The sequence below is a fragment of the Triticum urartu genome, chromosome 3A (assembly GCF_056163025.1).
Source record: "Triticum urartu cultivar PI428250 chromosome 3A, HENAU_Tu73, whole genome shotgun sequence".
Lineage (NCBI taxonomy): Eukaryota > Viridiplantae > Streptophyta > Magnoliopsida > Poales > Poaceae > Triticum > Triticum urartu.
This window is the reverse complement of record NC_141875.1, coordinates 701,184,241-701,256,329: the sequence shown is the minus strand read 5'-3', so window position 1 is coordinate 701,256,329 and position 72,089 is coordinate 701,184,241. Positions and strand designations below refer to the sequence as shown.

At 44.9% G+C, this 72,089-nt stretch overlaps 2 protein-coding genes, 1 long non-coding RNA gene and 1 pseudogene across 3 annotated transcripts; 2 read left to right on the top strand and 2 right to left on the bottom strand.

Moving 5' to 3' along the window:
* Window positions 1–25,201: 25,201 nt before the first annotated feature.
* LOC147981857 (uncharacterized) lies at window positions 25,202–25,753 on the bottom strand. The gene has a single exon (XM_087517228.1). It carries the CDS (start codon window positions 25,751–25,753, stop codon window positions 25,202–25,204), a length of 552 nt encoding a protein of 183 aa, XP_087373354.1.
* A 17,427-nt stretch (window positions 25,754–43,180) lies between these two features.
* On the top strand, window positions 43,181–44,036 carry LOC125548547 (uncharacterized). The gene is made up of 3 exons (XR_007301115.2): window positions 43,181–43,201; window positions 43,637–43,693; window positions 43,986–44,036. It is a non-coding gene; the product is annotated as an uncharacterized LOC125548547 (long non-coding RNA).
* Window positions 44,037–49,475: 5,439 nt separating this feature from the next.
* LOC125548546 (putative disease resistance RPP13-like protein 2) lies at window positions 49,476–59,312 on the bottom strand. Its single transcript, XM_048712122.2, has 3 exons — window positions 59,033–59,312; window positions 55,757–55,971; window positions 49,476–52,126 (listed from the first exon to the last, which is right to left on the bottom strand). The coding sequence occupies exons 1-3, from the start codon at window positions 59,282–59,284 to the stop codon at window positions 50,074–50,076; spliced, it is 2,520 nt and encodes an 839-aa protein (XP_048568079.2). The 5' UTR covers window positions 59,285–59,312; the 3' UTR covers window positions 49,476–50,073.
* A 2,491-nt stretch (window positions 59,313–61,803) lies between these two features.
* On the top strand, window positions 61,804–62,506 carry LOC147981856 (uncharacterized; annotated as a pseudogene).
* The last annotated feature ends 9,583 nt before the right edge of the window (window positions 62,507–72,089 follow it).

Sequence of the window (72,089 nt, the reverse complement as noted above, 5' to 3'; positions counted from 1 at the left end):
ATGAAATAGAAAAGTAAACAAAAGCAAGTAAATAACAGATGAAAATAGAAGCCAAAAAAATAATAGGAAAAGATATGAAAAAGAAACAAGCAAGACGGCATGGGTCGGGCCCGGAACGGAGTATGTAATAAGTGTATCACACAACCTCGATGAGCCACCCGAAACCTGACCCTTTTCCCACCGCACTGGCCCAGCACGGTAAGGCCTCGAAGAAAATGTGTAGGCACTAGAACCGAGGAAGCAAACACCAGATAGAGAAAACAAAAATAAAAACTTTGAATACTTGGGTTTAGTTGTCAGTATAAGTTATTTTGGTATCACTCTCAGTAAATAAAAAAACTGCTATTATTGAAAGGGAGATGGTGGTGATGGTAGGTCGCTGGCTCCTATCATACCAAACATGTGGGTCTTAACAGGCAATTTTGAAAGGTGTGGATTTCGAATACACGATTCAACATGTATGGTGGATACATGGCCACATATGAATACACATAAATTAGAATAGCAAGGTAATTCTTTTGAAGGGGTGGATTTTGAACGTATGATTAAAGAGTATTATGCACCATTTCTGGATAATTTGAAGATATATGACCATATATAAACATATAAACATTAGATAGGCAACAATTAGGAATGTGCTATTTAGAATATTTGATAATAATAGTGGAGTTAATTTCTACAATTGTCTCCAATTTAGCCATAAGATTCTATGTTACTATTCACGACTATAGCAACAACAATCAACCCTCGCGGCGAATATTCATTTTGAGCCAGGGGCTCATGTGCCCAAATCTCCCCTCATAGCTGCTTTTACTGCTCTCTTTCTCATAAGTGTTGATGCGGTCGTTGTGCAATAATCCTAAATGTGTCCTTTCTATTAACTAGCAGAGTGGCCCGCTCGATGCGCGGGCTAGAAATTTAGAAAGTTCATAATGAGAACATACTATTTGTTTTGTGTAGGGAATGAGACCAAATTTAGAAACTTGCGAGGGTGCTGTCTATAGTGTGTTGAAAGTAGTGTTCATATTATATGATTTTTAGTACTATAGCCATCGTGAATATCAATAAATATCATAGGCTATAATTTATGGAATAATGATTTTTAAGAACACCATACTAGTGAATAGTTGTATGTTTAATTCGTGCAGAATACTCAGTCAAATAGTTGTATGCATGATGGATCAAATGGTATTAATTTTTATTGTGGATACTGATATATCTTACTAAAAACTCAGTCAAACATGCACTTGTTTGACTTTTGAAAAAAAATACACCTACATAAAGGAACGGAGGGAGTATGTCGGAACGCACCTTACATCTATTTCCTTTCACTCTCTCATCGCTCCATCATTGTTCAACTCGCACATCCTATGTCCTTTGCCATATTGATTTGTTGTATGATATGACAGGATCACCGCGCTTGCTTGGCAAACATATTTTCAACATTTATTTTCAAAACTATCCCTTGATTTTAGTACGTCTCTTTGCCCTAGAAATCATTTCTATAGCTCCGAAGCAGAAAACACTTCCACATTTTGTCAATACTGCTCCTTAGTAGGGAACCTGCAGGTAGAACATTAGGGTGATGGATTGAATCTTGCATATCACCGCTGGTTTCCTCTCATTGCTAACCAACTATTACGATTTTATTTGGTAAGGGTGTAAAATGTATTGTTTTATAATTGGATTCATATTCCAGCTACTTTAGAAACAGAACACAAACACAGAGGCATATTCTAGGTCTTGACCAACCTTGAAAGTAGACGAAAGATTGGCTTAAGTCCATCATCAATTATCTACACATAGTACTCCCAGCCTCTTGCCATTGTTGTGGTACATCGACGTGTTGGTATCTTGCTAGTAATTAGCAGATGACAACGCAACTTTAGACCGTAGGCTTTGATGACCACACAGACATGGCCGGTGGTTCTCTCATTCCATGATATGCTTGATAGATCCCGTGTTGTGTACAACAGTACTCAGATCCGTTTTCTAATTAACACATTGTGTCAGATTAATTACGTTTTACAGTTTGTATGAAAGGTGGGAGTCCAAAATAAAAGCCAGATTCTTTTTGTAAAGTAATGTATATTTGCAATATTTTGGAGAAAACTATTCGCCATGCCACATTCTCCTAATGTCTGATTAGTCACAAACCATGAATCTTATCTCTTATACTTTGTTGCATTGCGTCTAGTGGATCCAGATGCTTAATGACATGAACGGCCACCTCACACGAACGACTACGTAGTATGTTTCTCAGCCACGCTCGATGGAAGTAGCTGACATGCCCACGTCAAATTTTTTCATGCCCAATGACTATTCTCGTGCAAAAAATAGTATTGTACGTATCCTATCCAATTTATGTTTGACCACTGAAGAATCTAGTTTTTTTCCAGGATTACGTACTATTTTCATTTGGAAGATGCTTTTTAAACAAATGTACGTGTATATTTGTCACGATAAATCGTCTCAGACCGACCATGTTATACATGCATGTTAAGAAGAAGGGACGTAGGGATATTATTTATAAGTATCGCGCTGTTTTTTCTTTCTTCTCCCAAAGATGCACGCTATTTATCTTCTCCCAGTAATCCGTTGTTGCTACCGCTCCTCATTATCTTTTTTCTGATCGTACCTACCGATGGCCCCTGATTAGATATCTCTTTTGATCTGCTGACTTTTTTTCCTTTTATTCTCCCCCCCCAAAAATGCATGCTATTTATCTTCTCCCCGGGATGCTACTACTCCTCCTTATTATCTTTTTCTGATCATACCTACCGATGGCCTTTTTTTTCTCCCAAAGATGCACACCATTTATCTTCTCATACCGCTGTTGCCACCGCTCCTCCTTATTACCTTTTTCAGTTTTGATCGTACCTACGGATGACCCTTTCTTTTACGTCATTAGAGATCTCTTTTGATCTGCTGATTTTTTTCCTTTTGATTTTTTTGCAGGGAGTTTTCCTTTTGAAGTTACCTGGCGCTGATCTTTGAGATCTTTTTTTGAACTGTTAAGATATCTCTTTTGTTATTAAGGTTTTTATATGGTGTGGGTCCATATTCATTTACTGTATGAAGATCTAAGGGCCATGTTTTATTGATTAATAGAGGGTCGACCAGATCAATGACCGGATACAAGAGATAATTTGTATATAGGAATAGATTATTTTTTATAGAAAGGAAGAGATCAATAGTGTGCACGTGTTGGATACATGGACATATATATATACGGAAGATCTCATTGTGTTGTAGACGTGTTGGACACCTAGTAGGCTTATTTTTTAAACGTGGATGCCTAGTAGTTTTATTTTTGACGGGGCGTCTAGTAGCTAAGTTGACGTATTTCATTAGGACTCTAGTTAGACGTTTTGGACCAACTCAAAAAAAAAAAAGTTAGACGGTTGGACCAACTCAAAAACAAAAGTTAGACGTGATGGACACATGATTTTATTTGGAGGTTTTAGCCTGGGTCCACCAAATTTATGTTGTTATGCAGAATGAATGGCTAAGAATATTTTATAATGAATATTTTTCAGATCAAGGGCCGGTATTTTCTAATTAATGTGGGATTTTCTTTTCTATTTCTCTTGCTCTTAATTCATCGTATATTACTTTTAATATATAATAGATTCTTTCGCCCCCGAGCCCCTCCTTCCCTCCTTATATCCATTCAAAACTTGCCAACTGTTGTAGCCTATATAAAACTTAGGTTATATATGAGCATGACTGTTGTGGGGTGGTAAAAAAATTAGGCTCATATATAGCCGAAACACGTACACGCTGCCGTCTCGAGAAAAGTATTCACTCATACAGTACTTACTTGGCTTGTTTTTGTTTGTTGAGCCTTTGATGAGCGCGCACGATAATCTCACATCCCAGCCCGAAGGAACCCAAGGCGGGGCTGGCAACGCAATGCCTGTGCTTCCCCAGCCGCGCCGCACGACGGTCCCAACCTGCTTGTGTACTTGGACTGCCAAAAGCTGGACGCCCCTGGCCTGGTCCTATCGAATCGAATCAAAAGAGACAAAGATATCTTTTCCCAAAAATAAAAGAGAAAAAGAAAGCTGCACGCAACAAAGGAGGAGTGGTGCCGTAGAACCAGTACTATTATTCATGGCATGGCAGCATGCAGAATCCGTAAATTTCAATTTATTTACCCACACTGCATATACTCACGGCATGGCAACAAAGGAGGAGTAGGTAAGATAAGATGTGGGTAAACTTTTGTTGGTCGCGGATTAGGGCACCGCATCGTCTATGTCTCAACGGCACGCAGAGCCTGGGAACGCCACTGACTCCGCCGGCGCCCCACCAAACGCCGTACGCGCGGCCAACCTCACGGACGACGTTGCCACTTAACTTGGCCGGCCCGACGAGGTCGCTGCCTCCCACTCTAGCTTGTGCTGCCGAGAGAGAGACTCATTCGATGAACATCATATCATTTGTCGCTGGATCCAGAGTTTGTGAGCAAATTAAGTGCAAACAACGTGGGCTCTTAGTCTAAGCAGATTCAGTTCAGTCCATCTCACGCGATGTTGTTCCGATAGACTAGACGTCATGCTTCTGCTTCACCAGCACGCCGGCCGGCCCATACTGCTCGGCAACTGCCAGCAGCCTGCTTCTGCTTGCACCACAGCCTGGCACCTCCACCACATGCATGTACCTGTACCGTACGTGAAGCCCTGCCCTCGGGACCCCTTGATTCCTCTCTGTCCAACACCGCACAGGAGGATACAAGGCGAAGATGGAACAAGCTTGCTTTGATCTCTCGTCACCCACGGAAGGCAGGCTCTTTTTTGTTTTTGTTTTTTTGCCGGGACAGCGGTTCAAGTTGAACGGACGCCTCGCTGCAAAGCAATCACTACTGATGCGCGCACCGTCAACACAAGAAGAAGCACAAAACGACGCTAGGTTCAAGACCGACAGAACCACACAAAAACCTCATGCAGTAACGACATTTTCCATTTGTTATCATAGTTTTAAATAGCCGGCTATTGCCTCGTGCCACTAAATGGTACGCATGTACAATAGTCCACTAATAGCCGGCTATAGCGCCGATATAACTTATCTGGTGGACCATCACTATTTGACATAGGCCGTTATTTAAAACACTGTTTATTATACGTAGAGATACTGATACTGGTTGGGTGGTATGTTCCTTCCTTGGGCAGCTTCTACGCAGCAGCTTACACGATCTCCACAGGCATATGTTCCTTCGGTGGTCCGCCTACCCAAAAGAATAGATAGCAGCAGACACAAGATCATATATGTACTCTTGCCAACCAAAGCATCGGAGAGAGACAAACCAAAAAGCAACTAGTAATTAAAGACAAACAAATTAAACTGGTTGTTGATCTATGATCGGGCTAGTCGATGGGGCGCGGCTCGTTATGCTCGATAAGCTTAGCAAGCAAAAAATCATGTTTGATTGTGCTCGTTTAAATACTGTTAAGCTCCTGAACGCTGGTTAAAAGTTATTACTCCTCTTTGCCTGAGCTACCAGGTGTTGTATCATATGTGATGGGTGCGTGATTATGATTTTACAAAAGAATACAGTCACCACATGAGGAGGTGTGCTAGTTGTTGCTTCCTCTAGGTTGGGTTGGGTCCATTAGATTGAATAGAAGAGTTGATGTGCCATGAAAATTGTATGTTAGGATAAGGATACGTATTGTGTTGTACTAACTACTTTAACGAGCAGCTCGTAAAACTCATTAGCTTATTTGTTGAGCTTGCTAAGTTTAAGGAGCTAAAACCAGTGACTGCCTCTATTCATTAAGAAGTGAGCTACGAGTTTTTGGTCCATCATTATGGGAGCTGGACATAATAATCACACTCTTCGTCATCTTTTTTTTTCATTTTTAATTACCAACCCCCGACACCCCCCCCCCCCAATGACCAACCCCCTACCCCACCTCCAACAGTGGCGGGAATAACAACCAGTTTTCCACCCGTGTCGACCATGTCCGCTCCTTTGTGCCACCGCCGGAAAGGCATGGTGGATGGCTACACACCCCCCTAATCCATGTGTCCCTCCATGCATGTGGCTGCACTGAACTTCCCTAACGCACACACAACCTCACTAGCCTCAACTATGCTTCCGCTCCTCCTTACAAAAGATAACGCATGTGAAACCAAGTCTACACCGTGTGCATCACCACGCCGACCTACAGTTATTTGACATATATGTTAATAGTCAAATAAAGAGATATTTCTACTAATAATCTATTAACGAAATTTGTTTCTCGATGAGAGGAGTCTCAAACCCGCCACCACAACCCTTCCCCCATCCTTTTTATGTTGGTAGCCACTAGGTAAAGCCCCAGGTAGTAGACGACAGCGGCTGACTCATTCTCCCCCCCCCCCCCCCCGTGCCCCCCTCCTCCAGGCACCTGCAGGAGTAGTCTGCCTCGTCAACCATCCGCTTGCACCGCTGCCAGTGGGAGCCAATACATCCTCCGCCGCTTGAGGTGCTCCTCCCTAGGGCTTGATGTTGTTGCCAAGAGGGACACGGCCTCCTATCCAAGGTCGTGGCCAATCTGCTACCTCATGTTGCCTTTCCTTGGCCAGATCCGGTCGACAAAGAGGCCTTGCGTAGTCGATCTTGTCTAGTTTTCTCGGGAGAGCCCGGGAGTTTTTCGGGTGGCTCCTCCACATCTCGGTCATGGCAGTGCAATCGGAGCTCATGTGGATGAGGAAAGAAGGTGCCTTATCATCCACTATTCACAGACGTGGGTTATGGCCACCGCAGATGCTTGTCCACGCCCAGTTCGAGTGAGTCAAGGCTAGGGGTCGCTGACATGCATGGTTTGTTTCCTTCTTGATCCCGCAATCACATTGAGGGTGTGGTTCTCGAGGATGTGTGTTAGGTGTCTTCCCATTCCCTCCCATGGTGGTTGGTGGTCTTGGTGTTGGGCAACAGGTGGAGAGGGGATCATGGATGTCAGGGAGGCGGCCCTGAGACGTGGTCCACCGGGCGGCTCTCTAGCGATTTTCATAGTTCGAGGGCCTATACAACACCCTTGAAATTGTTAAGGGACCTACAGTGCACTTCACTCTGAAGTAAACCCCATAACACCTTTGACTGTTCTCTCTACTTCCCCCCACATCTCCTAAATGAACTGAAGAAAACACATAACATACAAGGTCCCCTAACATCACACACTTTCCACACGAGGAAAAATACGCACACACATGTAGATCAACAACAACGATGACCAAGACCACTTTGCGGCTGCCACATGTGTTACTATTAAAAATGGCCTCCAGGCAAGAAATTGGGATTCTCCTTGGATCGAGGTCATTTGATAAAGACACAATGCGCCAATCTTTTTATTTCCCAGAAAAGAGATGCATGGTGCATCAAGCGGTTCAAGATAATTGCTAGATGAGCCACATTGTTACTCAGAGAATGGATCTTCTTGAGCACATTCTATAATTTGCCGCTCTTTAGTGAAAGCTCTCCAGTGTCAACCTTATAGGTCGAAGGCATGGCACTATTGTGTGGCAATTTACGAGTGAACAAATAAAATCTCTACATTTGGGGATAGCTTTCAAAAAGCAATCACATTTTCACTTTGTTCTGAAAACCACGAGTATGTTGCCTAACTTTTTTCAAAAATACTGGTCACACACTGTTGTGTGTTTATGATTGGTTGGCCCTACATGCAAGTGTTGATGTGGCACCAAATGTAAACCCAATAATTTGATGGTTAAGTTGCACATGGGGCCCACCAATTAGAGTCAACACTCCTCTCTCACAAATAATCTCACTTTGCTTCATTCATCAAACACCTTGCGTGCATGGGAAGCACACCGGTGGGAGGAGCCGACGGCATCACCGATGATGGTGGCCGCGTTGCCATATGAATTTGTTGATGGATACGGTTTAGGATAGTTATTCCCATAATTATGCCTAAAAGGATTGTTGTTGAAATTACTTGTAGAGATGAAATTAACATCATCATTATCTTTATTTTCTCTACCATATCACCAATAGGGTTTTTGATGAAATTATTTATGCTAATATTTGTAGAATGCAGAATTGGTTGCATATAACATCATGTTGACTCTGCTCGGGTAGTTGGTTTGGAAAAAGAACAAGCTCAATCATACTACAACATTCAGAAAGTTTCGATACATATATGGAAAACTTTGGAAGGTTCTGGAATGGATCCCCAAAAATTTCATAAAATGTAGGATTTTATTTGTGGAATAAGTCCCTCTTGTGCCGACCCAAGAGGGCAGCCCCTAGTGGACTATTAGGGCCCAAAGTGGGGCACCACGGTTAGATGGCAAGGGGTGGCCGAATTGGACAAGGGGAGGAGTCCTTCCTCCCTTGTTCGGCCAAACTAGGAGGAGGAATCCTCCTCCTCCCCTCTTCCAACTATAAATATGTGAAGAGAGACCCCCTAGAAGGGCACCAGCCCTAAGGAGATTTATCCCATGTAACTCCATGCCCAACCCAGTCTAATTGGTCTAAAAGTTTAGAATCTTAATTATACGGGCTTAATTAGATTAGAATCCTAATTAGACGAGACGCCAGTAGGTTTTCTCTCTCTAGTTTAATTGGATCTCTTGTCACTGGACGTCGGAGTGTTGCCGGATTACTACTTCGGAACATGTGGATACTTCGGAGGGGTCGTCTACTTCGACTGTTGATTGGTGGATCATCTCGGTGAATTTCTAATGGACGAAAGGTGTAACCTAGCTGTTAGAATCGTCGTGCTTCACCGACAATTCCCCTCCCCTCTCTGCGTTAACCCCACCTTGGTTTCCCTGAAGCTCAATCACGCCACAACATGGCGTGCCTCCATGGATTGTGTACGGGCCCTATCGTTTTGATGTGTATGGGAAGGATAATGTGAGGAGGGAGGAGGTAGAGGTGGGAGGGTGGATCCACAGTTGTTGGGCAATGGGGATCACTTTGTGCATTTTAAAACTGAACCCAAAACCAAACCAATTTTATGGTTTTTATGGTTTCTAGTTTCTGATACGGTATGAAATTTCGTTACCGTTTTGAATTTTGGTTATTTTTCATATATACTGAAAAACCGAACGATTAACCAAATTTAAAAAGTACTCCTTCCGTCCCACAATGTAAGACGCTTTTTAACACTAGTGTAGTGTTGAAAAACATCTTACATTATGGGACGGAGGTTGTATATTTCTATTTCTTGAGCGAACAATCATACAAGCAGTGGACCATGTGAGAAAGCGAGGTGGTATTAAATTTGTCACGATCGTTTGTATACACAGATTGGTCGGCGACCGCACTGCATAAAAGAATGAAAAGAGCCGTGATCTCCTTACTTAGGCCCATGGGAAAGTTAATGGGTAGACCAAAGGCCCAAAAGAAATTGTACATAGTAATTTTTATTGTACAATTCCATGCTAAGCACGTCCAGTTTTCCCATAACATAGTCATTTTTCTCTCAAATAAAATGTAAGCACGTCCACTAATTCTCTCTCTCTATTTTTCTCTCTCATCTCTATTTATGAATTAGATGTGGCATGAGACTCAAAGCGGAGTATATATGATCCAAAACTGGCCCACCAATCATAGCTAGGCTCCTTCCCCACAACCCACGAGCATGAGGAATCTGCCTTGGGATCCCGGACTGGGTGTGTCGCCATCTGCCTCAAACCGCATGCGCCAAGGACGAAGGGGTGGTCTCACCAGAACAGATCCCAAAGAGGATGCACTGCTAGCAGCAGCATGCGATGAGGACCAAGCATGACCGGAAGCAGCTGCTGGACCAGATGAGCCCAACGGGCAGCCATGCAATCGGGATACGCCATTGCCAGCCACCAAGGGATATGCCATGCGCGTGGGAGACAAGGGACTGATCCCACCAACGTACCGAGCACCAATCCTCTCCTCACAGTTTCCACTTTCCACCCAACAGGAATCAGCCTTGCCCCAAAGGAGCCGAATCTTGTTTTTTTTTTTTGAGGGTAAAGGAGCCGAATCTTGTTGGGGCCCAACGACCGGGCCGGGCTTCAATCCTTTTCCAGACCCGAGTGACGCGAGGGCTGACGAGTGCGGCGCGGTCCAAGGCCTCCACGGCCATCACTGGAGCTCATGCACCGTAATATACTTGAGACACCTGACCTTAACCCACAGACACCACCATTGAGCTGGTTTGACACCACGCAAGTGCACCGCCTCATGTACTGATACTTGAGACAGATTTATAGTAGGGCGTCCAACTGGCAGCCGCGGTCCTGATCATACCATAAACATTCAATTTGTTATTTCGCAAATTAAAATAAATTCAACTAGTTGCGTCAAATAAGGGGACGATGAGCACCAAGCGCGACCATATCTCTCGTTTGCTGTGAGTAAAAATGTACTTCACCAAATGAACTATTTTAGCTCACTTGTTTGAATAAGTCTGTGAAGAAACACATTCTTCCGTATCATCCATCATGGGTGACCAGCCTGTCCGACCCGCCATGCTCTACTCCAACGGGCCGTTCTTCACCAAATACTAAACATCGCCTACTGCCAGCGCCATCCCGCGTTCGCCTTCAATGCCCTGCACTTGTGCAGGCCCAGCGGGATGGTTCGTAACGATTTTTATCCTTTCAAAATATATTTTTTGGGAAGAAACTTCTAATCTATTCATAATCAATCATTGGCAGTAGAAAAAACATTAGAGGTAATGAAAACTACAAACAGGTCCGTGGACCACCTTGCGACAACTAACAACAGTGGAGCGAGCCGAAGGCGCGCTGCCGTCATCGCTCCTCACTCACCGGAGCTGGGCAAATCTTCTTGTACAAACAATTTCATCTTTCCATTTTTTGCTGAAGGGCTTTCTCTTATATTTTCATTTGATTTTCTGTGAATGTTTTTTTCGGTTTCCCTTGGTTTTTCTTTTGTTTCCTAATTTCCTTTTTCTTTTTCGCCATTTCATTTAAATCGTTTCATTTTTTTTCCTTTTTCTGAATTACGTGGCAATTATCTATTTTTCCTATTTCTTATTTGGGTTTCTATTTTTGTTGTGGTTTGCTCTCTTTTTCTCATCTTTTTCAATACCTTTTTTATATTTATTCTATTTTCGTTATATTAACTATTTGAAAAGGACAAGAACATTTTTGAAATGCGCAAACACTTTTCAAAATACAGAAACATTTCACTAAAAATGTGTGCACACATTTTCAAAAGCTACATACACATTTACATATTTTTTAAATACTTCTTTAATTACATCAATATTATTATATTAATGGTCCACAATTTTAACATAAATGGTATTCTAAAAATAAATAATGGACTTTCTTACATAGACGATGAATATTTTTTAATATACACTGAACATTTTCAGAGACATAGTTAAAACTTTAACACAGAATGAAAAAATAAATATCGAATGAACATTTTGTTTTCTGTTTCATTTCTCTCCATTTTCAATTTCATGGTTTGGAATTTTTCTGTTTCATTTTAAAACTTAAAATACATTAACATTGACAAAAAAATTGTGTGGACTCATTTAAAAAAATCTCATGAACAATGGTCAAATAAATTATGAAAATTTCTTTAATACACGATGAACACTTCTTAATAACGATGAAATTGTTAACATAAGATGAATAGTTTTTATTACACAACAAAAGTTTCTTTCTTGTGGTTATATTTCTGTTTTTAGTGGATTGCAATAACATTTATAGTGTACTTTAATAAGGTTCTTCGAGTAACTTCAAGACAATTCTGCCTATTTTGAAAAAACAATGTTCGCCATACATTTGAAAAGCTTGTTGCATACTTAAAAAAGTGTCATCATGTTGTTAACAAAATTAATTTGTCCATATTTAAAAAAAGTTAAACGGGTATAAAATATTGTTTGCAGTGTATCTATAATTCTTTTTCATTGTGTATGAATGATTTTTCATTGTTTTCATGTTTTTTTTACTTCTACATCAATTAACTTGGCTATTTTAGCGCTTTTTGTTTTTTCATTTTATTTGTGTTTTCCATTACTTTTCATGGTTTTCTTATTAAAAGAAAAATGAAACATGTTTTATAATGCCCCACAAGTTTTAATTGCATAAACTTTTTTCGAATATGTGAAAAAAATTAATGGATATTTTTCAGAATGTCTTAAAACTTTTTTATTGTATTAACACATATTATAATGTGTGCACACTTGTTTTAACAATATGAACATTTTCAAATTCACGTTTAATATTTTCTACATGACAAGCATTTTCTAAGGTTGCAGGAACATTTTTCCCTAAAACACATGAATTTTTAATAATCATAAAAATTAAATACAGAATGAGCATTTTTAAGACACACTTTTTCTTATGCGTGAAAAACTATTTTCACATGCATGATACTTTTCCTCGCAACATTTTTATGATCTAGGGAACATTTTTATTGTATAGTCTAAATTTTTTTATGCTTACCTTTTGTACTAAAAAATATGTGTTGTTAGAATAATTTTCACAAGATATATGAACATTTATTTGTATATAGTTTAAGATTTTCATATGATTTTGGTTCAAGTAAAAAAAATAGTCTATGCTAGTCTTTGGACTCTAGGTGTGGAAATTATAATTTTATCTAATTCTATTCTAACAGAAGGCCACATACACATAATTGGTTTTTCATAGTCACCTACAGGAGATCGCTACTTAAGTATTCTACTAGTAAGCAAGTTCGTGCGTTGCAACGGGAGAGGGAAAAAATCACATGCGTCTAGTCTGGTTAGCATGGCTTAAGACCCACCTCTGTGCACGTCAGTGTCCCACCAGTTTTCCTTTATCCTCTTTCCCGCAGTCGCTGGTGTTGTTTGCTTATCCTCCTTCCCGCACTCGCCGACAATGGCCGTGGTGTCCACCTAATCACAACGCGTCCAGACATGCTCAATCCCATGGTGATGAGCTCGATCACCTCCCGACATACTTGTCATTGTACCGCGCTACCAAGTAAATACTGGAGTCTGAGATATTTTCCCTGTGTTATTTTGTCAAAAAGTTATTTCCATGGTTTTCTCGATTCTTTTATAAAAATATAGATCTAGGGGTCCTATTCTTGTTTCTTCTAGGGAAATTGTGAAACTTGAGTCCTCCTTTTCAGTTGCACCATAAAACAATAACCAGTAAAGCTGATAATGTCTCTTCGATCTCCATGGCCACAGTGTAAAGACCCTCACATCTGCTAGCCAAATGATATGTCAGACTTCAATACGAACGTATTACAAAGAAACACCATATCATTTACTGGTACACTACTGGGTTTGAGAAGTTAATAATGGCCAAATCTCTCTCATCCTCCCATGTAATCGCACCAGCCTTCATTCTTAGTGTACAATGGCTTAGGCACATTAATTCACGTCCTCGAAAAGCTCCAGTCTTGGTAGGGTGGTGACTTTGGCAAACACAACCAGCAGGCACAATATTGTGATCGAATGCAATACCTCGCACCAGACCAGGGTAAGTTCATTCAGATTCTGGTCTGGCATCTTCAGAGCGGTTCGATGTTTACAGAAAGTAATCGGGATGCTTGCTTGCTTAGGAGGCAATTGTTGACTCATCGGATACTAGTTGTAACATCAACAAATGGCCAAAGAGAGATCTCGGTCGATATGTACTGCTGGTACAAAGTATCCAACAAACAATTAGCAATGTAGACTACACATGAAGAATGCAATACACCTTTTTAGTGACAAGAAATACAACACGTCGTACTCGACCCCATCCTCTACTCGCTGCGGTAGCACGGTTCAGGCCCAGCCAACACCCGACCTTGACGGACAGGCCCTACCGTCGCCTGTCAGTCGTGCATTGCCTCTGCAACAACATCGTCATCGCCATGGTCGACTTCTTCCCTCCCTCCCCCCTGCTTCGCCACTACTCGGTCTCCCAGAGCCATAGCTATCACCCCGTGATTTGATCCGGCGTCGAGGTCTAAGATTCTTTCGCTGTTGGATAGCACTGCCAAGGGACAGAGGCGGACGGTATTGGGAAACGACAACGATGGCGTATATATACATATTGATACCTTCCTTCCTTTATTAGTAGGTATAAATGTATATACCAGTAGACTTTTCTTCTTGGACATTCCCCCTCCCAATCTATACTACCTTCGCTCTGGTTTACTAGTCCCCCTCGTAGTTTGACCACATATTTGACTAGCAAAATGTTTTTTTTAAAGGAAAGCGGTAGGGGAAGCCCCCCACAACGAGTTTTTTTTTAATAATAAGATCCCAAATTCGCGCCCGTGAGGACTTGAACCTGGGTGGCTGGGTTGTACATCCACTCCACTAGCCAAGTGAGCTAGGCTCACTTCCTTTGACTAGCAGAATGTTAATGCATGTCATCAAAAATTATATTTTTTGATTCGTATTTGAATGTAGTTTCCAATGATATTATTTTTACTTTATATAACCTATATTTTATTAGTTAAAATCATGGTCAAAATATATGACCTAACATACGAGGGGGCTAGTAAATCAGGGCGGAGGTAGTACCTACTAATAAAGCATGGTGTGTGTTTTTATATATATTTTGTCTGTTCACCCGATTTATATAAGGATTGAAATTTTTAAGCGCAGGCTGTTTTTATTGGGCCTTAGGTCGCTGCCACATGGATGTTATTGGGCCTCAGAGAAAAAGTTAATCCATCTTATTAAATAGTCTGACATTGCTCCCTTACATCTAATTATGCCAGTTTATATACATACTTGAGTTTCTTAGGTACAAGGAGCCGTCTCAGGATTAATAAGCAAACGCTAAACTAGAAGAGAGACCCCCGATTAAATAAGTGATGCATAACTGGATTTCAAAAGAATTGCAGCGTGACAGAGAACCAAAAAAAGGAAGAGAACCGAGATGCATAATTAAAGAAGGTGCGCCAATTAAACGGATGTGAGATGGAACAGTATAAGGTGGGGCTAATTAAATCATGATTCCTGAACTCGGTTGAACGAGTTGCACTAATTAAACGGATGGACAGGCAACGAATTGGTGAATTTGACCAAATTGGAATTATTTTATTTAGGGGGTTATAAATATGACTTTTTTGTTGTTCACCTGTTGCAATAAACGGGCATTCCCTAAACGGCGCCCGTTGCGCCAGGCATGGGCGCAAACGGGCGCACACCCCCCGGTGCACTGGGCCGGCCCATTACGTGTTTTAATTTTGTGTCTTAATCCGCAAAAAAGGGCGCTACAAGGATTCGAACAACCTACATCCTGCGTCAAGGATGGCTAGTTCAACCAAGCGACCACAGGGCAGGATACGGTTACGCTTTAGTTTTTTCGTCTAGTATTCGTTCTTCTTCCTTTTTAAATTTCTCGTTTTCTTTTTTCTATTCGTCTTGGCACGATGAATTGGTTTGCAAACACATGAACATTTTGTTCAAATCGATCAATTTTTTTCAAAATCTATGAACGTTTTTTAAAATTTTGATGAACTTTTATTCAAATTCGATGAACAATTTTTGCAATTTGATGAACTTTTTCTGAATTTCAATGAATTGTTTTCAATGTCGATGAACTATTTCAGATTTGATGACTTTTTTTCAATTTTAATGAATTTATTTTCAAATTTGATGAACTTTTTTCACCTTTTTGTAAACTTTTTTCCAAAACCGATGACTTTTTCCAAAATCGTGACCTATTTTTCAAAATTGATGAAGTTTTTCAAAAATGGTCAACCTTTTTTGAATTTTGATGAACTGTTTTTAAAAATCAGTGAACTTTTTTCAAAATCGATGAACCTTTTTTTAATTTGGATGAACTTTTTCCAAAAACGAGGAACCTTTTTTGAATTTTGATGAACTTTTTTTAAAATCGGTGAACTTTTTTCAAAATCGATGAACCTTTTTTTAACTTTGATGAACTTTTTCCAAAATCGATGAACCTTTTTGAGTTCTGATGAAATTGTTTTCAAAATCGATGAACCTTTTTTTAACTTTGATGAACTTTTATCAAAATCGGTGAACTTTTTTCAAAATCGATGAACCTTTTTTGAATTTTGATGAACTTTTTTCAAATTAGTGAACTTTTTTCTCATGATTTGTGAACTATTTTTAAAAATTGATAGACATTTATCTCCAAATCGTGAACTCTTTTTCAAAATCATTTTTTCAAATCAAATGAACTTTTCTGTAATTCATGGACTTTTCCAAAATGTTTTCAAAAAATATAAAGATCAAAGCGGTACAGTAAATATTCACGTGTGCAATAAATTACGCGACTACAAATGTACTTATACACGTTCGCCATGGATTTGGTCAGTAGCGGAAAGTAGGCATTTTGCATAGTACAGCGGTTCAGAGCTTAGCTATCAGGAGCTATTTTTGTGGGCTGGCCCAATACACACTTAGTAGTACCACTACCACCCCATGTTGTAAATGCGGACAGCAGGCTGGGAGCCCCTGTTTGGCGCAAATCCTAAACGGCGCTCATAACGCCGGTTATAGTGTTAATGGTACACGGCGCACACCCCCCCTTCCCCGATGGGCCAGCCCATGATCATTTTTTTCCTTCGTAAACTGCTGCAAAAATAAGAGCTGATAAGGATTCGATCCCGGGCGGCGAGGTTACAGCGCAACACTCGCTAACCACCCGAGCCTTTTTTTTACATGGTAATACATATCTCATTTATATAGAATAAAGATCAAGTTATAAGGCACGTAAGCACCGATCATACATGACTGAAAAGATAGAAAAATCCTATGCAAAATACCAGCGCCTGTCCCTTTCCTTCGACACCACCGAAGCGGCCATCAAAGGGTAAAAAGACAAATCACCTCTTTGCCCAAGCTCAACGCGGCTCCATCGCTGATCAGCAGCTTTACGGACCTCCAAAGTAGTTTGCCAAAAGCAAAACCATAGCCATTGAAAGAATCAGACCGGGGCAACATGTCCCCAGACACGCCATCGAACTTCAGAACTGACATCCCTCGCATGACGACGACGCCGGAGAAGGAAACCAGAACTGCCTGCCTTCGACCACAGACCCAACACAAGATACTCCATCTTCCAGCTGTCACTTGCGTAGACAACCGCCTGCGCGTACTCCTGAACGACAAAACCTCCCTGCTCCACCATGACGTCGGAGACAACGCCACAGCAACGGGGACGGAGTAGAAGGAGAGACACACCTGATGGAGTTGCCGCCACCGCCTCGTCAACACCATCCATGAACCCTAACACTGTCGATCTGAGGGATCGACAGAGACCCGATGCCATCAACTCCGAGACGCCGCCATGAAGGACACCGCCGGTGTGGGAGTGGGGCTGAGGCAGATTTATTCGTCCGGGCGCCGCTCCCACCACCCCAACGACGCACCACGACCTACAGAGCGGAGGAACGGGGTCCCCCTGCCTCCTGCCGCCGGAGCAGCAGCCGAAGGGAGAGGGGGCCAGCGCACCGGCCGGTGAAGATCGGAGGAAAAGAGTGCCTCGCCCTAGTCGCCTGGTGGCGGCATCGGCTAGGGTAGGAAACGGGGGTAATGCATACTTTGTCTTTACCTTGTGCGCCGTGGAGTCGTGTCTTACTAACCACCCGAGCCTGGTCAGCCATGTGATCATGTGCAGCTTCTTCACTCTTGTATTCTTTTGTTTTCCTTTTTCTTTTTTTCTTCTTATTTCTTCTTTCTTTTATTTATTCTTTTCCTTTTTCCGTTTTCTTTCTTCCTTTTTTTCTAATTCGATATAAAAAGTTCACCGGATTATATGAACGTTTTTTCAAATTCGATGAACTTTTTTCAAAATTCATGATTTTTTTCAAATTTGACAAACTTTTTTCAAATTTAATGAATTTTTTTCATATATGTGAACTATTTTTCAAATTTGATGAGCTTTTTCCAAATTAGATGATCTTTTTTTAATTCGATGAACTTTTTCTCAAGTTCAATAAACTTTTTTTTGAATTTTCTGAACCTTTTTCAAAATAGATGAACTTTTTTGAAAGTCGGTGAACCTTTTTTCGAAATTCAATGAACTTATTTTTCAAAATCGATGAACTTTTTCCCAAAATCAACGAACTTTTTGAAATTTTGTGAACTTTTTCTAAAAATAGATGAACTTTTTCCTAATTCATAAATTTGTTCTGAATACATGAACTCTTTTCTAAGTCGTGATTGTTTTTAATATTTTGTTCTTATTTTTTCCCAAAAAAATCACTTTTTTCTTGAAATGTATGTGGAAGAAATAGTGCAGCAATGTTTTAACTTTTTGTAACAAAAACATTCACAAGCTTGTAGTATCTCTAGTGGTTAGGCAATGTGCGCATGACCTAAACGGTGGTAGCTCGAATCCTCACGGGAGCACATTTTTTGTCGAACAAAACTGGGGTTTTTTTGTGAACAAAACTAACTCGTGCTAGCACGGCAGCGTTGATGGGCCGGCCCACCCAAGAGAGCGCGTGAGCGCCGGGTTCGTCTGGCGGCGCTAAAAGCGCCAGTTAGGATCTCCCCGCCCTCAGCGCCGCTTAAACTAGTTGGCGTTGGCAGGAAACTGTAGCGGGCCGGCCAAGTAACTTTCTCTGAAACACAGCAAACGCAACAGAAAAGAAAAAACGAGAAAGCTAAAATCCATACGGCAGGAATTCCCTAACAGATCCGCACGACTCCAACACCATCAGATTTAGATCGTGCGACCATCGCTTACCAAAACGATAAGTTCACTGATATTACAAGCCCATGCCAGCGCCTAGTGGAGAAAAACGCTTCGTCACCTCGCATGTCGCCTCTCAATCCTTCTTCCCGCGAGGACATAGGAGAAGAGCGCTTGATCCCTTGCGGTTGCTGCTCCGCGTCCCGCGCGTCCAAGCCATGGCACAGGTCGCTGCTCCGGCCTTTTTTTCCTGAATACGCAAGTTGCGTATCATTCCATTGATAGGTTGGAGGAGGGTACAAGGGTGAGCGTCTTAGGCCTCGTACACATGAGATGGCGGGCCTAGGCGCTAGATGAGCAGCGAGGGAGGGAGGATGCTCAGCCTCATAGATTACAACTTTATGTTACAGAAACCATCCTATCGAGCCCTTTGGCGCCGGCTCTTGCTCAGAGTGTCGCCTCCTGCTTTATGTCCTCGACAAGTTTGTTTAAGCAGGGTGTAGCATTGTCGAAGAGAGCTGCGTTGCGATGCTTTCAAAGTGCCCAAGAGGTGAGGATGATGATGGAGTTCATCCCTTTGTGGAGGCAGGCTGGCGTACTGGCCGTCGTTGCCATCCACCAGTCGAAGAAGCCGGAAGCGCCATCAGGGGGAAGGGCGGGAATGCGGCACCATGCCGTGATGTCGTGCCAAACGATGCGCGAGAAGACGCAGCCGACGAGAAGGTGGTGCAGTGTCTCGTTTTCTTGGCTGCACAACTTGCAAATGGGGTCATGGGGAAGGTTGTGGCGCGCTCTCCGGTCGGCGGTCCAGCATCTGTTGAGAGAGGCGGGCCATAGGAAGATCTTCGCGTTGGAAGGAGCCCAAGTCTTCCAGATGGGGCGCCAACATGGTGCGGTGGTGGCGCCCATGAACAACGCGTGGTAGGCCGAACATGCGGAGTAGCTCCCATCGGCCGTCCATTTCCAGGAGAGCTTGTCGGGCTCACTGGAGAGTTCGATAGTTTGGAGCAGCCTCCATAGCTCGACATATTCGATGACCGCGCGGGGGTGTAAGGTGCCGTGGATGTCGGCGATCCAGCCTCTGTTGTTGAGAGCATCGCTGACAAGGCGTTGGCTTCGGCGGCGCCTCGGGATGAGGGCAGAAAGGGTGGGAGCAATCTCGGGGATGGAGCGCCCATTGAGCCAGTGATCCTGCCAGAACTTGCAGGTGTTGCCATTGCCGATGATCCAGGTCGTGGAAGCACGGAAGAGCACAGAGGCCTCGTGATCGGTCAGGAGCTGGAGATGCTTCCAGGAGCGGTCGGGGTCGGTTCGCTGCAGCCAAAGCCACCTGGTGCGGAGGGCGACGCCGGTACGGTGTAGATCGCGAATCCCCAGTCCACCAAGCGCGAGGGGACGACACACCTTCTGCCAAGAGACGATGCAGCAGCCAGCATGGGCATCCTTGTTGCCATGCCAAAGAAAATCGTGAATGAGCCTGTTGACCTTCCCGAGGATCGTTGGGTGGAGCGCTAGCGCTAACAGGATATGCACAGGCATGGCGGTGAGGACATGTCTAACAAGAGCAAGCCGCTGGCCTCGGGACAGCAGAGAGGCTTTCCAGGTGGCGAGCTTCATGGTAAGCTTGTCGACAAGTGGAAGGAGGGCAGAGGCCGGCACTTTGCGATTTGAGAGCGGTAGCCCTAGGTATTTGATGGGAAATTCCGCCAGCGGGCAGGAGAGGGAGGCGCCAATGGTGGCGCCGTGGTTGTCGCCGCATCTGATGGGTGAAGCGGAACACTTGAGGAAGTTGGTTCGAAGACCCGAGGCGTTGCCAAAAGTATCGAGAAACATTCTAATGGCGGAGAGCTCCTGGGCGTCGGGGTGGCAGAAGATGACCACGTCGTCGGCGAACATGGATATGCTGGACGCGGCGTGGCGCGTGGTTAGCTGCTGGAGGATTCCCTGGTTGGTGGCATGCTCAAGGAGCGCATTAGGCTCGTCAATCACCAAGGTGAACAACATGGGGGACACCGGGTCACCCTAGCGCAGCCCTTGGGCATGAGCGATCGGCGGCCCGGGGGTGCCGTTGAGGAGAACACGAGTCGAAGCAGTGGAGAGGAGGATCGAAATCCACTCACACCAACGCATGCCAAACCCCAAGTGTCGAAGCGTCTTGAGGAGGAATGGCCACGCCACCGTGTCGAATGCCTTGGCGATGTCTAATTTAAGAAGAACACGCGGCACCTTGAGGTTGTGGAGGAGCCGGGCCGTTTGTTGGACGAGAAGAAAGTTATCAACGCGCGCGGCCTCGCCTTGGCGTCCTCCTCAGCGTTGTGTGCCATTCCACCCGAGGTTGGCCGATCTTCTTTCTCCGCTCGCTGACTGCTTCTTCTACAACCCGTCTCCTCCCAGCCGCGCCTTTGCCACCCTATTCCCCGAGCGCCCTGGTCGGGCCATGGTGCTCGCTCACCCCCTACTCCACCACTGGACAGCTTGCTAGTGCAAGCGCGAGCCCAACAGCGAGCGCTGCACGCCGCCGATGCAAAGGAGGAGCTAATCGCGGCGGTCCCATTTAGCAGGCCAGTGAAAAATGGAACCTGGGTCGCCGCCACTGTCTGGTGATGAAGCAATCGATGAGATGGACGTGGGTTGCCGTCCCGTATCTCTACTTCTCTAGGCTCATGGAGCCGGGCGTTACTTGCATGACCATTCCCATGGTTCCTTGCATTGACCAATGGTCTAAACGAAGCAACAACAAAAATGGGGTTAAGGTGATTCAGGGCATCTCCAGCCGCGCCCCCCCAGGCCACTTTTTCGGCGCCGACGCCGAAAAAACGGCCCAGTCGCGCCCCCAGGACGCCGAAAATCGCCGGTTCGGATCCTTTTTCCGCCCGGCGGTCACAGGCCAAACCCGTCGCGCTGGGGAGCCGTTGGGGGCTCCGGCGCTTGGGAAAAGCACGCCTGGCCCACACCGACAGGGGAAAAGTCAAGGTTTTCTTCCCCGACTCGCCTCGCACCCCCCGCGCCCTCGGCCACCACTAGCTATATCCCGGCGACGGCCGCCGCCCTACTCCGCTAGATAGCCATTCCCCGCCGGAAAATAGCAGCACTTCGCCGCGGCAGCCCCTCCCGCAGCAGCTGGGCGTTTCCGGCCGCCGTTTCCGGCCGCGGAGGCGCGGTTTAACGGCGGGTACACGCCCACCGAGCGCAAGGTGTTCGGCGTTTTGCCTGCCTCGGCAATGGACTCGGACGAGGAGGAAGAGCTCGCCGCGCTGCTGGAGGAGGAAGCCGCGGCCGACGTCCAGGAAGAAGAGCATCTCTTGGTGCTCGCCGCCCTCGCCCAGCTGTTGGCGAGCAGTGAAAAGCCGCGGCGAGGTGGCTCGGCGTCGGGGCGGGTGAAAGCAAAGAACCGGCATCGTCTGCAAGGCTACTGCATGCTCTACTCTGACTACTTCGCCGATGCTCCACTTCATGGCGAGAGAACATTTCGGCGCCGTTATCGGATGAGCCGAAAGCTCTTCCTCAGGATTGTGAATTCCATCCGGGAGTTCGACAACTACTTCAAGTGCAAGATGGATTGCACTAGCGCTCTTGGATTCACCTCCATCCAGAAGTGCATGACAGCGATGAGGATGCTTGCATATGGAGCTCCAAGTGATTCACTCGACGACTATGGGCGCATGGCCGAGTCCACCATCATAGAGTGTTTCTACAAGTTCTGTCGGGCAGTGGTGGCAGTGTTTGTGCCACAATACTTGAGAACACCCAATGCGGAAGACACTGCTCGGATCCTAGCCCAGAATGCAGCAAGAGGATTTCCTGGGATGCTTGGAAGCATCGACTGCACGCATTGGAAATGGAAGAACTGCCCATTTGGTTGGCAGGGGATGTACAAAGGCGCCAAAGGCGGTTGCAGTGTGGTGCTTGAGGCGGTAGCCACACAGGACCTCTGGATTTGGCACTCCTTCTTTGGTATGCCAGGAACTCACAATGACATCAACATGCTGCAGGGCTCTCCTGTTTTTGCCAAGCTCGTTGAGGGCCATTCTCCTCCGGTGAACTTCGAGATCAATGGGCACCAATACAACAAGGGGTACTATCTAGCTGACGGCATCTATCCGAGATGGTCGACATTTGTGAAGACGATCTCAAACCCTGTGCCAGGAGGCAAGAACGCCTGGTTTGCGAAAGTTCAGGAGGCTTGCCGGAAGGATGTCGAGCGGGCATTTGGTGTGCTCCAATCTCGATTCGCTGTTGTTCGGTACCCCGCTCAGACCTGGTCGAAAGATCAAATGTGGGAGATCATGACTTGCTGTGTCATCTTGCACAACATGATCATCGAGAGCGAGCAAGAAGACCCAGTGATTGACACTGAACCATACTACAGGCAGGGTCCTCTAGCCGAAGTTGATCACCAGCTACCGGCAACTTGGACTGCCTATCTCAGTATGCGTCAGGAGATCCGAGACCCACAGGTGCATAATCAACTGCAGAAAGATCTGATTGAGCACCTATGGAGGCTCAAGGGGGACGCCTCGTGATCAAATACGAGTTTTTATTTGTTGAACAATATAATTTGTATTGAATTATTTGTTGTTGTAGTATTTTGTTGAAGTATTTGATTTTTCTGTGATGAAATATGTGATAAGAAATAATGTGTTGATAATTGAACGCCTAGACACGGCGAAACCACGCCGAATATGGGCCTATTCTCGCCCATATGGGCCGTTTATTCGTCAAAATTGGGCTGCAAAGTGGGCCAATTTCGGCGCCAGGGGGCGAGCTGGGGGCGACGACTGGGCGCAAACCCGCCCCCAACGCCGAGTGCATCGCCGGCTCGCCCCCAGGGGGCGATTTTTATGTGTCCTGGGGGGGGCCAACGGCTGGAGATGCCCTCATTAGCATGTGTATTTTGGTCAGAGTAAACGCTTAATTTTTGGAAGACCATATGCTGAAGAGGAACACTTTTCGTTGTTAAATAATATCTTCTTTGTCGGCATCTAATTTTGGAACTGGTGATTTTCACTTCACTTTTATGTGTTTTTTCGGTTTCTATATCTACTAATCGTGTTGAAAAACATATCCCGGTAATTTTCATGTAAATGCTGTGATATTATATATACTGCACACACAATAATACATGTACAAACAACGCCGATTTTTTGACCTCGAGGGAATAAAGTTGTTAAAAACAAACATCGGTAACTTATGTGCATAGCATGGTAATAATATACGCACGAAGACCTGATAACTTATGTATAAATGTGTTTTCCTAACATGTTTTTTCCTACATCCGTCAAATCACCCCAATCGTTTCCCTGGCGTTGTATGACTAACTTAAGGAATCATGCTATGTTTTTTGTCTTTTTACAAGTTTTGCAATTCCGTGAAAAAATGTCGATGACTGCCCGAACACATTGCAACATGCTTGGTGTCCACATTGGCCTTAGTTTCTTGTTTTTTTTCTCTAAAAACCGAGACCTCTCCTTAATTAATGAGACGAGGAATATGTTTGCGAACCAATCTGTGGTTGGATGGTTAGAGGGACTGTGGTATCCCCATCCCTGGTATTCAAGATGATATGCCGGCTCAGCTGTCTTTCAGAGGTACTCATAGGGGTAGGGTGTGCGTGTGTGTTCATATGGATGAGTGTATGCGCGTGTATATGAACGCTTGCATATGTCGATGACTAGCCGAACACATCGCAACGTGCTTGGTGCCCACATTGGCCTTAGTTTCTTGTTTTTTTCTAAAAACTAAGACCTCTCCTTAATTAATGAGACGAGGAATATGTTTGCGAACCAACCTGTGGTTGGATGGTTAGAGGGACTGTGGTATCCCCATCCCTGATATTCAAAATGATATGCCGGCTCAGTCTTTCAGAGGTACTCATAGGGGCAGGGTGTGCGTGTGTGTTCATATGGATGAGTGTATGCGCGTGTATATGAACGCTTGCATTTGTACTGTGTTCAAAAAATTAATAAAACAAGGCAAATATTTTGATCCCATTTAAAAAAAAACCATCTAGGTCTTTTGTGGGTTCGAGTGCACGACAGTTAACAAATAAAAATAGAACAAACAAACAATGACGGTCCTGGGGTTGTATCTACACAACTGATTCTGAAGATTCTTCGATGATTCTCGAGGAAGAAACGAGTTCTTTTAAATTTCTAGGACCGTGATTCTGTAGAACGGACCGAGTGAGGCGTCGCAGAGACCGGGCTCCAGGGAGCCCGTTTTACCAAATAAGAATGAAAATATATTTAAAAGTTTCAAAAAATGCCAATTTGTTTTGTACAAATACATATGCATATTCTTTAAGTATGTATAAATTTTCAGTAACTAATTTGATCATTTGCATGCTACACAAAAAAGACAAAAATCTGACACAAATACAACAAAGAAAAAGCCTATTTCAATCTGTGTATTTGTCTTTTTTTGTATACATCACATATGAATACATATGTTTATGAAAATTTGTACACGTATATTTTAAGTATATGTCTACATGAAAACATTATTTTAGATCTTTTTGAGTTATGGAAAAGGTATTTTGGCTGAGGAATGTATATAGAGCTCAGTGAAGCTCGGCCTCTGCAGCCACTTTTCGCCGAAAAGAGGCCCTAATTAAGTCGCTATGCTAGGAGGGCAGGGCGTGGCGGCAGAGGGGGCAGGCGTTGCTGCGTCCGAGCCACTCGGCGATGCAACCCCGGTGAAAGCCGTGCTTGTGCGAGCACGGCATCACCCCGATCTCGTCACCTGCCACGAAGTCCTCCAAGCAGATCACGCAGCCCGTGTCCGTCGTGCTAGGACCGCCCTGGCCTCCCACACGATGATAAACACGCTTCTCCAGGCCGGCCACCTCCGCCGCTGTCGCAGGGACTCCTCCGAAACCGCAGTCGCGGTAGGCGTCACCGGGATTGGGCATGGCCGACAGGAGCCGCAGGAGATCGCCGTCGCCGAGGACGCCGTGCAGGAAGAGGGCCTCCGCGACGAGCAGGACCGATCGGCCGAGCTCCTCTGCCGCGTCAACGACGTCGTATCCGACGGATCCAAGCTGCTGCTGCTGCTGCAATGCTGCCGCGCCTTGGTGCTGGGACGGAAGCGGGACGAGCCAGTGCTGGGCCGTCGTGCTGCTTTCGATGGCGAAGGTCAGGGCGTGCTCCATGCACTCGTCGGCCATTGTTGCCATTGGCTCCGCTTCCGCAAGCAGCAAAATCTAATCTCCAAAGGAAACACGCCGCAGATCTATCAACGAAGCGAGGACAGTTAATTAGTGTAGAAATAGAATAGTAAGTGGGGACTCGACGGACCTGTACACTAATTGGCCTGCAAGCAGAAGCCAAACCAAATTCTATTTCGGAACATGAGTCCGACTTCGCGGGTGACACGGACTTGCTTTCCTCTCACTGCGCGCGTTAGTTAGTACAAGTACTCAAGCGCAAAAAAACAAAGTTGGTACGAGTAGGCTACTATGGTGAGCTCTCCAAGCGCAAAAATAAAACTATAAAGGAAGTCAAATAAATTTGGAGAATGACCTCTCGCTTGACAACCTCCAGGAATTCGTCAGTCCATGGACCATGCTTCAGGATGTTCAACTTACCGAAGGCACGAGGGGGGACGATATCACTTGTGTTAAATTGTGATCCAAATTCTAGTACCGGATTGGACTAGACGTAGTACAACCGGTGTGGGCTTTTGCGTTGGCGTCGACGCATACGAGTACAACTCGTTTACTTGTCCTACAAGGACTCCTATGTTTTGCCCCTCTTATATACCCCATGTAGTCGCACCTTAGACGCTCTGTCGTCTCGTACTTGTAATACTCCTCCTCATAGTGATTGCGCCTTCGTGCGTCCGTGGTTTTCTCCCGCAAGGATTTTCACGTAAAAATCTGTGTGTTCTCGTGTCTCTTTTATCTCGTTATTATCTAACAAGTGGTATCAGAGCTAAGGTTCAGATTCATACGAGACGAGAGTTTAGGGTTTGACGTTCTGTGCGCCACCGCTGCAGCGCTATCCGTCAAATTCGATTTCTGCTGCTGCTGCGAGACGACACCGAGTCGGACGGGAGTACCGTCCGTACGCGTCATATAATTCAAGACTAAGCCGTCCTTGTTTACTCCGCCGAGTTGCCGCAGGTGCTAATCAAAGCAATCGGCTTCAAGTCCCGAGGTGATTGGTGTCTGTCGCTGCAGCTGCTACGTCCGCAACATCGCCAAGTAGCTGCTGCTGCTTCGTCAAATCTTGAGGCTCCGAAAGCTTACACTGCTACGTCTCCACGTGAAGACATTAGTACTACTTCTAGTACGTGAGAAATTCCCACAAATCAGCTCGTTCTCCGAGATCCTATTGATTTCTCAAGTCCTCCGTGGTACTGGTGTTGCGAGGATACTACCAGGTGCTATTTACTCTGTTATATTTGCTTCGCATATTAAATTCTGTCAAGAATTTTTTTACCGGCTTGTACTACTTTGTGTACACAGATTTATCGACTCATGGCATCCATGAAGTACGATCTTCCGCTGCTGGACCGTGACACAAGGTTTACCCTATGGCAAGTCAAGATGCGGGCGTTGTTGGTACAGTCTGACTATGATGAAGCACTGGATAATTTTGGGAAACAAAGGATTCAGGATTGGACTGATGAGGAGAGAAGAATTGATTGTAAGGCTTTGTCACAAATTCAACTCCATTTGCATAATAATATTTTGCAGGAAGTTTTGAGCGCGAAAACTGCCACCGCTCTATGGTTAAAGCTGGAAGGGATTTGCATGACTAAAGATCTCACCAGCAAGATGCATCTGAAGCAAAAATTATTCCTGCACAGGTTACCCGAGGGAGGTAATGTTTTGAATCATATTTCAGAATTTAAAGAGATCATATCCGATCTAGCTGCAATGGAGGTTAAGTATGAAGAGGAAGATACTGCTTTAATGTTACTTTGTTCACTGCCAAGTTCTTATACCAATTTTAGAGACACCATATTATACAGTCGTGATACTCTCACGCTTAATGAAGTTTATGAAGCTTTGAACTCTAAGGAGAAGATGAAACTAATGGTGCCTCATGATGGTTCAAGTTCATCCCAAGCCGAGGGATTATCTGTTCGTGGCAGGACAAAGGAGAAGAACTCCAATAATGGAAACAGAGGCAAAAGTAAGAACGGCCACAGGGGCCGGTCGCAATCCAGAGACAAGAAATATTGCAGATATTGCAAGAGAGACGGGCATGACATCTCAGAGTGTTTCAGATTGCAGAATAAAGAAAAGAGGAAAGGTAACAAACAAGGTGAAAATTCTGCTAACGTTGCTCGTGATGATAGTTCCGATGATGCTCTTGTCGTTATTGCTGGATGTGCTGAGACCAATGATGAGTGGGTACTTGACACTGCATGCACTTTTCATATGTGTCCACATAGAGATTGGTTTAATACTTTTGATTCCACTACTTCTGCTGGTTCTGTTTTGGGTTTTGATAATTCACCATGCAAGATTGATGGCATAGGTTCTATTCGAATCAAGATGTTTGATGGCATAATCAGAACTTTGACAGATGTTCGGTATATTCCGAAGATGAAGAGAAATCTTATTTCTATGAGTGCCCTTGATGCAAAGGGGTACAAATATTCAGGTGGAGATAGTGTTTTGAAGGTCACCAAAGGCTCCCTTGTTGTGATGAAAGGTGACTTAAGTTCGACCAATGGTCTTTATTACCTTCGAGGTTCTACAGTTTCAGGTAACGCTACTCCAGTTGTTTCAAAGAATTCTGATTGTGATGCTGCTAACCTTTGGCATATGCGTCTTGGACATATGAGTGAACTTGGTTTAGCAGAGTTAAATAAGCGAGGTCTTCTTGATGGATATGAACCTGGTAAATTGAAATTTTGTGAGCATTGTATCTTCGGCAAACACAAGAGGGTGAAGTTCAACACTTCGACTCATACAACTGAAGGTACTCTTGATTATGTGCATTCTGATTTATGGGGACCATCTCACAAGAAGTCACTAGGTGGTGCTAGTTACATGCTGACTATTATTGATGATTATTCGAGAAAAATTTGGCCTTATTTCTTGAAGCATAAATATGAAGCATTCTCAGTATTTAAGGAGTGGAAGATTATGATTGAAAGACAAACTGAAAAGAAGGTAAAAATACTTCGCACTGATAATGGTATGGAATTCTGTTCTAAGCAATTTAAGAATTATTGCAAGTCTGAAGGCATTGTCAGACATTACACCGTTCCTTATACTCCTCAACAAAACGGTGTTGCTGAGCGTATGAACAGGACCATTATTTCCAGAGCCCGTTGCATGTTGTCCAATGCAGGTTTGCATAGGCGTTTTTGGGCTGAGGCCGCTTCCACTGCTTGTTATCTCATTAACCGTTCACCATCTATTGCTCTTAATAAGAAAACTCCAATTGAGGTATGGTCTGGTTCACCTGCTGATCATTCACAGTTGAGAGTTTTTGGTTGCACTGCTTATGCTCATGTTGATAATGGAAAGTTGGAGCCTAGGGCTGTTAGGTGCATCTTTCTTGGTTATAAGTCTGGTGTTAAAGGTTTTAAATTATGGAATCCTGAAACCCAGAAGGTTGTTATTAGCAGAAATGTTATCTTTAATGAATCTGCTATGTTACATGATGTTTCATCTACTAATGTTCCCGTTGAGAGTGAACATCAGCCTATTGTTCAGGAGTCTACTGTTCAGGTGGAGCATGTTATTGATTCAGGTGATACATCTCGTAATGAAATTGTTGATGCACATGATGAACCCGTCGTTAATGATGATCATGTCACTCCCACTCCAAATTAGCCTATTGTTCCACCCAGTTGGAATCTTGCACGTGACAGAGTTAGACGGGGTAGTAATAAACCTGACAGGTTAATTGAAGAGTGCAATATTGTTTCTTTTGCTTTATCTGTTGCAGAAGAAATTGAAGGTAATGCTGAGCCTTCTTCATATTCCGAGGCTATTATTTCTAGTGATAGTAATAAGTGGATGACCGCTATGCATGATGAGATGGAATCACTTGAAAAGAATGGCACTTGGGATTTAGTAAGATTACCTAGAGAGAAGAAACCTATTCGTTGCAAGTGGGTTTTCAAGAGGAAAGAAGGTGTTTCTCCTAATGATGAGACAAGATATAAAGCAAGGTTAGTTGCTAAAGGTTATAGTCAGATTCCAGGTATTGACTATAACGAAGTCTTTTCTCCTGTTGTGAACCATAGCTCTATTCGCACTTTACTCAGTATTGTTGCCATGCATGATCTTGAGCTTGAACAATTGGATGTTAAAACTGCATTCTTACATGGAGAATTAGAAGAGGATATTTATATGGAACAACCTGAAGGTTTTGTTATTCCTGGAAAAGAAAAGCTTGTCTGTAAGTTAAAGAAATCTCTTTATGGATGGAAGCAATCCCCGAGACAGTGGTACAAGAGATTTGACACCTTTATGCTCTCTCAAGGTTTCAAAAGGTCTAATTATGATAGTTTGTTGGAAATATGCCCTAGAGGCAATAATAAATTGATTATTATTTATTTCCTTGTTCATGATAATCGTTTATTATCCATGCTAGAATTGTATTGATAGGAAACTCAGATACATGTGTGGATACATAGACAACACCATGTCCCTAGTAAGCCTCTAGTTGACTAGCTCGTTGATCAATAGATGGTTACGGTTTCCTGACCATGGACATTGGATGTCGTTGATAACGGGATCACATCATTAGGAGAATGATGTGATGGACAAGACCCAATCCTAAGCCTAGCACAAAGATCGTGTAGTTCGTATGCTAAAGCTTTTCTAGTGTCAAGTATCATTTCCTTAGACCATGAGATTGTGCAACTCCCGGATACCGTAGGAATGCTTTGGGTGTATCAAACGTCACAACGTAACTGGGTGACTATAAAGGTGCACTACGGGTATCTCTGAAAGTGTCTGTTGGGTTGGCACGAATCGAGACTGGGATTTGTCACTCCGTGTGACGGAGAGGTATCTCTGGGCCCACTCGGTAGGACATCATCATAATGTGCACAATGTGATCAAGGAGTTGATCACGGGATGATGTGTTACGGAACGAGTAAAGAGACTTGCCGGTAACGAGATTGAACAAGGTATCGGGATACCGACGATCGAATCTCGGGCAAGTATCATACCGATAGACAAAGGGAATTGTATACGGGATTGATTAAGTCCTTGACATCGTGGTTCATCCGATGAGATCATCGTGGAACATGTGGGAGCCAACATGGGTATCCAGATCCCGCTGTTGGTTATTGACCGGAGAACGTCTCGGTCATGTCTGCATGTCTCCCGAACCCGTAGGGTCTACACACTTAAGGTTCGATGACGCTAGGGTTATAAAGGAAGTTCGAATGTTGTTCGGAGTCCCGGATGAGATCCCGGACGTCACGAGGAGTTCCGGAATGGTCCGGAGGTAAAGATTTATATATAGGAAATCCTGTTTCGGCCATCGGGACAAGTTTCGGGGTCATCGGTATTGTACCGGGACCACCGGAAGGGTCCCGGGGGTCCACCGGGTGGGGCCACCTGCCCCGGGGGGCCACATGGGCTGTGGGAGGTGCGCCTTGGCCTACATGGGCCAAGGGCACCATCCCCAAGAGGCCCATGCGCCTAGGGTTTTAAGGAGGGAAGAGTCCCACAAGGGGAAGGCACCTCCTAGGTGCCTTGGGGGGAGGGAAACCTCCTCTTGGCCGCCTCCCCTTTCCCATCTAGGGCTGCCGCCCCCCCTAGGGGTGGGAACCCTAGAGGGGGCGCACCCTCCTCCCTCTCCCCTATATATAGTGAGGCATAGGGGCTGCTCATAACGCGCGATTTGATCTCTCTCATTGGTGCAGCCCTCCCTCTCTATCTCCTCTCCCGTGGTGCTTGGCGAAGTCCTGCAGGATTGCCACGCTCCTCCATCACCACCACGCCATTGTGCTGCTGTTGGATGGAGTCTTCCTCAACCTCTCCCTCTCTGCTTGCTGGATCAAGGCGTGGGAGACGTCGTCGGGCTGTACGTGTGTTGAACGCGGAGGTGCCGTCCGTTCGGCACTAGGATCTCCGGTGATTTGGATCACGACGAGTACGACTCCATCAACCCCGTTCTCTTGAACGCTTCCGCTTAGCGATCTACAAGGGTATGTAGATGCACTCTCCTTCCCCTCGTTGCTAGTCTCTCCATAGATAGATCTTGGTGACACGTAGAAATTTTTTGAATTTCTGCTATGTTCCCCAACAGTGGCATCATGAGCTAGGTCTATTGCGTAGATTCTATGCACGAGTAGAACACAAAGTAGTTGTGGGCGTTGATTTTGTTCAATATGCTTGCCGTTACTAGTCTTATCTTGATTCGGCGGCATCGTGGGATGAAGCGGCCCGGACCGACCTTACACGTACTCTTACGTGGGACAGGTTCCACCGACTGACATGCACTATTTGCATGAGGTGGCTAGCGGGTGTCTGTCTCTCCCACTTTAGTCGGATCGGATTCGATGAAAAGGGTCCTTATGAAGGGTAAATAGAAATTGGCATATCACGTTGTGGTTTTGCGTAGGTAAGAAACGTTCTTGCTAGAAACCCATAGCAGCCACGTAAAACATGCAAACAACAATTAGAGGACGTCTAACTTGTGTTTGCAGGGTATGCTATGTGATGTGATATGGCCAAAAGGATGTGATGAATGATATATGTGATGTATGAGATTGATCATGTTCTTGTAATAGGAATCACGACTTGCATGTCGATGACGTGACAAGATGATCATGGAGCCCCAAGATGGAGATCAAAGGAGCTATATGATATTGGCCATATCATGTCACTATTATTTGATTGCATGTGATGTTTATCATGTTTTTGCATCTTATTTACTTAGAACGACGGTAGTAAATAAGATGATCCCTCTTTACAATTTCAAGAATGTGTTCTCCCCTAACTGTGCACCGTTGCTAAAGTTCGTCGTTTCGAAGCACCACGTGATGACCGGGTGTGATAGATCCTTACGTTCACATACAATGGGTGTAAGACAGTTTTACACATGCAAAACACTTAGGGTTAGCTTGACGAGCCTAGCATGTGCATAGACATGGCCTCGGAACACAGAAGACCGAAAGGTCGAGCATGAGTCGTATGGTAGATACGATCAACATGAAGATGTTCACCGACGTTGACTAGTCCGTCTCACGTGATGATCGGACACGGCCTAGTTGACTCGGATCATGTAATCACTTAGATGACTAGAGGGATGTCTGTCTGAGTGGGAGTTCATAAGATGAACTTAATTATCCTGAACATAGTCAAAAGGTATTCGCAAATTATGTCGTCGCTCACGCTATAGTTCTACTGTTTAGATATGTTCCTAGAGAAAAATTAGTTGAAAGTTGATAGTAGCTATTATGCGGACTAGGTCCGTAAACTAAGGATTGTCCTCATTGCTTCATAGAAGGCTTATGTTCTTAATGCACCGCTCAGTGTGCTGAACCTCGAACGTTGTCTGTGGATGTTGCGAACATCTGACATACACATTTTGATAACTACGTGATAGTTCAGTTAAACGGTTTAGAATTGAGGCACCGAAAACCTTTTTGAAACGTCGCGAAACATATGAGATGTTTTGAGGGATGAAATTGGGATTTCAGGCTCGTGCCCACGTCAAGAGGTATAAGACCTCCGATGATTTTCTTAGCCTACAAACTAAGGAGAAAAGCTCAATTGTTGTGCTTGTGCTCAGATTGTCTGAGTACAACAATCATTTGAATCAAGTGGGAGTTGATCTTCCAAATGAGATAGTGATGTTTCTCCGAAGTCATTACCACCAAGCTGCTAGAGCTTCGTGATGAACTATGATATATCAGGGACATATATGATGATCCTTGAGATATTCGCGATGTTTGACACCGCGAAAGTAGAAATCAAGAAGGAGCATCAATTGTTGATGGTTAGTGAAACCACTAGTTACAAGAAGGGCAAGGGCAAGAAGGGATACTTCATGAAACGGCAATTCAGCTGCTGCTCTAGTGAAGAAACCAAAGGTTGAACCCAAACCCGAGACTAAGTGCTTCTGTAATAAGGAGAACAGCCACTGGAGCAGAATTACCCTAGATACTTGGTAGATGAGAAGGCTGGCAAGGTCGATAGAAGTATATTGGATATACATTGTGTTGATGTGTACTTTACTAGTACTCCTAGTAGCACCAGGGTATTAGATACCGGTTCGGTTGCTAAGTGTTAGCAACTCGAAATAAAAGCTACGGAATAAACGGAGACTAGCTAAAGGTGAGCTGACGATATGTGTTGGAAGTGTTTCCAATATTGATATGATCAAGCATCGCACGCTCCCTCTACCATCGAGATTGGTGTTAAACCTAAATAATTGTTATTTGGTGTTTGCGTTGAGCATAGACGTGATTGGATTATGTCTATCGCAATACGGTTATTCATTTAAGGAGAATAATGGTTACTCTGTTTATTTGAATAATACCTTCAATGGTCTTGCACCTAAAATGAATAGTTTATTGAATCTCGATCGTAGTGATACACATGTTCATGCCAAAAGATAGTAATGATAGTACCACCTACTTGTGGCACTGCCACGTAAGTCATATCGGTATAAAACGCATGAAGAAGCTCCATGTTGATGGATCTTTGGACTCACTCGTTTTTGAAAGGTTTGAGACATGCGAACCATGTCTATTGGTGTGTGTGCATGAAGAAACTCCATGCAAATGGACCGTTTGGACTCACTTGATTTTGAATCACTTGAGACATGCAAATCATACCACATGGGCAAGATGACTAAAAGCCTCGGTTTCAGTAAAATGGAACCAGAAAGCTACTTGCTGGAAGTAATACATTTTGATGTGTGCAGTCCAATGAGTGCTGAGGCATGTAGTGGATATCGTTATGCTCTTACTTCACGGATGATTTGAGTAAATGTTGAGTATATTTACTTGATGAATCACGAGTATGAATTATTGAAAGGTTCAAGTAATTTCAGGGTGAAGTTGAAAGATCGTCGTGACAAGAGGATAAAATATCTATGATATGATCATAGAGATGAATATCTGAATTACGAGTTTGGCAAAGAATTAAGACATTGTGGAAATTGTTTCACAACTGATACAGCCTGAACACCATAGTGTGATGGTGTGTCCGAACATCATAACTGCACCCTATTGGATATGATGCATACCATGATGTCTCTTATCTAATTACCATGATAGTTTATGGGTTAGGCATTAGAGACAACCACATTCACTTTAAATAGGGCACCACGTAATTTCGATGAGATGACACCGTATGAACTATGGTTTAGAGAAACCTAAGCTGTCATTTCTTAAAAGTTTGGGGCTGCGACGCTTATGTGAAAAAGTTTCAGGCTGATAAGCTCGAACCCAAAGCGGATAAATGCATCTTCATAGGACACCCAAAACAGTTGGGTATGCCTCCTGTCTCAGATCCGAAAGCAATAAGGGATTGTTTCTAGAATCGGGTCCTTTCTCGAGGAAAAGTTTCTCTCGAAAGAATTGAGTGGAGGATGGTGGAGACTTGATTAGGTTATTGAACCGTCTCTTCAACTAGTGTGTGGCAGGGCACAGGGAGTTGTTCCTGTGGCACCTACACCAATTGAAGTGGAAGCTTATGATAGTGATCATGAAACTTCGGATCAAGTCACTACCAAACCTCGTGGGATGACAAGGATGCGTACTACTTCAGAGTGGTGCGTAATCCTATCTTGGAAGTCATGTTGCTAGACAACAATGAACCTACGAGCTATGGAGAAGCGATGGTGGGCCCGGATTCCGATAAATGGCTCGAGGCCATAAAATCCGAGAGAGGATCCATGTATGGAAACAAAGTGTAGACTTTGACAGAACAGCTCGATGGTCGTGAGGCTGTTGAGTATAGATGGATTTTAAAAGGAAGACGGACAATGATGGTAAATGTCACCATTAAGAAAGCTCGACTTGTCGTTAAGAAGTTTCCCGACAAGTTCAAGGAGTTGACTACGATGAGACTCTCTCACTCGTAGGGATGCTAAGAGTCTGTTGGAATTATATTAGCGATTACTGCATTATTTATGAAATCTTGCAGATAGGATGTCAAAACATTGTTTCCTCGACGATTTTTCTTGAGGAAAGGTTGTGTGTGATACAACCGGAAGGTTTTGTCAATCCTGAAAGATGCTAATAAGTATGCAAAGCTCCAGCAATCCTTCTAGGGACTGGAGTAAGCATCTCGGAGTTGGAATGTACACTTTGATGAGATGATCAAAGATTTTGGGTTTATACAAAGTTTATGAGAAATTTGTATTTCCAAAGAAGTGAGTGGGAGCACTATAAAATTTCTGATGAATATATGTTGTTGACATATTGTTGATCAGAAATGACGTAGAATTTCTGGAAAGCATATAGGGTTATTTGGAAAGTGTTTTTCAATGGAAAGCCTGGATTAAGCTACTTGAACATTGAGCATCAAGATCTATAAGGATAGATCAAAACGCTTAATGGTACTTTCAATGAGCACATACCTTGACATGATCTTGAAGGTGTTCAAGATAGATCAGTCAAAGAAGGAGTTCTTGCCTGAGTTGTAAGGTATGAAGTTAAGACTTAAAGCTCGACCACGGCAGAATAGAGAGAAAGGACGAAGGTCATCCCCTATGCTTAAAACATAGGCTCTACAGTATGCTATGCTGTGTACCGCACCTGAAATGTGCCTTGCCATGAGTCAGTCAAGGGGTACAAGAGTGATCCAAGAATGGATCACAGGACAGCGGTCAAAGTTATCCTTGGTAACTAGTGGACTAAGGAATTTTCTCGATTATGGAGGTGGTAAAAGAGTTCGTCGTAAAGGGTTACGTCGATGCAAGCTTAACACCTATCCGGATAGCTCTGAGTAGAGATACCGAATACGTATAATGGAGCAACAATTTAGAATAACTCCAAGTAGAACAGTTATTTGGAATAGCTCCAAATAGAACGTGGTAGCTACATCTAGGAGATGACATAGAGATTTGTAAAGCGCACACGGATCTGAAAGGTTCAGACCCGTTGACTAAAACCTCTCTCACAAGCATAACATGATCAAACCCAGAACTCATCGAGTGTTAATCACATGGTAAATGTGAACTAGATTATTGACTCTAGTAAACTCTTTGGGTGTTAGTCACATGGGGATGTGACCTTGAGTGTTAATCACATATCGATGTGAACTAGATTATTGACTCTAGTGCAAGTGGGAGACTGTTGGAAATATGCCCTAGAGGCAATAATAAATTGATTATTATTATATTTCCTTGTTCATGATAATCGTTTATTATCCATGCTAGAATTATATTGATAGGAAACTCAGATACATGTGTGGATACATAGACAACACCATGTCCCTAGTAAGCCTCTAGTTGACTAGCTCGTTGATCAATAGATGGTTACGGTTTCCTGACCATGGACATTGGATGTCGTTGATAACGGGATCACATCATTAGGAGAATGATGTGATGGACAAGACCCAATCCTAAGCCTAGCACGAAGATCGTGTAGTTCGTATGCTAAAGCTTTTCTAATGTCAAGTATCATTTCCTTAGACCATGAGATTGTGCAACTCCCGGATACCGTAGGAATGCTTTGGGTGTACCAAATGTCACAACGTAACTGGGTGACTATAAAGGTGCACTACGGGTATCTCCGAAAGTGTCTGTTGGGTTGGCACGAATCGAGACTGGGATTTGTCACTCCGTGTGACGGAGAGGTATCTCTGGGCCCACTCGGTAGGACATCATCATAATGTGCACAATGTGATCAAGGAGTTGATCACGGGATGATGTGTTACGGAACGAGTAAAGAGACTTGCCGGTCACGAGATTGAACAAGGTATCGGGATACCGACGATCGAATCTCGGGCAAGTATCATACCGATAGACAAAGGGAATTGTATACGGGATTGATTAAGTCCTTGACATCGTGGTTCATCCGATGAGATCATCGTGGAACATGTGGGAGCCAACATGGGTATCCAGATCCCGCTGTTGGTTATTGACCGGAGAACGTCTCGGTCATGTCTGCATGTCTCCCGAACCCGTAGGGTCTACACACTTAAGGTTCGATGACGCTAGGGTTATAAAGGAAGTTCGAATGTTGTTCGGAGTCCCGGATGAGATCCCGGACGTCACGAGGAGTTCCGGAATGGTCCGGAGGTAAAGATTTATATATAGGAAATCCTGTTTCGGCCATTGGGATAAGTTTCGGGGTCATCGGTATTGTACCGGGACCACCGGAAGGGTCCCGGGGGTCCACCGGGTGGGGCCACCTGCCCCGGGGGGCCACATGGGCTGTGGGAGGTGCGCCTTGGCCTACATGGGCCAAGGGCACCATCCCCAAGAGGCCCATGCGCCTAGGGTTTTAAGGAGGGAAGAGTCCCACAAGGGGAAGGCACCTCCTAGGTGCCTTGGGGGGGGAGGGAAACCTCCTCTTGGCCGCCTCCCCTTTCCCATCTAGGGCTGCCGCCCCCCCTAGGGGTGGGAACCCTAGAGGGGGCGCACCCTCCTCCCTCTCCCCTATATATAGTGAGGCATAGGGGCTGCTCATAACACGCGATTTGATCTCTCTCATTGGTGCAGCCCTCCTTCTCTATCTCCTCTCCCGTGGTGCTTGGCGAAGCCCTGCAGGATTGCCACGCTCCTCCATCACCACCATGCCGTTGTGCTGCTATTGGATGGAGTCTTCCTCAACCTCTCCCTCTCTCCTTGCTGGATCAAGGCGTGGGAGACGTCGTCGGGCTGTACGTGTGTTGAACGCGGAGGTGCCGTCCGTTCGGCACTAGGATCTCCGGTGATTTGGATCACGACGGGTACGACTCCATCAACCCTGTTCTCTTGAACGCTTCCGCTTAGCGATCTACAAGGGCATGTAGATGCACTCTCCTTCCCCTCGTTGCTAGTCTCTCCATAGATAGATCTTGGTGACACGTAGGAAAATTTTGAATTTCTGCTACGTTCCCCAACAGTGTTTATTTGAAAACTGTCAAAGGTTCAATTATTTATTTGCTCCTTTATGTTGATGATATGCTTATTGCTGCAAAGAGTATGTCAGAGATTAATGAACTAAAGAAGCAATTGAGTAATGAATTTGAGATGAAGGATTTGGGTGCAGCAAAGAAAATACTTGGCATGGAAATATCCAGAGATAGACCGTCTGGAAAAGTGTATCTAAGTCAGAAGGGATATATTGATAAAGTTCTTCGTCGTTTTAATATGCATAATGCCAAGCCGGTGAGTACTCCGTTAGCTGCACACTTCAAATTATCATCAGCTTTATGTCCTAAGTCAGATGCCGATATTGAGTACATGTCTAGAGTTCCCTATTCAAGTGCAGTTGGTTCACTTATGTATGCCATGGTTTGTTCTCGTCCGGATTTATCATATGCATTGAGTGTTGTCAGTAGATACATGGCTAATCCTGGAAAAGAGCATTGGAGAGCAGTTCAGTGGATTTTCAGATACCTGCGTGGTACTTCTAATGCTTATTTACAGTTTGGGAAATCTAGAGATGGACTTGTTGGTTTTGTTGATTCTGATTTTGCTGGTGATTTTGATAAGAGAAGATCACTCACAGGTTATGTTTTCACCATTGGTGGTTGTGCTGTGAGTTGGAGAGCAACTTTGCAGTCTATTGTGGCTTGTTCCACTACTGATGCCGAGTATATGGCTATTTCTAAGGCATGCAAAGAAGCTATCTGGTTGAGAGGTTTGTACACTGAGCTTTGTGGAGACTCATCTTGCCCTACCGTATTTAGTGATAGTCAAAGTGCTATATATCTTACAAAGAATCCAATGTATCATGAGAGAACAAAGCACATTGATGTCAGATATCACTATATTCGAGATGTTGTTGCTGAAGGTGATTTGAAGGTATGCAAGATAAGTACTCATGATAATCCTGCTGATATGATGACAAAGCCAGTTCCGACCAATAAGTTTGAGCTTTGCTCAGGCTTAGTTGGTATTTCTCACTAGTCCTATGGACTTTGACGCACAAGGTGTTTATGCTGATTTGGATGGAGTTATTCGCTTTCTTCGACTACTGGAGGGAATTTGGCTCAAGGTGGAGATTGTTAAATTGTGATCCAAATTCTAGTACCGGGTTGGACTAGACGTAGTACAACCGGTGTGGGCTTTTGCGTTGGCGTCGACGCGTACGAGTACAACTCGTTTACTTGTCCTACAAGGACTCCTATGTTTTGCCCCTCTTATATACCCCATGTAGTCGCACCTCAGACGCTCTGTCGTCTCGTGCTTGTAATACTCCTCCTCATAGTGATTGCGTCTTCGTGCATCCGTGGTTTTCTCCCACAAGAGTTTTCATGTAAAAATCTGTGTGCTCTCGTGTCTCTTTTATCTCGTTATTATCTAACAACTTGGAAATTCTTTGTCTGGCTTGTCATTCAAGACCGCGTTTTGATGACGGGTAGGCTTGAGCGGCGATGGGTGGCCTAATTGTGAGACACGCCAAATATGTAAGCAACAAAACGAAGCAACAACTCTCCTTGTTTTTGGATGTAGACATTCCCTTCGGATATGGCGAATGATAAAGGAGCGGCTCGGGCTTGAGGAACTTCACCTCGAGGAGTGGGCAGCCTTGGGCTCGATAAAGGAGTGGCGGTCCTCGGTGTTAGGGCGCAATGGGGCGCGGAAGAAGATAATGTCGTCCATCATCATGCTAGTCTCATGGGAGATCTGGAACGAAAGAAATGCACATGTTTTCCGCAAGAAGAGCTCCATGCCCTCGCTAATCGTCGACAAGATAAAGGGTGAGCTAAAGAGTTGTGTAACGGCGGGCGCCAAGAACCTACGTGATTTAATCCCGAGAGAGTAATCCCTTATATTGGCCACTTTGGCCTTTGTTTCCTGTTTATTCTGAAAACTTGTTAGCTCTCTTTAATTAATGACACGAGGCAAATCTTTTGGTCCCATTTAAAAAAAATCATCTAGGTCTTTTGTGTTTTGAGCACGCTCGAACCCATCTCCGTAACTAATACACAGCTCCAAAGTCATCATATTGACGGTTATTATGGAGATCAGGCTGATATCGCAACTCTGCTAGACTTGCTCTTAGGTCATATTTAGAATGCCAAAAAAAAACATACTACAAGATCAGTTTTGACAGAAAAATTCAGATACCACTTCTGCAGGCCTCGCACGCGCACACAGGGCTCGTCAGCAACAATTTTTAGCAGGGTAGGGAGCATGTTTAAGCCAGATCAGCGTGCAGGTTTCTTCTGGGGCCATACAGGTGAGGGGACAGACAGTGACATCTCTTCTTCCAGCAAATGCTTGGCACTCTCTGTCCGCCAGATAGTATTACCCCAGGATTTGAATGCAAATGCATTTTTTATTTGACATACAGTTGGGGATTACAACAGCAACAATGCAGGGCATGAATAGATTGTGATTGCAAACAAATAAGACTTTTTTTTGAATTTTCAAGGGGGGGGGGGGGGGGGGGGGGAGAGAACTCCCCCACCTGAATATATATATGGAGCCTGTTTAGGCAGCACAATACAGCAGCAGGAGGGCGGGGACGGGGAACAGCTCCCCTATAGTACACACACACACCCCACACACACACACACACACACACACTTTTACAGATGCAGGACACCGAGCCATACGTCAATGTGGCCACGATCGTCAGGGGGGAACCGGCTACGCAAGCCTTCAGCGTAGCAGTGAGTGAGGGGGATTCCTGCCGGAATACCACCGCACACTACTAGAAATCCATGATTTACCTAGGGCTAAGGCCTTTACCTAGAGCTTATTAATCTCCTCAAGGGAAAGAAAAGTAATGAACAGCATCCCTCTAGGGAAAGACATTTCTGTTGAGAAAAAACTGGAAAATAAAATTTTCTAAGTCTTGGTGCCACGTGCATACCATCCACCCCGAAAAAACACAAAGAGGTGGCATCCCGCGTCGACGCGCGCGCCTTTTATCCCCAGGGCCCATTCTGCAGTGAGATAGCAAAGGGAGAAAGGGCGCGCAGTGCCAAAAATTTCGACTAAATTAGGTCTCCTTCACCCCTGCCTCAAAGCGTTCGCCAATCTATGATGCAGGTTGGCCATGCTAGCAGTGGCAGAGCTTGAAAGAAATCTAAGGAGGGGCAAAGAAAAAAAATCAAATACAAAATCATACGACTATAAGGGATGCAAGCGGACAGCGTCTGCATATCCACGAAGCAAAAATTGCACTATCTTTGTTACTTTAACAACCATGTTAGTTTATTTTTTCCGTTCGCAGACGCTCACGAACGCCGTCCACTTAAACAAGTTAGATTTTGCAAAATACTGAGAACATAGATAATTACATTGATCTTATCCACATTAGACAAAATACATTTCTAACATTAATTATATATAAGCTACTTGGTAACAAATAAAACTGAACCAAAATACTAATTAAATATGGAGTATTGACTTAATCACTAAAGATCAGCTCTTTGTTTCTTTCCGCTCCTAAATTGCATAAGAAATTCTTGGCTGTGATTTTACTCTATGTGCTTAACACAAGCTACTGGATAGTAAATCATCTTCCAACATATTACTACGTAGCATTGTCATCTTAATCTTCAGAGTAGAAAATACAGGCTCGGCACTTGTTGTAGAAAATGTTAAATCAATGGTCTTTCTTTTAACCATTACGTCTCTAAACAACAATTACGTCTCTAAACAACAATTTTTAATTAGAACTACAACTAGTTAAGATGAAACATGCAAGAATCTACACTGAAAAGGTGTAATCATAAGAGTTGGACTTCAGTATAGCAGGATTAAATTCCCAGTTGGAAGAGGGAGGCTAGACTGGTCTTGCTGCTCACAACCTCACTTTTACACAACGCTGGCAGTGGCCTGATGCCTAAGCACGACCGTGACTAGAGGAGCCCAGGAGCTCTAAGCACCAGCCTCTGGCATCTGGCCCAACGCCGGCAAGCTCTAGTGGTCTGTGTCGTGGTTCCCTGACCCCATGCTCACGCGTCGCCGGTCGCAAAGTCCGCGCTAGACAAAAGAGCAGAAGACGAGCTACAGTATTGGGTCGCTGCTTGTTTGTCTCTGATGCAGAGCGTGAGAAGGATGTGATAACTGTGCCTTATTGGTTGTAGTGTGCAGTACTACTACCTGGTACTAAAAAAAATCCTTTTCGCTGGGGGGCGACCGCCCATGTTTGCCCCCATGAAGCTCCGCCATTGCATGCTAGTGCCCTGGATACTATGGCAACTAGATTGTTGATTGTTTGTGTGGGCAAAGCAACCAAAGTTGTTGATAGGTACTCTTTTATCCTCTCTTTTGAGGGAAATTGTGATGGTTGCTGGAACAATCTTCCTTCTAATGATCCCATTTCAGTTTTAAGTTCTCAGTTGCTATGACTTGGAATGATATCCTTGGTAGTCGTCTCTCCTGCACTACCTTTTTGTTAACTTAAAACATATTTCCTGACTGAATGTTTTCGTGATTTAAAGGTACCAAGGATTGTTTAGAGACTACATTGTTGTTTTCTAGCTTGGAGAAGCAACATCAACTTGGGATGCAGATTCACCAGTATATGTACATGCGTCTCATAGGGGGGGAGCTCTTGCACGGATGTAAGACCATTTTGCTTCTGTCGGTTATAGATTTTAGAGTGATGATTTGCTTAAATTCGTTTCCATGCATAAAATCAACATCTAATGGAGTGTTAGCAAATTTTTTTACCTTTGTTATTGTAATTGGGAGCTATGAATACCATATCAATAGATTTAGTATATTTTGATTGCATAGTTTCTTTTCTGCTATTTTCTGCAGCTCAAATTCAGCTGAAACTTTACAGAACTAGGGGAACACTAATCCATAGAGCTATCCTTTCCTTTGGTACGTTTTTCCTGTAGAACAGGGTAAGCATGATCTGAGTAGTGTATACGGAACACATCACTTAACTGGCCATGTATGTATTTTAATCTATTTGAGACACGGGTAATGTACAAGTTGATTTACATGAGCATGCCCGTGTATGTTTTCACAACCGGGCCCTTATCTTGCAGATCCTTGAAACGAGCCAAGAACCACTAAATTTGTGTGCTCAGGAACATGCAGATCATGTAAGTTTTCTGAAATTAACTTTGGATTATACAAACTTTGTATATTCCTGCAATTCTGATGTTCAAATGCATGCTTCTGTGATGTGCAAAGCGTTATGTGTGGTGATATGTGGTTCTGCTGCTTCCGTGCGAAGCATGATCATATATTTTCATTGCCAGGGCTATGTGGGCTGTGGGGAGGGATTACATTCTCCTGTCCATATTGTGCAAATTATGATCATGCTACCAAAATTCTACCAGAATATTCAAGCCTCATAACTATGTGCTAAACTGCTTGTCAACATAATTTCAGGACCATAATGTCACTTTGGATGCTTCTCCCCAAGATTTGAATCTGGAGCCTGGCGCAGGTGTTGAAGGGATGGTTGGATTTTTATTGATAATGCATCTGGAACTAATTCACTCAGCTTTGTCCCTCCTGGGAAGGCAACCTCTTGATAGTTAATGATTTTGGGTGCATGTATAGATAGCATGTTGTAACAAGTTTTTTTTGTTACTCAGCGTGACCAACATTGCTTGTACATATTGGTCAAGGTGTTCTACTTGCAATAACTAACTTCAGCTATAGCTTTTTTTTGAATTTGGTTTTAAGTTGACCATGTATCTGATGTATGTGTTCATTCATTATGAATTTGATGTATATGATGAATTTTGGATGTGATTTATAAATTTGAAATATTGCTTTGAATTTAATTATTTGAATTATGGTATATATGAATTTTAATTTATATTCAAATTGCATCTTTGTACAGGAAAGGTATGAATATGATGTATCCCTAGGATATTGTTTAAACATCTGGTAGGGAAAGAGCTCTAGGGAAAGTTGTGGGATGGCATAATTTAGAATTTTATTATTATTATTTTTTAGAAAAGGAGGACGACCTCCGGCCTCTGCATCTGGGCGATGCATACGGCCATTTTATTAATTATTGACACAAGACCGTACAGAGTCATACAACACTAAGTCTAAAGCCACCAAAACAAGCAACAACTGTCGCTATCCCTATCCAGTTGATGTAGGGGCGCTGAAAGTCTGGGCCTAATACCAAACAGACCATGCAGCCAAACCTAAACATCTAAAGACTTGAGGTCCCACCCAGGACGCCTGCCTGGTATGGGCACCCACCAGTCCGGCGTGCTTCTCAACCAGGACCCCTGCCGGGTATGAGGCCGCCGCAGCCGCCTGCCACCAATCCATCTTCAGAGCTGTACTGTTGCACCGACCTTGCCAGGCCTATCTGCCATCAACGCCACCGTGATGCCAGACAGCTTCCACCTCCTGCACGAGTCCATCTCCGCGCATCAGACGCCGAGTCTCCACAGCGCCACGCCGCCGAGATCCGCCACCATCAATGTGTAAGATGAAGCACCGCTCCACCAAAGTCACCGTCCTCTAGTCCCTCGAGCCCGTGTGCGCCTCCAAGAATGACGCCCCCAGGGGGGAACGACACCAGAGAGCCGCCGTCATCCGATCTACTGATCTAGGGTTTCCCCCGGAGGTAGCAGAGAGTGGCCTTAAACTTCTCCACGACGATGCCTTCAGGAAGGGAACGACGCAGAAGCGTCGCGATCGCCGGCCTTGGCAATCGCCAATAGCAGGTTTTCACCCAGATTTGATTGAAGACCTCCATCCCTCGTGCACGGGTCGCCAAACCGCCGGGCACGCACCACCGGAACCACGAGCCGTCGGCCGACCCCAAAGCGTTGCCGCCGCGAGGTCAGCTTTGGCTGGGGCGCCGGCAGCCATCCCCTCCCCCCGGCCCATCCCACAAGAGGAGGGGAAGGACGAGGCCGCCACCGCCCGCAGGCCGCCCCAACCGGATCTGGATCGAGCCGTCGCCGTCACCACACCAGCCGAGCACCACCGAGGAGCAGCCCATCACGCCACCCGCACACCCGCGCGCCCTGCGCCGATGAGGGGCCGCGCCGCGGCGCCCCGCGAGAACGCCGTGACCAGATCCAGGTCGGCCGGCCCGCGCCAGCCCTCCCGAACGAGGCGATGAAGACGCCCCGCCGCCGCCGGCGCCGGGCGGGCTTCGCCCGGGCGCGCCCTCTGGCGGCGGCGGGAGGAGGAGGAGAGGAGAGGTGGAGAGGCGGCCGGTGGCTAGGGCTCCTCCCCTGCCGCCCGCGGGAGCGCCAGAGGAGGTTACGGGAGGAGGTTGTGCCTGAAGAAGTAGAAGGATCGAACCCTGGCATAATTTAGATGGACCCCACAATCTTTCCCTAAGGTTTGTGCCCCTAGGTAAAGATGGTTTCCCTAGAGCTTACCTCACGCACTCTAGGGAAAGAGCTCTTTACCGACTATACTATACCTAGGGTTCTTTACCTAGGGCAAGCTCTAGGTAATGTCTTTCCCTATGGTTTTTCACCTAGGGTATATGGCCCTAGGTAAAATGTGGATTTGTAGTAGTGGCATTCCTCCGCTTCCAAAGATGCCAGCAGCATAACATGGTGAAGGCATGTGGCGACGCCGCACCGACAGCCCCGGAGACGTCAAAGTGGTGCAGGGCACGGACCGTCGCTCCCGCGGTGGAGAGACGCAGGGCACACCAGAATGCCTGAGCGTAGGGGCACCCGAAGATCAAGTGATCAGGAGTCTCGAGCGCAGCACCGCACTCAGGGCAGGCCGAATCGTGCGGCTCCACGATGTGCTTTTTCAGCAGGTTGTCGCGGGTATGGATCCGCTCAAGAGCAAGCAGCCAGGCGAAGAACTGTACTCTGGAGGGAGCCCGGGAACTCCAAAGGAAGGCGGCAGTCTCGGCAACCTCGCCGCCGAGGCGGAGGAGGCCATAGACCTGACTGGAGGCCAGTTGCCCCTTCGGCTTCGCGCACAGCACCAGGGACCGATGGTCCTCTGCGCAATGAGAGGGAGCAAGAGGAGGCGCTCCCTAGAGGCCGCGACGGGGAGCCGCGGCACCAGGACCGCGTCAAGCCCAATAGTGCGGACCGCCCAGACCGACACCTCCGTGCAGGCATGGGAGGCAAGTGCCGGGAAGGCACATCGCAAGGGGCCACAGGGCAGCCAGTGATCCTCCCAAAAGGCGGTCATACGCCGGTCATCGACGACGACTCGGGAAAGCGATCGGTAGAGAGGCACGAGACTCCGGAGGTGAGCCCAATGCTCGCCGGCCAGCGAGGAGCCGTGCGCATCCAGGAGTAGGCTCTCACCGAGCGAGGCCCAGACCCACGACGCCCACCTGGAGAGGGGCAAAGTGTGGAGTCTGTGGAGGACCTTCAGCAGGAGCGAGTCATTTTGGAAGGCAAGGTCGTGGACCCCCAGACCGCCCTCCGCCTTCGCACGACACACCCAATCCCAAGCGACGAGGCATTGCGCCCCAGACGCGCGATCAACAGCATTCCACAGGAAAGCCCGGCGCAGGGAGTCGAGCGCGGCGACCACCTTCTTGGGGAGCTTGAGCGCACCCATAGCATATGACGGGAGGGCATCCAAGACTGCGTTGATAAGCACGAGCCGCCCAGCCGGAGAGAGCAGGCGAGCACGCCAGCCGGCCAGGTACCGATCCACTTTGGCGATGATGAAGTGGAAGTCCGCGAGCGACAGCTTGGAGCACGACAGAGGGAGCCCCAAGTAGGTTTGCGGGAACCCCTCCACCTTGCATCCAACTGCCGCGACGACTGCGGCCAGGGTGTCGTCATCGATGCTCATCGGAACCAGAGTGCTCTTGGAATAGTTGATGAGGAGGCCGGTGGCAGCAGCGAAGTCATCGAGTGTGGAGCGGAGCCGCGCCGCCGCGCGCGGACAAGCGCGCATGATGATCAGCGTGTCGTCGGCGTACTGCAGAACGAGCGGCGGTCCCCGTCCACCAACGGGAGTCGCATCAAGGTGTCCCGACGAATCAACCTTTGGAGCACGTCGGCGACAAGGAGGAAGAGGTACGGGGAAACGGGGTCCCCCTGGCGCAGCCTGCAGCGGAGGGGGAACCACTTCCCCCGGACGCCGTTGAGGAGCACGGCGGAGCACGAAGAGTGGAAGATCGCGCCCATCCAGTCACACCAGAGCTCGGGAAACCCACGCGCCAGCATGATCACACGCAGACTCGCCCAGTTGATGCTGTCGAAGGTTTTGGCGAAGTCGAGCTTGAGCACAAGGGTGGGGCCCCCCCTCGTGAAATAGCACTGCACCATCTCAGCAGCGTAGACGAAGTTCTCGGCGATGCTTCGCCCGGGGATGAAGCCAGACTGATCCTCATCGATGATAGAACTGAATTGCTGCTGCAGCCTAGAGGTGAGGCTGCGGCAGAGGATCTTGACATCAGCGTTCTGAAGGGAGACGGGCCGGAAAGATCCCGGCGGCGGCACCCCCGCCTTCTTCGGGAGCAGGGCGATGAATGCCCGATTGATCCCGTCCAGGCGCGCCGTGCCGGCATGCACCGCATCGATCAGGCGGCAGACGTCAGGGCCGACCATCGCCCAGGCCGCGCGGTAGAAAGCAGGCCCCAACCCATCAGGGCCCGGGGCGCTCGTGCGGTCGAGGCAGAAGGCGGCCTGCTTGACCTCCTCGGGGCCGAAGGGGGCCACCAGAGAGGGCCCGTGGACGCGGGGGGCGGAGCCGTACAGGGCCTCCACATCAAAGCGCCAAATGGGCGCTGTCACACGGCCCAGAAGGCCGGAGTAGAAGCCCAAAAGGGCCTCGGCCTTCTCTGCATGCCCCATGACGTGAGCTCCACCGACGTCGAGGACGCGGATGCAGTTGGTGCGCTGGCGTTGAGAAGCGTTCGCGTGGAAGAAACGCGTGTTCTCATCGCCGTCGCGCACCCCCTTGCACTTGCCCCGCATCTTCCAGTAGGCAGCTTGACGCCGAACAGCAGCATCCAACGCACGAGTTGCGTCGACACGGAGGGAGGCCTCATCTATAGAAAGGCATCGACATTCTTCCAAGAAATCCAGAAGATCAATCAGAAAAACACAGTCATTACTAAAAGTGGGAACGTAACGGTGTTGCCGTTTCCAAGTCTTGGCCGCGGACCGGAAAGCCTTCTTATGAGAGGCCAGGTCCCCGGCCGCGTCCCGGCCACGGCGGCTCCCCGTCCAGGAAGGCAGGGTGGTGGGGAGGAAGAGGGGGTCAGTCAGCCACGCTGTCTCGAAGAAGAAGCGAGTGGAGGCCGGGATTTTCGAGGAGGCGGTGACCACGAGGGGGGCGTGATCGCTAGTGGCCCGAGGGCGCGAACAGAGCGAGGAGTCCGGGAAGAGGGCATCCCATCCGGTGTCGAAAAACACCCGATCAAGCCGAGCAAGGGTCGGGGGGTGCGCTTGTTGGTCCAAGTAAAGAGACGGTCAGAGAGGGGCAGCTCAAGCCAAGCGAGCTCCGTAATCATGGAGTTAAAGGAGGCTGCTCTCGCAGCGTCGAAACGCGGGGTGCTCTTCTCGTGGGGCGCCCGAATGAGGTTGAAATCACCCAGGACAAGCCACGGGGGAGAGACCGTGCCCGCGACTTCACGGATGTCCCCCACAAAAGCCTGAGTGAAAGAGTGGTCAGCGGGCGCGTAAACGTTCGTGATCATAAAAGAGAGGTCTGTGGAAGTGGAGCGGAGGACCGTGGTGAGAGAGTAACGGGAGGAGGAGGAGGAAACCATGGCGAAGAGACGGGGATCCCAGGCGGTGACAGTCCCACCGCGGCTCCCATCAGCATCGCGGACGGCGAAAGCAGAGAGGCGACTGGGGAGGAAGGAGGCTAGCTTGAACGAATCAAGAGTAGCCAATTTCGTTTCTTGGATACAAGCAATACAGGGACTGATCGAGTCGACGGCCGCGCGCACCCGATCACACTTATCCGACTCACCCAAGCCCTGGACGTTCCAAGAAAGAAAAGAGAGAGTTACACTGGAGGGTTAGACATGGAGACACCAAGACAGCACCCGAACACAGACACACACGGCTAGGCTAGCGATACACCTCCCAAACAGGGGGAGGGGGCCAGAGGAGGCGCCAATGGGGCTCCCCGCCGGGGCGGGGCGGTGACATACCGGACGGCTACACATCGGCAGCGCGGTTCACCGAGGAGGAGGGGATGGAGGCAGCGGCACGCAGCTCGGCCAGCGCCTTCTTGCTCAAAGGACGGGCCACCGCCTCCACCATCTTGAGACGGAGGGCTTTGCCCTGCAGACGGGGCGAGCAGCCGAGGAGCGCCTCTTTCAATATTTACAACACCATACAATACAACATTGCTTCACAAAACGTAAGACATTTGGAGATGTGACAACGGAGGACACTGAATCATGTACGTGCCAGTTTCCTTCACCTTATGTAGCATGCCATTCAGTTTTACCACATCTTTTCTTCTTGTTTGTAAGGCACCAATCCAATTGATTGAACTGGCGCCGGAAGTTTGCAGATTATATGAGGAGGCAGATCGTCCAGTTCTAGATAGCAATTGTTTCCTTCAGCATATCCCGTAGTTCGTCCTTGATGTGTTGGGGCACATCCTCGCTGCTATGCTTGACCACTGTAAGCTCAACAAGGTTCGGTCGGACCTTGCGAACATCCCATCCAGCCTCAGGCCATTTGACAGTGCCATCTAGCACTACTATCTGAAGATTTTGAAGATGCTGCCCAGTGAAGACACATGAAGGGATCTTATCACCTTGCAGCTTCAAGTTGCCAAGGAGATGCATCCTTGTGAGAGCACTCTCCAATGCAGCCTTGTGTTCGCTACGTTTGAAACCATGCAGCTCCAGTGATCGGAGTCTCGTCATCTTGTGTAGTGGACAATTCAATGGGTCCCATCCTCCTTCTTCGGCAGGCTTCACACCGTGCAGGGTTTGTAGCTCATCCAATTCTTCCTTAATGGTCTCTGGAAGCATGAGGTTGTCCGCAAGCACATGACGGAGCACCTTTATCTGCCAGAAGCATGGGTCAATCTTCTCCACTTGAGTGTTCCTTATGTCCAGCGTCTGCAGATTTAGTAGTCTTCTAATGCTCGATGGGAGCTTCTTCAAATTCCTGCATTCAACACGCAGGTACCGCAAATGGACCATGTCACCGATCTCATCAGGCAACCTATCAAGCCTCAGACCCCTTACGGAGATTAGGCGCAGAAACTTGGACCAGCGCAGAAACTTGAGATCATGGCAATACTTCTTGCTCAGACCAGTGCTATATATGCTCCTATACTCAACGTAGCATATGAAGGAATGCAACTTATGGAACTTGTTAGTGAAAATGGTAAATCTGCCCTCGAGACTCTGGTAGGAGAGTCGGCGCACTGACGGTGGTACAAAGGCATCGTGTATGTCATGAACCTCAATGAAGCCAGCCTCGTGAGCCTCTGAATGCAGGAATCCATGGAGGCTTTTGTGGACGCTGATCTTCGTGATGATTCCGGCGGCGTTCATCTCTTCAACCTGAACAAGGCATCTCAAGACCAGCTCCTTGATGTAATTGTGGCCTATCTCCTCCATAATCTTGCCTTTCTGTGGCTTGATGAATCCCTCGGCTATCCACATGAACACCGTGATATTGGCATGCATAATGACATTTTTGGGGTAAGCAGCCAAGTAGAGGAAGCATGACTTAAGGTCGTTAGGGAGGTCTTCAAAGCTTGCCCAGAAGACCCTCTCAATCGTCCTTTTTGTGGACATGTTAGCTCTCACTGCAGGTCTCGTCTGCCACTCGATACTCTTCTCCTTGGACAGTATAGCTTGAACTATCTTGCTGCCTACACCATCTTGTTCTTCTTCCATTCCTGGTCCAAGCCTAAGTTGTTGCAGCACGGCTTCCCACTGTCCTGGCTTCTCCTTGAATCGGAGTAGACCAGCAAGAACCACTATAGCCAGAGGGTAGCCTCCAGTTATATCATACACAATTTTGTTGTACTTGGACATATCTTCCTTTCGACCAGATTGTTCTTTCCTAAAGGCCCTTGAATAGAACAGTTGCCCACTTCTTTTTTCATCCAAACGGCTCAACTGGTGGACTCCGTTGATGCCCTGGTTGTTCATGGTATTAGCATGCCAAGCCACTTCTTCGCTCTCAATGTCCAATATTAGCACCACCCTGCTACCATTATTATCATCTGGTAGGCTCGCCCTCACACGATTGAGCATGGTTTTGCAGGATAAGCCACTTATGACCACCAAGTACCTCCTTTCTGCCAGGAGGAATCGGAGCTTATCACCGATAAGCATGCCGTTATCATGCTGAGGTTCTTGTCTTCCTTTATGTGCTTCATCATAGATTCTTTTAAGGAGATCTTCTGTGGTGGAATCCTCCGTCATGCGGTATGAAACTCGAATTTTGAAATGATCAGTCACCTTCCTATTATGATAGATATTGTGTACCACTGTCCTCTTTCCCACACCACTGTCCCCAAATATGGATATGAACATTTGCTGAGGGTGATCTCTCTGAAGCAACATTTGCTGAAGTGCCCTCACATCATCCTGAAAGCCCACGGCGTTCTCATAGCCATCCCACCTGTTCATTGAGTACTATTGTTAATGTCCAACGATCTTTGATGTTAGATGTACTACAGAACAATATTACAATCATCTTATTTAACATTTCCAATAAACATTCAGATTTATTGCATAGAAAGATGAAGCTAGATTTGTGGCAATGGATTTTTTGACAAAGGGTTGATTTTAATAGCTCAAAATGGAGCATCAAGAGAATAAAAACACTATAAGCACACACCCGACCTCTGCATAACTTGAATGCACACAACCAACACTGACACACAAAAACACGCCGACAACTAGCAAAGTCATAAAAGACCAAAGCTATGTGTGGGCGAGGAAAAAACCAAAGTGTGCAGATTCGATCGGCAAACTATAGCAATGACCATATCCGCACCAACATCTCATGACACCACATTGACTACGAAATTCTTCAACGGCAACGCCTTGAGAAACAGATCGACGCTCATGCGCTGCCATCACCAGATTCAACCATCAAGGCCAAAATCTAGGGTTTCATCCTGAAAAATCAGTCCAAGCATATCCGAGCAATGTCTTCAACAAGGTAACGACGGAGAAAGACGTCGCCATTGCCAGGTATAACCAACTCGGGTCAGACATAGGCTTTCACCCCGAAGCTTAGGACCAGGTGCATGTAGCATCACCATCGAAGTCACTCATGTATTGTCGCCACCACTTTTCCGTGATTCCAACAATTACATGCGATGTGACTGCCGTCATTGCACAACCATCCCTTTCCGTCAAGTCTTCGTCCATAGTTTGCATCTCACCACCGAAGTCAACCACTGGATCTGGAGAGATAAATCCTCTCTGAAGACCTTTCAGTGACCACCGTCGTCATGGAGCCGAGCACAGTCTGCAGCCACCACCCCTGGCCGACCGGGTCTAAATCACCACCAGATCTGACTTAGGTAACCACGTCGGGTCAGCCATGGACGGCGTTGAAGCTGCGGCCACCCAACATCAGATCCATAGGGAACAACGACTAGCCCACACATCACTGGTGCAGATTTTGTGCGCCATGACGGTTGCGGAGCAGATCGGAGTGCGAATGAATCTGTGTAGTGAAGGCTGAAGCCCACGCCAACTGCGCATGGCAAACCTCCATCCCGATGAAGCACCACCTGACGAAGCCAGAACTGGCGCATGATCGCTCGAACTGTCACGCCCTGCGGCCGACTGTCGCCTGCACCACCACACAGCCAAAGCCCCCGGGCGTCGCCCCGGCAGCCGCTCGTCACGAGCACCGGCAACCACCCCTAGCAGCGCCTACCAGCCTCCGGTAGCACCAATAGAGCCGCCGCACACGAGACCCAACAGCCCCGAGGACGAGCAGGTCTGTCAACTGTCACCGCTCCAGATCCATGGGGGCACATGGGAGAAGTCACCTCCCCACCAGATTCACCAGAGGCGTGTGAGGGAAAGGCCTCGCCACTACCAGGGCCGTGCGGGCTTTGCACGACACCGCTGTCTGGTGGCAGCGAAGGGAGGGTAGCAGGAGGAGGACGGTCGGAGGAGGAGACCTATGTGCCCGCCCGTGCCACTCCTAGAGAGCGGCGCGGGGTTGGGAGCAATTTGTGTCCTCATTAACTAGCTAGTTCCACAGTAGTGAGTATCAGAAACTAGCTAGTTTCACGATTAAAAATACACAAGCCACAACAACATACCCAGTCCTAGATTTATATTCTTATTAATATTACACTTCAGTTTAACAGTAAGGCTAGCCTAACTGGTACTTCATGGGACTGCACAATATAAAAACGGTATGGACATTCGTTTGTGTAAGGCATCAGCAAATACTTATGATCAATTATTCCTACATAAATTAATACCAGTACTCAGATATGTGGCCATCTAGACACAAAGGAAAACCTTCCTAAGAGTTCATTCTTCAACTAGAGGCAAGTTGCTTTTAGTTCCACTATAAGAAGCTCGCACATAAGAAAGCTACAACAGTTCTATAAAAATAAAGTTTGGACTACAGCACGCATGCCGCAAGAAATTGTCTTACGGCATGCACACTCCCATTTTGGTAAGTTTCCATTTTTAATATATGCTATTTTTGGAAAGTTACCGTTTTAAGAAATTTTTCTTCTGCCAATCACTAGAAGACAAAATAGCTTACGTCATCTAGCACGCAAACTTATTTATAGAACCTGAAAATGTCATCTTTGCCAAACTGTGTATCGAAATCAAAATCCGATTTCCTTGGTGTGTTCGTGGGAATTAAATCATGAAAACTAGATCCCGCATGACCATATTTGGTCGGTGATTTCCAGAAAGCAACTTAGTACAAAACATAAGCAACTTTGTTGACTAGAAAAGCAACTTTGATTAAAATTGAAGCATCAAATTAAGCAACCAAGTTCCATGAAAAAGCAACACTCATGACTAAAAAGCAACCCTAATTATAATTTATTAGGATTGGAAGAGGTAAAAAAGATTTAAGAAACACTTGTTACACTAATAAAAAAATTTAAATTGAAGCAACAAAATAATTAAGCAACAGAGCTTTTTCAAAAGCAACACTAGTTAAATGGAAGTAGAGCTTTCTGAAAAAGCAACTCGGCTATGCCAAAAAAAGAACTCTGATGTAAAAAAGCACTAGTGGTTAAATTTTTCGACAAAGGGTGAATTTTATTGACTCAAAATGAAGCATCAAGTGGATACAAACAAAATAAGCACACTCTTGACATCTGCATAGCTAGGATGCATGTAGCCACTACGAACATGCACACACGCACGCGCGCGCACGCGCACACACACACACACACAAAACGCCGGCAAATAGCAAAGTCCCATATGACCAAACCTATGCCTAAGCGAAAAAAAAGAAAAAAATCCATGGTTGAAAAACTACAACTATGACCATATCCGCACAACCATCTCATGACACCACAAAGACAATAGACAATGATGTTTTTCAATAGTAACGCCTTCAAGAAGGGAGTGTCGCTCAAGCACCATCGTCACCGGATCCAACCACTAAAGGCCAGATTCTAGGTTTTCACCCTGAAGAACCATTCATCCGAGCAATACCTCCAACAAGGTAACGACGCAAAACTATCGCCATTTACGCGCGTGCTCTGGGCCCGCCCCAAACACACGAGCATACGCGGGTGCGCAACATCACGCCAACGCCATCACCGTCCCCATCCCCATCCCTGCCACCACCACTTCCCATGACCGATGAGAAGGAGGCGGAGCTCATGAGGCGGCTGATGGAGGACTCCATGAACACCCACGGCGAATGATAAGGTGAGAGGATTTGGTGGTTCACAGTGGAGGGGCACGTCGACGGTACTAGTCCTTAGACCCTAAGGCTCTTGCCTCTCAACAAAGGCGGAGCCGGAAAATATTTGAAGCCCATGCAAACTACACCTTTATCCGACAACAACTCACTAACTTACTTTATACATTATTTCTTTATTAGTTTTAACTTTAGTTAGCATAAGGTAATTACTGCCCGACACCTGCCCAGGCAGCAAGGATGGTGGCTCCACCTATGCCTCTCAATCTGATAGGCTTCATGAGTATAAAACTAAAATCTAATGTATTCTATCTCTTGGAAACCCCACATGTAGGATTGCAAATAAAGAAGAAAAATAATATTATGAGTGTCGCATACCATGCTGAAGTTGCTGTCGTTGAAGATGTCAATGTTGCTAATGGTGTATGCTCGATCTTGTATTCCTTTTGGTTCTCTGAAATTTTCTTCAGTCTTCTATTGATTCTTTTGATTCGGGCAGAAAAGACATGTCGAATGATGACTTGGTTCCAGAAACCAGTCAAGTATTTGCGCCACATTTTCCAACCATGATAACCATGTCTTTTTAGCTCAACCTATCATTAAACGCATTGCAGAAAAACAAAAACAAAAACTCTTATTGGACGAAACAATCAAGCAGGAACTACAAACGCTTCCCTGATCTAAAAAATGAGTCACAACCACCCACTTTGACTTTAAGTGGTATACCTTTCACCAATCTTCAATATAAAAAAGTATGCCCACACTTAATCTTTGCATATACGGTTACTGCTAAACATTTGTCCTCGTTTCTGATATTTAATTACCATTTATGAAGTCGCATTATATGTAGAATTAACTAGCATGAATTTATGTTACTACGATTAGGAGCATAAATTGATCAAATATGGTAGAGAAGGAAGGAATTATCATAAAAAGTCACATCTTTTAGAATCAAAAATGGGCGTGGATAATCCAGGATATGAATACACATGCATACATTGTCAAACCTCAATTTCAAAACAAGTATAGAACAAAGTGAATACTGATAGTCTCAGAAAAGGATAGGTGCCAACATATTTTGTGTGACTCGGTCCTACCATGTTTATTGCTAAAACAGAAAATGATTATAGAAATAAATACATATTTTAAAAATAAAATAAATATTGTTTGGAAAAAATTCAAATGAAAAATATTTTCCATGAATATTTCATTTGAAATAATGTAATTTAAAATAAATACTCTTAATTTATTCACTGCCAAATCTAAATCTAAGATGAATATTTGGCTATAGATATGATCCAATTTTGAATAGCTATGATGCATCCTAGTCCGGTCGAGATCAAGCATACGGTCATTTCAATTTACGCATTTAACTATGTTACGATGACTAGAAAAAAAGACGAGAGGTTAAAGAAGCAAAGTTTGGGTCCCAATCCCCATAAGCATATACTAACTGCTACCCAAATGGTAACTGACGGAGGTTGATGAAAGTGGGAAACTTGCAAAATAATTACTATATCAATGTATGGCACTCTCATAGTTTTCCAAAATATAATGTAAGCTTCATAGGTTTAGATGAAAGTAGTGCTATAACTTCTCTGAACAGAATGTGGTGGTTTGAGTTTAGGCCTTTTAAACGTCTATTTATTGGGGGGACGCTGAATTTGACATATTTGTAAGAGAAACTGCTTTTTCACATTGGTGATTTTGGTTTTAAATTGTACTTTCCCCCCTTCCTTATTAGTCTATACTAGCCATAATCTCGTGCATTTCCACAGGCTACTCAATTATATCCGCAAATTTTCTATTTATGAATTAGTTAGACTATATAAATGTCAAAATATGTTGAGCCTATTATTATACGTTTACGTATTGATATGCACTCAGAGCTTATGTTGCTATTTTAATACATTTTTATATCTTAATGTTTCGAGTTGATCATGATGAGTTTTTACTTTCGAGTTGATTTGGTAAAAAAAATAAGCGTGTTTTGTTTTATTGTATTTATAACCTTTCGTAAACATCCTTGTGAAAAAAACATCTATATTACAATAATTTGAAATATATTAAATATTTTGTATATATCATAAACTGAATAATGTGATCTTCAATTATTTCGCTTTGCATGTGTGTTGGGCTATAGAGTATCTAAATTAGTATCAACTAATAAATCTTTGTTTCACAGGTTACATGAATCTTATATTATACAGTTCTCCATATTCTTGAATTTCAAGATATATCGGAAATATTTGTACCATGCTATAAACAAATGTGCTCATGGGTTTTTGCCGCTTCATTGAATTTTATCTAGCATTGTTTCATATCTTATGTACTCTTATACTATATTGACTGGTTTTATTTTTGCATTTGCTTTGGAATATAAGCTCTAAAAAGACCTTGGCACAACACCTTTTTTATCTCTTAAAGCTTTATGTATGCTGAAATATGCTGAATGGAACTTTCATATTTAGGTTTGCACCATTATTTAATTTTTTTGGAGCTAATAAGGAATTCTTGAAAGGTTCCTTTGATTGATTCTACAATCTGGAATTGGAACGATCAAGATCCAAATTTAATTGATGTTTATAAATCTTAGAAAAAATAATTATACATATTTATTTTTTTGTTTACTTTAGCATTTATTTGGTGTTTTTGGAGTTTATTTGTATTTACCAAAAAATAAAATCAAAGAATTGTTTTACTTTTTAAACCACGTGGGAGTTAAGATGCAGTCAACTTGCATGTATTTTTCCTCCATCAAAAGGGAAAATACTTAGCATATATTAATCTTTTCTCATTTTCTTTTTATTTTCCTACTTAGAATTTCTTAAAGCCCAGTTAGATTTTCGTTCCTTAAATCCAGCTCACCTCTGCATAATAGTGGGCCAAAAAGATCGGAAACTTGCAATATTTTCAATATCTTTTGATTAACCTGGACCATTATAATTTCGTCCCACAAAAAAGAAATGGTTAGGATTTTTTTTCCTTTTTATCTGATTAATGTGAGAATTTTTAGAGAGTCTCAACATTACATATAGATAGAATTTTTAATTGATTAGTAAAGTAACAGATAGATAGATAATAGGTTTTAAGTTTGCGTTAACTCAAACTCAAAATTCTAGCAAAAAGTATTAATATCTACGTCATCAAGGCAATATCATTAAATTTCTCATAAATTATATTTTTATGATAATTTTTTCTGGTATTGTAGATGTTAATAAATTTTACTATGATTTTAATGAAACTTAATAAAATTTGATTTAAAACAAACCAAAAATGCAATAAAATTTGATTTGAAACAAATCCAAAATGCAGACTAATATAAAACAGAGAACATTGACCTGATGTCCAAAACAAGCAAAAACCTGGATTTTGTTATATGAAGAAATCAAGCATATTTTATAGCAAAAAAAATCTGAAGTACTAGTAATTCTAGAATGATAACTGTACAATAATTATAGGCTTGTGCATGCATATTGAAGGGCTGACGACTGATATGACGGTAACCACTAAGGATAAGCATCCCCTAAAAAACCTCCGTCCAAAAATAAATGTCTCAATTTATATTAGTTTTAATACAAAATTGTACTAAGGTTGAGACATTTATTTGGGGACAAAGGGAGTAGGAAATAACATAAGCGTGGCAGCCCTAACCTCGTAGAAGAATTCGTCGAGCGCATCCTCGGCCTCGAAGGCGACGTCACGCGTCTGGCGCACCCACACGCGAGTCAGCCCGTCGGTGCCGGTCCGGCGCTTGCGGTCGGCGTCGCGGATGAAGGCCTGCAGCCACTCCAGACGGTCGCGCAGCAGCATCATGTTGTCGCCCACCTCGAGCAGTATCTTGGCCTCGCTCGCCGCCAGCTCCCCGAACTTGGAGAGCACCGCCGCCACCGCGCTCTCGGCCATGATTTTCTCTGTTGGCCGAGCGCTCCGTTCTTACGTTCCTGTTTGTATGTGTGATGATCCTCTCTCCGGCAGCAGCTTATAAGAAACACGTGCATATGCCTTTTCCTTTACGTGGAGATTTAGACAAATGCGTCCTTGCTTTCCCGCCTCCAACCGCAAGCAAAGAACCAGACCAGACGCATCAAGCATGCTTCATGAAATCATTAAAGCACCACAAGGGTCCCCAGTGCCCTAAATCCCATGCAGGACCAACACACTTTCTTCCTCTTGAAGGAAGGAATGACGATCTCACCTTCTTGCCACGAGAGTCTCCTCAGCCGCCGTCCTCCGGCGGCGGCTCTTCTGCGTCGACCACCTCGGTCGTCGGTGATGAGGAGGGTCGCTGGATCCACGCGTTTAGATCGTTTTTAAGCCCTAGTAGCTTAGGTTTTTAGATTGTTCATCGTTTTGACTTCAGCGATGCTGATGGCCGCGCTGAATAAAGAATTTTCAGATCCTTACCCGACGAGACGATTAATTCTATGATTGGGGATGGATTTGAAAACCAAATTGTTCAAGCAAGAATGGTGTCGTGACGGCGTAATCCTCATGATGGACTTGTGTTCTCAGGATGTTTGGTGACAACTTATGTGGCGTTGTGTTGGGGGCTACTGAAAAACGAGGAGATGAATCAGCAATCGACCCCATTACAGACATGTTTATGAGTTTCTTTTATATGGGGTGTTTTTCTTATTACTGTGTCATGAGCACTTTGATGTGCATGTGCTGTAAATTTCAACATTGTATGATGAACACATCGCTTCCTTCTAAATAACTAACATTGATAACTTGAGATTATTCCTAACAAATCGCATACCAGTTTCAAGTATCTTTACGATTAGGATATTTTGCAAAAACAAAAGGATAACTACTATATTTCTGGAGGTTCGGTGTATTTCCTTGAACACCTTATGACAAATCTCTCTCTCACAAGTTAATTATACGATAGTACCACATTTGGGGCGGTGGTGACGAATTGATACCACTTTTGAAAAATTTTACGTGTCAGTACCACGTTTGAGTCGAACCGTTGCGAATCGGGCTAAACCTCGTATTTCTACGTATTGACGCTGGAACTGACCGCCCGGGCCCGCGCGTCAGCTGCCACGCTGGCGAATCGGTACCCGCCCGCTCGCTCGATAGGTGCGGTCCGGCTCGAACCGGACCGGCCCGTGCTCTGTCTCTCTTCCTCCTCGCTCGTGCCTCTCTGCTCGCTCCTCTCTCGCCGCCCTCGTCGGCGCCCGCAGTGTTGCCGGACCGGACCGCCGCCGCCCGCCATGGTTTTCGAAGACGAAAGCAGTGACGACACTTCCAGCCTGCCGTACATGCACTTGACCTCATCCATGGACGGGCTGAGCCAGGTGATTTTCCTTGAGCTAGGTTTAGGGTTAGGGTTACAGATTTGGGGTTTTTTGATTTGATTGATTTCGCTGGGTTTTGATTTGGGCATTTTGTTTGTACGAGCTTCGGCAGGTCCCTTTCAGTGTTGAAGATCCAGATTACCACGGGCTTGAGCTGGAAACGATGTCGGTATGTGAGAAGCACGGGAAGGCATCTGAGAGGCTTGTCGCATTTGATGGAACAGACACAGGGAGAAGGTTCTTAGCATGTGCAGAGCCGGTATGAACTGTAGGCTGATAGTGGGATATTGTATGTCATATTATTCTTCATGCGCACATCCCTCATGTTCCAAGCTAACATGCATAACCTTATCACTTTTACATGAGTTTACAAGAAAAAGTGATAAAGGGAGACTTACATGTCACAAGGATAACTGATCTGCTATATAGTATGTTCACATTAGTAAAAGGGCTGATTATTAGGGCATATTTAACTTGGCAGTGGAATCTTTACTGTCATTTTGTTAGGGCTGATTATTCACTTTTGCAACAGCAGTAGCTTGTGTAGTTTAATGACAGTGGTACTGTTATTTTGCAGTGGGATTGTTTTTGCCCACATGTGAAATATTCAGTTTGAGACTTCTACAGGTTTTAAGTTGTTATTGTGGCATTTTTATGTAGTTGAATGACAGTGGTACTGTTAATTATGTTGCTGTTACTTTTGCTCCTGTTTGTAACTAAATATTGATTGAACTATTAGTTTTATGTTGGGATGCACCTGCTGTTATGTATGTAAATGCTACAAATATTCAGTTGAATGGATAGTATGTACTGCAAATGCTTTGGCAGTTCACCAAGTTTGCAGTTTGAGATTGCTTCTGTAGGTGATTAGCAAAAACTAGTTTAAATCTGTAGCTGACTAGCGTTGTAATTTGTCATGTTGTTATTTAGTGGGTACGTACATCTCAATTACCAGTGTAGCTTAGTGTTGTTATTATTACCAATGTAGAAAGGACAAAACAGTGTTATTGCTTTGCACTAGTTATGCACTAACTTGTTTACTTTTTATCTTTTTTTCTTTTTGCAGGAAGGGCAGAATTGTGGGTTGTTGAATGGGTTGATCACCAGTGGCCCCCAACAATGCAAAATGCATTGTTGAAGCTGTGGGCAATGGTTGAAGATAGCAAGAGTGCTAGGGTGAATGATAATCTTGAAAGTTCTTTCACTATCCACCATCTGACAGAAGAGAAGAACAACCTGGAGGCCAACTATGACAAGCTAGTCCAAGATGTGCATCAGCTTATGAGCTTCCAGGAGGATAGGGTGGTGGATTTCAAACATCTGCAGTCTGCCATTACATATCAGCATGAATGCAGAAGTGAACTGGTGGCTGATATGAATGCACAGATGGCAAAGAAAGATGCAAAGTTTGAGAAGTTTAAGCAGAATTATGATGTGCTACTGAACCTGACAAGAGCTCAAGCTACAGTCATCTAGAACCTGAAGTTGAAGCATATTACTGATAAGCAATTGCTTACTGAAGCTAAGATGAACTTGGAGTTGAAGAATGCAGAGCTCACAAAGTCTGAGGAGAAGCTCACCCAAGATAAGCTAGAGTTGAAGTTTCAGGTTACTGATTTGCTCAAGGGAAAGCAAAAGCATGGTGAAGAGAAGGGGCAGCTAGAGCTTCAGATTGCTGAGCTGATTAAGGCAGAGGAGAAGTTGAAGGAGAAGATCAAGGGGATCCAGGCCATCTTAGAGAAGTGAAGAAAATGAATATGAGAGTAGTGGGCAATGCTGACCTTTTGGGCATGATGGTTGTGTAGTGTATGGCTCTACTAAATGTGAACTTCTCTAAGATGAACTATGGTTGTGTATGTATGTAGTAGATATGCTTTTCATCCTTTTGTGAGAAAAGGATGAACTATGCATCTAAACTCCACTATGTATTGTGAACAATGGTTGTGTACTTTATAATATGTTGAACTATAGTAAGTATTATGTGTTATGATTGCTGGATCAGATATTCTGTGTTATGTTTGCTAGACTTCAGATTATGATTTCTCATGCACTAGGTTTTGATGATTATGTTTGCATTGGAATACTATTTGATGGTTATGTTAGCACTGGATTATTAGATGGTTATGTTATATCATGCATGGAAGCCTATGTTTAGGTGGCTCCGTCGACCCCGAGTCACCGTAAACCCTAATGGTTAGGTTTAGGTGGCTCCGTCGACCCCGAGTCACCATAAACCCTAATGGTTAGGTTTAGTTGGCTCCGTCGACCCCGAGTCACCGTAAACCCTAATGGTTAGGTTTAGGTGGCTCCGTCGACCCCGAGTCACCATAAACCCTAATGGTTAGGTTTAGGTGGCTCCGTCGACCCCGAGTCACCGTAAACCCTAATGGTTAGGCTTAGGTGGCTCCGTCGACCCTGAGTCACCGTAAACCCTAATGGTTAGTCTTAGGTGGCTCCGTCGACCCCGAGTCACCGTAAACCCTAATGGTTAGGCTTAGGTGGCTTCATCGACCCCGAGTCACTGTAAACCCTAATGGTTAGTCTTAGGTGGCTCCGTCGACCCCGAGTCACCGTAAACCCTAATGGTTAGGCTTAGGTGGCTCCATCGACCCCGAGTCACCGTAAACCCTAATGGTTAGGCTTAGGTGGCTTCCTCGACCCCGAGTCACCGTAAACCCTAATGGTTAGTCTTAGGTGGCTCCGTCGACCCCGAGTCATCGTAAACCCTAATGGTTAGGTATAGGTGGCTCCGTCGACCCTGAGTCACCGTAAACCCTAATGGTTAGGTTTAGGTGGCTCCGTCGACCCCGAGTCACCATAAACCCTAATGGTTAGGTTTAGGTGGCTCCTTCGATCCCGAGTCACCGTAAACCCTAATGGTTAGTCTTAGGTGGCTCCGTCGACCCCGAGTCATCGTAAACCCTAATGGTTAGGTTTAGGTGGCTCCGTCGACCCCGAGTCACCATAAACCCTATTGGTTAGTCTTAGGTGGCTCCGTCGACCCCGAGTCACCATAAACCCTAATGGTTAGGCTTAGGTGGCTTCATCGACCTCGAGTCACCGTAAACCATAATGGTTAGTCTTAGGTGGCTTCATCAACCCCGAGGCACCGTAAACCCATCTGCTTAGGTTTAGGTTGGTTCATCCACATGACCAAATAGCAAAACAATAACATTAATGTATGAACATAAACCATCAACTATTCCACCCAAGTGGCATCAATCTATGAACCATCAAGTTATCCACCCAAGTGGCATAAATCCATGAACCATTAAGTTATCTCCAACAGAACCATCAAGATATCCATTGGCATCAACACAAGTTGCTTTAGTGGCATCAAACTCTAAATAATACACATGTAGCATGAGCACAAGTTGTTGATGTGTCATCAAAGAAAAATAAAGCACAATGTACCATCAGCACAAGTTGCTTGCAGTGGCATCAAACCAAAATAAAACACAATGTATCATCAACACAAGTTGCTGCAGTGGCATCAAACCAAAATAAAGCACATTGTAGTAGCAGCACAAGTTACTGGAGTTTGCATCACCTTCTGCCACCTCTACTAGCATTGAACCAGGCCATCCATCCAGTGTGTGTGCCATCAGTTGGTGAAGGAGCACTAGAAGTTGAGGCACCATACTGCCTTGGGGCAGAGAAAGGCCTTGAAGAATGAGCACCTCTCCCAGCAGAAGATTGAGCACTAGAAGATGCTCTTCCAGATCCTCTTCCACCACCAGACCTTCTTCCAGCACCTCTACCAGCACCACTTCCACCACCTCTACCAGCACCACTTCCAGTTCTTCCTCCAGCTGGAGCAGCTCTTGGTGTTGGTGCAGGAGCTCTAGTTGTTGGTGCAGAAGTTGTAGTTGTTGGTGGTGTAGGAGCTCTAGTTGTTGGTGTAGGAGCTCTAGTTGTTGGTGCAGGAGCTCTAGGTGTTGCTGAAGCAGCTCTAGGTGTTGCTGCAGGAGCTGTAGGAGCAACACCTCTTCCTTGTGAATTCCTTGCAGCAAGCTTGGAAAACAATTCAAGGGAAACACACTTAATAATACTAAAAGTAAAAAAATGCACAAGGGAGAAAGGTAATTTACAGAAACAACAAACTGAAGAAGTAGTTCAAAGGGGCTTACCACATGTTTGTTCTTTCTTAAGGCCAACTCAGGTTTCAACTGTTTAAGGCAACTTGTGTATTTATGCCCTTGCAATCCACAATTGCTACAAGTAATTGTCCCCATTCTTGAGGTGGACTTTGGCTTTGGAACTTCAAATTTTCCCTTTATCCTCTTCTCTTTCTTTCTTCCTTTCTTGATTTTAAATGCTGGTGGTTCTATGTCTGGACCTTGGGTCTTTGTCCAATCATGTTCACCAGGGACAGGATATATCATAGGTTCATATGCTGCCAAGTAATATGGTTTCTTGAAAAATTTGCTTACAAAGTCCTCTGGAAACCTTTTTGCCTTGTTAATTGCTGAGATGGCATGGTTACATGGGATGCCACTGAGGTCCCACTTTCTGCAACCACAGGTTTGAAGTTCCAAATTTACAGCATGTGTTTGCTCCCCACTAGTTACTTGCCACAAGTTAACACCTGCTTGAATGGGTTTGCAGTACCTGGCCCTTTCCTTTTCACTCTCCAACTTCTCACTGTAATGTGGTGTGATCTCCCATCTAGCCTCCTTTCCACTCTCTCTATTCCTGTGCCACCTGACCATCTGCTTATCCTTTATGCCATCACACATAGTTCTTATTGGTTTTTTCCTATGATCTGGGATGTACTTGTTGAACACCTCAGACAAATTATAGTCAGTCTTGCAATTTGTGTCAAATGCATGCCTAGCCCATGTATTCTTGGGTATTTCACTAAGCCACTGCCAAGCTTGCTCACTCTCAGCTTTGAGATCATCCATTGCTTTATTAAATTTGTGTTCATTATATGCATAACTGGCATTATATATCCATGCACTTCTTAAGGTCTTCCCCCCTAAAGCCAGCATTTTGGAAGTTTGCATATATGTGTCTTAAGCAGAATCTTTGATTACTGTTAGGAAAAACTTTACTCACTGCATACAGTAGCCCCTGGTGCACACAATTTAAACAGCTAAGCTACTGTGTAATACACATGTCAACACATATTTAGCAGGCAATGCAAGGTGGATAGACATACCTTCTGTCTGTGTGACATTATAGTATATGGACCATACTGTCCAACTTCTCCTCCAAGACAAATCTTCAGTTGGTGTAGAAACCAGCACCAGTTTGCTTTGTCCTCTTGTCCAACAATGCTAAATGCCAGTGGGTATATGTTGTTATTGCCATCTCTACCAGTGGCAGCAAGGATTTGTGCACCAGTGGTCAGCTTGATAAAACATCCATCAACACCTAAAACAGGATGTAAACATAACATGTTAAATGCATTTATATGTGCAAGCTATTGAAACTAAAAAAATCAAAGTAGTGCACAAGCTAAAATGAACTAACCAATGAATGGTCTACACCCCTGTAGAAATCCCTCCCTTGCTCCATTGATGCAGTAAAACATGGCATGGAATCTGGGTCCTGGATGTGGGATTTTTTGAGTGGGTGCTGGAGTTACAGTGGTGACTACAACCCTACTCCCAGGGTTTGTATCCATGAAGTCTGAGCATAGTCTCTCAGCCTTGGGTATTGCTTCCTATGATCTCCCAACACAGCCTCAACAGCTAGGTTTTTTGCCCTATATGCCATTGCCTTGGGCACATCCACACCATACTTTTCCATGCAGGCATCAATAAGTGTATGTATGCTAGTACTGACATCATATCTGAATAGTGGCTCATATTGCTTTGCAAACCACTTGGCACTTACCCTGCTTGTTTCAGTAGAACTAGGGCAAGTGTCTTGTAATCTCATCTTCTTAATTGCAAAAGTGTTTTCCCCTTTTATAACAGCTGCCATAATGTAGAACTTGCATTGTGAATTCTTGCAATGCACAATTATCCTATGATCTGAGTTCCTGTGATACTTGAAGTCTCTGCATTGAGTGATGTGCAGGCTCAACAATGCATCTCTGAATTGATGTTGATCTCTGAAACACATTTGTAGTTGTAGTTGTTGGTGTGGTTGCTGTTGGAAATATGCCCTAGAGGCAATAATAAAAGGATTATTATTATATTTCCTTGTTCATGATAATTGTCTTTTATTCATGCTATAATTGTGTTATCCGAAAATCGTAATACATGTGTGAATACATAGACACCAACATGTCCCTAGTAAGCCTCTAGTTGACTAGCTCGTTGATCAACAGATAGTCATGGTTTCCTGACTATGGACATTGGATGTCATTGATAACGAGATCACATCATTAGGAGAATGATGTGATGGACAAGACCCATTCCTAAACATAGCACAAGATCGTATAGTTCGTTTGTGAAGGAAATATGCCCTAGAGGCAATAATAAAGTTATTATGTATTTCCTTATATCATGATAAATGTTCATTATTCATGCTAGAATTGTATTAACCGGAAACATAATACATGTGTGAATACATAGACAAACAGAGTGTCACTAGTATGCCTCTACTTGACTAGCTCGTTAATCAAAGATGGTTATGTTTCCTAACCATGAACAAAGAGTTGTTATTTGATTAACGAGGTCACATCATTAGTTGACTGATCTGATTGACATGACCCATTCCATTAGCTTAGCACCCGATCGTTTAGTATGTTGCTATTGCTTTTCTTCATGACTTATACATGTTCCTATGACTATGAGATTATGCAACTCCCGTTTGCCGGAGGAACACTTTGTGTGCTACCAAATGTCACAACGTAACTGGGTGATTATAAAGGAGCTCTACAGGTGTCTCCAATGGTAGATGTTGGGTTGGCGTATTTCGAGAGTAGGATTTGTCACTCCGATTGTCGGAGAGGTATCTCTGGGCCCTCTCGGTAATGCACATCACATAAGCCTTGCAAGCATTGCAACTAATGAGTTAGTTGCGGGATGATGTATTACAGAACGAGTAAAGAGACTTGCCGATAACGAGATTGAACTAGGTATTGGATACCGACGATCGAATCTCGGGCAAGTAACATACCGATGACAAAGGGAACAACGTATGTTGTTATGCGGTCTGACCGATAAAGATCTTCGTAGAATATGTAGGAGCCAACATGGGCATCCAGTTCCCGCTATTGGTTATTGACCGGAGATGTGTCTCGGTCATGTCTACATTGTTCTCGAACTGTAGGGTCCGCACGCTTAACGTTACGATGACAGTTATTATGAGTTTATGCATTTTGATGTACCGAAGTTAGTTCGGAGTCCCGGATGTGATCACGAACATGACGAGGAGTCTCAAAATGGTCGATACATAAAGATTGATATATTGGAATCCTATGTTTGGATATCGGAAGTGTTCCGGGTGAAATCGGGATTTTACCGGAATACCGGGAGGTTACCGGAACCCCCCGGGAACCATATGGGCCTTAATGGGCTTTAGTGGAAAGGAGAAAGGGGCAGCCCAAGGTGGCCGCGCACCTCCCCCCTCCCCTAGTCCTATTAGGACTAGGAGAGGTGGCCGGCCCCCTCTCTCTCTTTCCCCCCCTTGAGGAATCCTATTCCAACTAGGATAGGGGGGGGGGAATCCTACTCCCAGAGGGAGTAGGACTCTCCTGGCGCGCCCCCCTTGGCCGGCCAGCCCCTCCCCCTTGGATCCTTTATATACGGGGGCAAGGGGCACCTCTAGACACACAAGTTGATCCTTGAGATCGTTCCTTAGCCGTGTGCGGTGCCCCCTGCCACCATATTCCACCTCGATCATATCGTTGTAGTGCTTAGGCGAAGCCCTGCGTCGGTAGAACATCAAGATCGTCACCACGCCATCGTGCTGACGGAACTCCTCCCCGAAGCTTTGCTGGATCGGAGCCCGGGGATCGTCATCGAGCTGAACGTGTGCTAAGAACTCGGAGGTGCCGGAGTAACGGTGCTTGGATCGGTCGGATCGGGAAGACGTACGACTACTTCCTCTACGTTGTGTGATCGCTTCCGCAGTCGGTCTGCGTGGGTACGTAGACAACACTCTCCCCTCTCATTGCTGTGCATCACCATGATCTTGCGTGTGCGTAGGAAATTTTTTGAAATTACTACGTTCCCCAACAGTGGCATCCGAGCCTAGGTTTTATGGTTTGATGTTATATGCACGAGTAGAACACAAGTGAGTTGTGGGCGATATAAGTCATACTGCCTACCAGCATGTCATACTTTGGTTCGGCGGTATTGTTGGACGAGACGACCCAGACCAACCTTACGCGTACGCTTACGCGAGACCGGTTCCCCCGACGTGCTTCGCACACAGGTGGCTTGCGGGCGACTGTCTCTCCAACTTTAGTTGAACCAAGTGTGGCTACGCCCGGTCCTTGCGAAGGTTAAAACGGAGTCTATTTGACAAACTATCGTTGTGGTTTTGATGCGTAGGTGATATTGGTTCTTGCTTAAGCCCGTAGCAGCCACGTAAAACTTGCAACAACAAAGTAGAGGATGTCTAACTTGTTTTTGCAGGGCATGTTGTGATGTGATATGGTCAAGGCATGATGCTGAATTTTATCGTATGAGATGATCATGTTTTTTAACCGAGTTATCGGCAACTGGCAGGAGCCATATGGTTGTCGCTTTATTGTATGCAATGCAATCGCGATGTAATGCTTTACTTTATCACTAAGCGGTAGCGATAGTCGTGGAAGCATAAGATTGGCGAGACGACAACGATGCTACGATGGAGATCAAGGTGTCGCGCCGGTGACGATGGTGATCATGACGGTGCTTCGAAGATGGAGATAACAAGCACAAGATGATGATGGCCATATCATATCACTTATATTGATTGCATGTGATGTTTATCTTTTTATGCATCTTATCTTGCTTTGATTGACGGTAGCATTATAAGATGATCTCTCACTAAAAATTATGAAGAAGTGTTCTCCCTGAGTATGCACCGTTGCCAAAGTTCGTCGTGCCCAGACACCACGTGATGATCGGGTGTGATAAGCTCTACGTCCATCTACAACGGGTGCAAGCCAGTTTTGCACACGCAGAATACTTAGGTTAAACTTGACGAGCCTAGCATATGCAGATATGGCCTCGGAACACAGAGACCAAAAGGTCGAGCGTGAATCATATAGTAGATATGATCAACATAATGATGTTCACCATTGAAAACTACTCCATCTCACGTGATGATCGGTTATGGTTTAGTTGATTTGGATCACGTGATCACTTAGAAGATTAGAGGGATGTCTATCTAAGTGAGTTCTTAAGTAATTTGATTAATTGAACTTAAAATTATCATGAACTTAGTACCTGATATTATCTTGCTTGTCTATGTTGATTGTAGATAGATGGCTCGTGCTGTTGTTCCGTTGAATTTTAATGCGTTCCTTGAGAAAGCAAAGTTGAAAGATGATGGTAGCAATTACACGGACTGGGTCCGTAACTTGAGGATTATCCTCATTGCTGCTCAGAAGAATTACGTCCTGGAAGCACCGCTGGGTGCCAGGCCTGCTGCTGGAGCAACACCAAATGTTATGAACGTCTGGCAGAGCAAAGCTGATGAATACTCGATAGTTCAGTGTGCCATGCTTTACGGCTTAGAATCGGGACTTCAACGACGTTTTGAACGTCATGGAGCATATGAGATGTTCCAGGATTTGAAGTTAATATTTCAAGCAAATGCCCGGATTGAGAGATATGAAGTCTCCAATAAGTTCTATAGCTGCAAGATGGAGGAGAACAATTCTGTCAGTGAGCATATACTCAAAATGTCTGGGTATAATAATCACTTGATTCAGATGGGAGTTAATCTTCCAGATGATTGCGTCATCGACAAAATTCTCCAATCACTGCCACCAAGCTACAAGAGCTTCGTGATGAACTATAATATGCAAGGGATGAACAAGACTATTCCCGAGCTCTTCGCAATGCTGAAAGCTGCGGAGGTAGAAATCAAAAAGGAGCATCAAGTGTTGATGGTTAACAAGACCACTAGTTTCAAGAAAAAGGGCAAAGGGAAGAAGAAGGGGAACTTCAAGAAGAACAGCAAGCAAGTTGCTGCTCAGGAGAAGAAACCCAAGTCTGGACCTAAGCCTGAAACTGAGTGCTTCTACTGCAAGCAGACTGGTCACTGGAAGCGAAACTGCCCCAAGTATTTGGCGGATAAGAAGGATGGCAAGGTGAACAAAGGTATATGTGATATACATGTTATTGATGTGTACCTTACTAGAGCTCGCAGTAGCACCTGGGTATTTGATACTGGTTTTGTTGCTAATATTTGCAACTCGAAACAGGGACTACGGAATAAGCGGACACTGGCAAAGGACGAGGTGACGATGCGCGTGGGAAACGGTTCCAAAGTCGATGTGATCGCGGTCGGCACGCTACCTCTACATCTTTCGGGATTAATATTAGACCTAAATAATTGTTATTTGGTGCCAGCGTTGAGCATGAACATTATATCTGGATCTTGTTTGATGCGAGACGGTTATTCATTTAAATCAGAGAATAATGGTTGTTATATTTATATGAGTAATATCTTTTATGGTCATGCACCTTTGAAAAGTGGTCTATTTTTGATGAATCTCGATAGTAGTGATACACATATTCATAATGTTGAAGCCAAAAGATGCAGAGTTGATAATGAAAGTGCAACTTATTTGTGGCACTGCCGTTTAGGTCATATCGGTATAAAGCACATGAAGAAACTCCATACTGATGGACTTTTGGAACCACTTGATTATGAATCACTTGGTACTTGCGAACCGTGCCTCATGGGCAAGATGACTAAAACACCATTCTCCGGCACTATGGAGAGAGCAACAGATTTGTTGGAAATCATACATACCGATGTATGTGGTCCGATGAATATTGAGGCTCGTGGCGGATATCGTTATTTTCTCACCTTCATAGATGACTTAAGCAGATATGGGTATATCTACTTAATGAAACACAAGTCTGAAACATTTGAAAAATTCAAAGAATTTCAGAGTGAAGTTGAAAATCATAGTAACAAGAAAATAAAGTTTCTACGATCTGATCGTGGAGGAGAATATTTGAGTTACGAGTTTGGTGTACATTTTAAAAATTGTGGAATAGTTTCGCAACTCACGCCACCCGGAACACCACAGCGTAATGGTGTGTCCGAACGTCGTAATCATACTTTATTAGATATGGTGCGATCAATGATGTCTCTTACTGATTTACCGCTATCGTTTTGGGGTTATGCTTTAGAGACGGCCGCATTCACGTTAAATAGGGCACCATCAAAATCCGTTGAGACGACGCCTTATGAACTATGGTTTGACAAGAAACCAAAGTTGTCGTTTCTGAAAGTTTGGGGCTGCGATGCTTATGTGAAAAAACTTCAACCTGATA

Bases quoted from the DNA above. Each gene is read 5' to 3' on its own strand.
- LOC147981857 (XM_087517228.1), bottom strand. From the start codon at position 25,753: ATGGCAACAATGGCCGACGAGTGCATGGAGCACGCCCTGACCTTCGCC.
- LOC125548546 (XM_048712122.2), bottom strand. From the start codon at position 59,284: ATGGCCGAGAGCGCGGTGGCGGCGGTGCTCTCCAAGTTCGGGGAGCTG. The intron at 55,972-59,032 runs GTTAGGGCTGCC...GTTTAATGATAG, and splicing joins TCGACGAATTCTTCTACGAG to GTTGAGCTAAAAAGACATGG. The intron at 52,127-55,756 runs GTATGCGACACT...CTCAATGAACAG, and splicing joins ACGACAGCAACTTCAGCATG to GTGGGATGGCTATGAGAACG.